This window comes from Rhea pennata, chromosome 15, assembly GCF_028389875.1.
Source record: "Rhea pennata isolate bPtePen1 chromosome 15, bPtePen1.pri, whole genome shotgun sequence".
In the NCBI taxonomy this organism is placed as follows: Eukaryota; Metazoa; Chordata; class Aves; order Rheiformes; family Rheidae; genus Rhea; species Rhea pennata.
In genome coordinates this window covers 14480424-14550996 of record NC_084677.1, presented here as the reverse complement: position 1 = coordinate 14550996, position 70573 = coordinate 14480424, and the positions used below count along the sequence as shown (strand labels likewise).

Below are 70573 nucleotides of genomic sequence, written 5' to 3'. Positions count from 1 at the left end.
AGAGCCGCTCATGGGGCAGCATGAGGGATACTCCTGGGGAGGAGGCTCCAGCAGTTGGGGCTGAAACATGGGCTTCAGTGCACCAGGTTTCACACCCTGCTAGGGCCTCTCAGTACATCACCTGGGGCCAGCTATACAGGGATTTGTGCTCCCAGAGACTACAAATTGCAGGGGTTTCTCTTTAGCTAGTCTTCTGCCTCAATTCAGTGCACTGTAAGAGCCAGGAGCAATACATCAGAGCCGGGAAGGTGTTTTGGATATTGCAGTCAGAGTGCAGCCATCTACATATGCAGGACAGAGAGTACCCCCAGGCTAATTCTCCCTCATGTATTTCACGCAATGCAGTTACCTAGAGGTTTTCGTATGAGGAGCAACTTGAGAAAGCTAGAAGAGATCTGGCCTTCCTGCCAGATGAGAGCTATGGCCTACCTGTTACTCCTGTCCCAGGTGCTCAGGACCTGCCCTCACTAGAGGGCTGGAAATGAATTAAGTTCAGGAGAAAAGGCATCATTCAGTCAGAGGAGGGCAGGAGGGATGAGGAATAAGAAAGAGGGGCTGGATTTATGGCTCCTTTGTTCAGTATTTGTCATAGACATGAAAGCCAGCAGCTTGGAGAAGATGAAAGGCTGAACACTTCTTATCTCTCCCACACACAGAAACTAAGCAGCCAAACAGTTTATGATTTGTTCAAGATCATGTAGAAAGGCAGGAGGTGAGCCAGGAAGATGATCTGACTTTTTGCCCCACTCTATGTCCTGTACCCACATCAGCAACATGGCTGTTCTGCAGCCAGTCCCTGGTTTCTCCTACTGCCTGAGGCCAAGTCTTGCCCAGGCTTTACCAGGGAGCCACAATCCTGTGTTTGTGCCCCTTGGTGCTTTTAGGCTGGGTGACACAGCCTGTCCTGAACTGCTTGAGATTGTCAAGGAAGGAGCTGATATAAGTGAGGGACCCCCTGAGAGTCACCGTGAGCACCAGGGACACATAGAAAATTGTAACCTCCCTAGGCTTCCTAGTGCTTTCCAGAGATGGGATCTTACTCTTTGCCAACCCTACATTTGCCAACACCCAGAAGAATTCCCAGGCATAGATGCTCTTAGCGAGGTGGGAGTTGAGTCCAGAAAGCCACACTGGCTCATTCCACGTGGACCACAATACGAAGCTCCCAACATGGCAGCAAGCTGAGTTGTGTCCTTATCATATAGGTTGTTGTCTTAGGGTGTCACTATGGGGGGGTTCAAAGCAACACAGTGGACTGTATCACTGTATTGTGTGTGACAGCAGATGGCAGTTAACAAATAAAAGGATGGTCCTGTTCCGAGTGTTCACACAGTCAGAAAGGATCACTCAAATCCTGGTAAGAGCTGTTGCAGAGTATCTCTGCCACTAACTGGACATAGAGGCTAAACCAGTGCTTCAGTGGTCTCACCCTGGCATCTGGGAGCAGCATTCAGCACTGAATCCATCACAGAAAAGCAAGATACTTGGCTGAAGACATGGGAGAAATAAGCCATGGCCCCCGAAGGGACAAAGCTGGGGACTGCAGAAGAGGAATAGCCATCTGGCAGCTCTGAACTTTCAGATTGTCTTGACCTCGTCTGGAGGGACTCACCTCTCCAGCTCATCTGCAGGGTTTATTTTTCCCTTGGTGCTTCCCTTTGGAAAATTTAGACCCTCATTCCCATTCCTGAGGTCCCCAGGGAGCTGGAGGATTCCTTCACTGTTTTTACAGTTTGTACTGCTTCCCGTCTCCCTCTGTTTTCCCTTTTCTCTTATCCGTGACATGAAACTTAACTAAATGCAGGGAAGGGGATGGGAGGGGGGAACAAAATGTTAACTCTGGCTCACTGTTTCTATAAGATTTCCAGAGATACAGGCATGTTTTTAAGTGCCCTACAGGGTGCAGTCAGACAGAGCAGCTGAGGGACTACCCTATGGGACAGCAAGAGCTGCCTGAGTAATTAATATCTCTATTCTTTGTCTCATTCAGTGGGACTTTCCGGTTTGTCAGTGTGAGCTCTGATCTGGCGGCACATGACAGCCAGATGCCCCTGGTGTGGAAGGATGCACTTTTCTGGGATGGTTTCATTTGCACCTTCTCAAAATGGGAGGTAGAGCTATAGAGCTTCTGTCCTTTCTGTTGTCTGGGTGAGATATGCATCTACCAGGGGATTTTTATTGCCAAAGAAACCTAGAAGATGCTCTCAATGAAATGCATTCTGGCAGTTTTGAGAGCATATTCAAAGCCTTGCCAGGCTGCCTGCCTTGTTTCACCTTGCTTGGAAGATGACACGTTTTTGGCCAAAATTCTGGGAATTTAGCTGAGAAGGACCAAAACTCAGGGCAATGATTAAAGATCCCTGTCCTTTAGCAGGGGGCTGTAATCATCACTCTTTCCTGTGGGATGCACAATATATGGGGCAGCGATGCTGCCTTGATCAGGGTAGGTGTTTCCTCCTAGCAAAGCTGGTGTGGAGACATCATGCAGTCAGTGTGCCTGTGGCACCTTCTCCTTGGCTCCGACACCAACCTGGGGACAAGGGGCAGGGGACAACACCCTTGGGAACAGTCCCAATCCAAGGGCCATAAACTGCAAGCGGTGGGAACCACAAAGCCCATTGGACCAGGTGGGGGCGGGCGGCATCACTCTGGGCCAGCTGAATTTATGCCTCTGATTCCTTTAGCAATGATGCCTTTGACAGAGGCCCCAAAGCAGCAGTCTTAGAGGGCAAGATAAAAGGCTAGGAGATAAAGAAAGGATCATCTTTTTTGTTTTCTTTTTTAGATCAGTAGAGGGAGAGGAGGAACCATGGCAACCGCAAGGTCCGGAGGCTGAACCCTCGCTGGCGGAGGCCCCTATGCTAAGAGTCCTTCTCTGGTTGGACTGTCCTCTGTCGATCCTGCAGCGAGGCCACCTCTCCTCCTCATCCTTGCACCCATCTCCTGTGCTTCCGACCTGCTGCAAGGAAAAGCAGCATCCTAGGAGCAGCGCCACGAGGCAGAGAGGTGGCCCACAAGGCACACAAGGCAAGGGAGGAGGAGGAGGAGGAGGGCAACCCTGTTAACAAACCTCAGCTAACCAGGCTGCCGCGCTGGGCGCTGTGAGGATGCCTGCATTGATATTGAAATCAGGGGCAATCCATCACAGTGCAAACAGGCCCCTTTCAGGGGAGGCTGAAAGGAGCCCCTCTCAGAGGGAGGGGGACAGCTTGTCCAGGGGACGGCCGAACCACGGCGTGGCAGGTGTGTTATGGAGCCCGGCGCTGTTAGCGCCAGGCGGTGATTCATCGCCCCTGTCAGGGCAACGGCTTCATCCCACTGCCGAAGCGAGCCCTCCCCAGCCCCGGCGTGGCCCGGTGGACCGCAGGTGTCCCCAGGGCGGTGGGAAGCCCACAGGGGACTGGGGACCCTCCTGGTTCCCTACAGCCCCAGCGAGAGTGCCAGTCCCAGGGAGGGATGGCAGCTTTCGTCTGCGTCCCGGCACGGGAAAGTCCCTGCTGCAGGAGTCAGCACGGCTAAGGGAGGAAGAGACGGGAATTCTTGTGCGTCTGGAAAGGAGGTGGCAACCTAGGCAGGCATGGGACAAGTGTCTGCTGAGTTGAAATGAGGCAGAAACCCAAGCGCCTTTCACCTTACGGTTGAGTTCCCACCCCTGCAAGCAAACCCACAGCTTTGTACTTCCACCCACGAATCCCATCCAGGTCTTGGCTGGAAAGCAACAAGCTGCCACGTGCGATGAGAGACACCACGAGCCTTTTCACTCCCCAATTCGATCAGGCTCACTACGGCTTGTGGGTGCTGCCCCTCCAGCCAAGGGTGCCCAGGATGGTGCCCATCCATGGCGTTGCAGCCTGGGGACAGCATGAGGCCGAGCCAAGGGACGACTGCAAAGGTGCTCTGATGCTGGATGCGCTCAGATGGTCTAGCCTGGCTCTTTAAAAGAAACAAAACAAAACAAAACAAGTTGAATCTGGTTTCCTGGGTGTCAAGGCAACTTTCCCTCCAACTTGAGAGCTAGCACTGGCTTCAGAGGAGACTAACCTGATGGTGGCCACCTCCTGCTCAGGGTAGCAGGGATAGAGAGCAGGCTTGGCAGTGCCATGGGCAGTAGCATGTCTACTTCACACCAATGTCAGTGGGAGAGGAGTGGCCTCTGGACAGTTGCCAGCCTCATGAGCTCCCCCAAAATTGCCTCCCCTACTGCCGCTAATGGAGAGCAAATACTGGCTAGCAGGACCACAGTCTAGTCCTGCACGGTGTTGCTTGTCTTCCAAGGGATGTATTAAGGGTCATCCCAGAGTCATGCTGCTGGAGCCAATATGTTTAAACCAGACCAGTGCCAAATTTGTCCCTGTGTATCTCAATATTCAGCCTTTGGCCTCAGCTCGACACCTGGACACAATCATGGAGCCATCCGGATAATGGGAAAAGACCATTGGGACCCTGTTCACCAACAGCTGCTGTTTATTTATTTACTCAGGGCCCTTCCTGCCTTGGAAGGGGAGAGCAGGGAGACAAAGCGCTTCCCCCGTCCCCCGGCGGTGCCGCCCAGGGAGGACGTGGGGTGCTGGGCAAGCCATTGTGCCGCGGCTCCAGAGCCCGTTGCAAACGCTGCTGGCCCCCGGCGGCAGCTTGGGCCTTTCCCAGAGCAGACCAGTCCACATCTGTCTGCCAAGGAACTCGGCCAGCACCGGCGGCCCTGCGGGAGGATGCTGGAGGAAGCGAGCTGTGGGGCTGCAGACCCATGCTACACTGGCGGAGGCGGCAGGGTTCAAGAATTGCTTTGCTTTACCCCCCCCCCCCCCAAAAAAAAAAAAAAGAAGAAAAAAGAAAAATAAAAGAAAGAAAGAAAAGAAAACCATACAAGTCCTGGAGTTAATTAAAGAGCAAACAGAGTGACTGAGATCTGTTGGAGTGCAGCTATGAAAGCAGTCCTGCTCCAATGTGAAAGCCATTTTGCTTTGCAAAGGCTTCCCCACACTCTCAGCACCGCTTCCCCTGGTGCACCGGCTGCCTCCTGCTGCGCCTGCAGCCGGGACTCAGGGGCTGAGCCGAGCTGGGCTCTGCCAGCATGCGGAGATGCAGCTCCCTTGGCTTCAGTGCTGCTGCAGGTTGCACTGGCTGAGGCTCTGTCAGGGCAGCGGAGGCTAAATTACAGCAGAAATATGGAGAAAGCACCATGCTGCAAGCCAGGACACCACCAGCTCCCTGCTGAGGGGCCGGGGCACTTCATACCCCCTCCTTTGTGCCTTGGTTTGCTCTCTGCCTTTTGCCTGCTGTGTGCAAACACTGAGTTGTTTTAGGGGGAGGGCAGATACGTACAGCACCTTGTGCCCGCTAGTGAGACTTGCAGTACTCCTGCTGAAACTTCTCATACAGTGAACTGAAGGAGACATGAGACAGGATGCCACCAAGAGAGTCTCCTCTTTTAGCGTGGGAATTAGGGCATTTATACAAGGATACAGTCTCTGCCATACTAGAGCAGTCAGAGGAAGAAAAAGCATCCCAGGCTGCCTCTGCGCAATTGTGCTAGTCTGAATAATGGGAAAGGGAGTGAAGGGGAAAATTGAATTTGCGTCCTGATCTGTGAGATTAGTTTCCCTTTATTGTTGTCGAAATAATTAGAAATTGCTAGCCGTGCTGTTCCCCCCCATCTCCGACTAACCCAGTTGCTGTGTCTGACTTGCCGACCTCCTCCTGATCACGACGCAGCACAGCGTGGGTTTATGCTCCTGCACTTGCACCATGACCCTGGGCTCGTTCTCCCGCGATTTGCCAGCAGCATGTGTCCTGCCTGCCTCAGCGCCCGTCCGTCAACCCCAGGGCCGAGAGGGAGCTGAGGGCCTGGAGGACGATGGAGGGAGACGGGTGCTCACATGGACCAGGGAAATACAGGGAAAGCTGCCCTCCCTGCTTCCCGGAGGCCTTCACTGTCAGAGCAGGGGACGGAGGAGGAGGAGGCGGTTTGGGTCGGCAGTGGGACGTCCGGATGCAAACCCGCGAAGCCCATTTTCTCACTAAACTGGGTGTAAAGCTCCTGGCTGCGGCAGGCGGCTCCTGCCCTGGGAACAGACAGCATGATCTAGGTGGAGAAGTAGAAGCGCTGCTGGGATGAAGGCTGCCAGCTGAGCGGGGCAAGAGCCAGCCCCTTTGGCTGCCTTGGGCCAGCAAACCAGTGGCCCTGTGCATGCAGGGGCTCAAAAGCGGTGACCACTGGTGGCCTCACACGTCACCAGTCCCCACTGCCACCATCTGCTGCCGCAGGACCAAGAGCCCAGCGGGGCAGGGTGCTGAGCATGGGGGTCCTATGGGGGGACAGTGGCCCTGCTGGGGATGGGGTGACAGGTAGGGTGACAGTGCGGGAGGAGACATTGCCCCAGCCCTGCTGCTGCTGCAAGGACCGTGCTGGTTGCTGGCTGGCACATGGTGGCCGGGCACGTCTGTCCTGCATGCAGCAGGCCCTGCTTCCCCGGTTCTCTCATGCTCGGTCCTTCGGTCACAAAACGCGCTGGGAGGGAGAAACTCGTTTTCTGTGTGCTAGGGTGCTTGAGCACTTTGGAGTGGCAAACAACAAATAGAAACAACGACTCCCCAAGAATTTACTATGTCTGACATAAGCTATCCAGCTGCTCAAATGGGAGGAAGAAAATCCACAGGAACTGCATTGCCCAGACGTTGGCCTTGGTCAACCTAAGAGAGAGACGAGTGTAGAGTCAGGTAGATACGTCACCAGACTGCAAAGCAGATATGTAAAGTCTTAAGTCTTTTCCAAACATACAGGGAGAACATTAACCAAAAACCTTCTGAGACATGAAATGAGAGTGTGAGGAAGAAGAGGAAGAGCTAAGGTCTTGCTATGGACACAGCAGCCTGTGAAACAGGCTGGCCAGGTCCAAGCCCTAGTGTGTAATGACGGATAACTCGTTAGACTGCACGTGCTCCAAGGCAGAGCAGGGGGACCCTCCTCGCAGGCACAGGCTGGGGACAGCTGAGTCCCAGCCACTCCTGAGCAGTGGCAGGCGGGAGGGACCAGAGGTCCAAGTGATGCAGAGCGACACAGCAGCTCTTACATTTCAGGCTGTGCAGCAAAGCAAGTTGGAGGGAAACGAACACAAGCCGTTTTTTAATGGCTTTAAACCTTCCCTGTAAGAAGGTTTGACAGGGCAAACACATGCGGGTCCATAAATTAGCTGTAATAGCTGAAGCCCCATTGTGTAGGAAATGGCCCGTAGAGCACAACAGCTCCTCGTCGCTCACAATGCGAGCAAAGTCGCTCCGCACATTTTTTATCCTTTGACACAAAGTGCAGCTGCAGGAATACCTCATGCATGATTTTAATAAAAGACCATCATGTTCTCCCAGCTCTGCACATTTGAGAACGAACCCGGGGAGATAGCGGGCCCAGGCTCACAGTGATAAACATGTCAAGATAATTAAAATTATGTCTTTCTTTTAAGTAAAAGGGTGAGATCCTCATCTAATGCAAGCCGATGTGGCTTCTTAAAGACAGTTGAGTCACTCATGCTTACCCCAGTGGAGATTCGGCCTGTAGCATAGACAGCAACGAAGTGGGATCCAGCAACCAGATTTTGTGAATTCAGTATGGTCAGAAAGGTCGTTGTTTGGGTATGCGTGCCAAATTCTCATCTTTTCCCATCCAAAATAAATCTGTGTGTGTGTGTGTGTGTGTGGATGCTATTTGGGAGCCCTTCTGAAGGCAGATAAGCTGCCTGCCCGTAAGAGGATCCAGCTTTCAGGGTTATAGGCAAAGCAGGAAGGATGGTGCTGAATGAAGGACCCTGGTGAAGTCCGAGGAGGGCACGATGCCGAATTTGGCCAGGACTATGTTGTGGGGAGCAAGGGCCGGTAAGGTCACATGCAGACTTGGTAAACACAGCGTTGATGGAGATGAGAAGTAGAAGTCCACAGGATTGTCTGGGCCAAGTTCCCGGAGGACTTTCAAGCGGGGAAAATGGCAGGCTGAACCAGAAAGGCTGGCGGGGCTGTAGGCAGCAGTCGGTGCAGAGCGAGCAGGCAGAACTACCCTGCCAAGGCGAACCAGGAGCGCGCACGGGGCCGGTGTCGGGGCTTGCCTACACGGAGGAGCCCGGCAAAGCAGCTTTTGTGGAATAAAGTATGCTGGAATGCGGACACACCCAGTCCAGAATAAAGCTGTTTTTTCCTAATTTAACTTAATCCACTATTTGTTTTTATTATTTTTATCATCATCAGATTCAGCTAATTTGGAAAAGCTGTTCCAATTAGCGTCCCCGCACAGACAAGCCGTTACATGCTGGAAAGCCTTTGTTCGGCGGCGAGCTGACCAGCAGCGTCTATTCATTTCCAGACCAGCTCCTTTCTTCCAGCCTCTGACTGTTTTTTTCTACTTTGTCTCACCAGACTATGAGGGGAACAGGCGTGGACACTTTCCTGGGAGTGGGGGACTCTGGTAGCCCTGTTTAGGGGAGAATTGCAAGAAAGGTCATATTTAAAATGAGGGAAGATGAGGGTCTCATCAGAGCCAGGTCCAGGGCAGTGGCTGGGAAGACCCCAATGGGCTTGTGGATGGACACAAGGGTTTTGGCATGAGCTAGAGTCTGCCATTCCCTCTCTTAAGACTACTTAAGCCTCAGGCAGTGTGTGGCCAGTCTCCTCTGAAACCATGCTGGGGGAAACAGGGTTACTGCTCAGTCCTAAGGGAAGAAGAAAGAGGATGGAGCTATCGCACCCCGGCCCGCAAGCGGGGGCATAGTGGAGGTGCAGGCACAGCTCAGTGCAGCACTGGCTCAAGTCTGCTCATTTTGCCACTCCAGAAGGGGCTTAAAATGAGCTTTCCCCGGAGAAACTGGGGAGGGCAGGAGGCTGGACATGCAGGACACCCAGCAGGTTGTCCGCATCGGAGACATCCGCCACCGTGCTTTAGGTCCATGCTGGGAAGAAGCAGCGGGCAGTGCCAAGATTAAGCCCGGCTGCTCCCTGGACCCAGGACCTTGCTGCCTCCGAGGCTGCTGCGCTGCTGCCGGCTCGGCAGCACCAGCGCTCACGGAGCCCAGATGTCGGATAGGAAGCTGCTGGAGAAAAAGCTGTCCTTGCTGTTGGCCGGCAGATGAAAGCAGCCAGCAGGAGCTCGGGGCTATGAGCTAGTCGCTGATTAACCAGCACTGGCAGGACGTGGCTCTGTGGCTGCCGGGTGTTGCAGAGACACCGAGAGCCACGACGCTGTCCTTGCACCACTTCTTGGCTGCTCCCCACTTGGGAAAAGAGCTTTCGGACGTGAAAGCTCTTGGCGTGGAAAAGCCAAGACACGCACACACACCAAACCTCCTTTCTGCAAGCTGATTTTCAGTCTTTGATTCTGCGCTCTGTCTCTTTTCCTATTTTTTTTTCCTCTTCACCCGCTCTTGCTTTCTGACTCCACTGTCTTCATGCTCTTTCCTGCATGGTCTCTCCTCTTGGCACTCCGGAGACTTGGCTAATCCTCCTGCCGACTGGCAAACTTGGGAAGGCCACAACTATGCATTCATCTCCTGAAGCGACCTGAAACGGCTCCAGTCCATCCTCCCCTGTGGTCTGGATGGTGGAGCCAGTGCAACCAGCGGAAAGAGCCAAGTGCATCGGTTGTTTGTGTGGTGGGGGAAAGTGGCAGGAAGCTCAAGAGAGACATCGGAGGGAGAAGCAAGCAAGATAAAAACAAGTTGCCTGCCAGCTGTTGGGTGCATGCACCTAAAGAGATAGCAGTGGCTGATACTGGAATTAAGGACAGCCAGCTTTGCTCCCCTCCAGGCAGCTCCAATGTTGTTTATGGCTTTTCTTTCCCTCCTTTGCTTGAGAGACACTGAGTGCCTTAAAAATCTCAGTGCAAGACTGCAGCGAGCCGTTAAAGTTTGCAATCAGGACATCATTTTGCTCCAGTGCATCTCTTCCCGTCTCCCCCTTACACCTTAGAGCAAGCCTGTGTTTTCAGGGGAAGCTAGCAGGGGGAATTCCCCACACCTGGAGAAGTCTAAAAATTAACTTTCCTGCACTATCAGTGAATTTGCTCCCTCGCGCCCGGTGCTTGCTGGAGCTAGACTTTGGTGCTAAGAAAGCCTGGGTGCTTTGCAGGGGCAGGCCTGCAAGAAAACCAACAAACTGCTTCAATAACAGCGACGTGCTGCCAGCCTCCCCCCACCCCCCGCCTTCTCCCGCGACTGTTTGTACAGTTCTGATTTCCGCGCAGAGCCTCTGATCTGCGAGTTGTATCTGAGACCATAAAAGCGAGATTAGTTCTTATCTCTGGCAGGCAGCACCAGGAGGCACCAGCCCTCGCTCCGGAGCGCTGGCAGCTGCCAACCGGCCCAGCACGGCGAGCCAGCGACCGTGTTGGAAGAGGAGGAGATAAACACGGCGGAGGAAGCGGGTTGCGGGACGTGAGCCCGGGGCCGGGGCCGCGCCAGCCTGCCTGCCGCTGCGGGGAGCCCCCCCCCGCGCCGCGGGAGCCCCCGTTCGCCACCAGCGTCTGCAATCAAGCGGCAGGAAGCTCCTGCCCTGGGAAACCGTCCGGGGGTTTCACCCTCAGGCGGCAGAGAAGCGGCGCGGCGCCCCGTGCGGAGCGGGCACCCGGCCCTTCCGCCGCGGAGGCATCCTGCTGCGGTTTGGCGCCCGGAAAAGAAAGCCCGAACGAGCTCATCGTGCGCAAGCCTTTTCTTAGACTCCTGAGCCACAGCAGTGGTGGGCCGGTCTGCGGGTCCCGTCGCCCCCCCCAGCACCCGCGGGGCCGTCGGGGACACGGCCCTGCTTCCCAGGCTCCCGCAGGAATGCCCGCGTCTGCCGTGTTTCCGACGTCCTCCTCCTTTGGGCGAGCCCGCGAAGCTCCCCAGCTCCTCGCAGCCCCGGGGAGAGCGGGTTTACCCCAGGCCCGGTAATTCGGTACGCTTGTGCCTGATCGGGGGAGCTGTATAGACAGGCAGAAACCAGGGGCCGCTTTGGGCTCTTACTCACAGCAAGGCAAAGGCTGTAACATGCTGTCGTCCTTACGTAGGGATTTGGATCGACTCAGCAGCAGTGCAAGGGAGAATTTGGTCATCGTGCCTGCGGGAGAGGGGGAGAAAGAGAGAGAGGGCGGGAGAGAGAGGGAAAGAGGGAGGGAGAGAGAAAAAGAAAAAGAAGGAAAGATAAAGAGGAAGAAAGAAAGGGAAAGAAAGAGAGAGAGAGAAAAGACGAAGAAAGAGCCCCTTTTGAAAGCCTTAAACCTGCCTCTTTATCTCCCTAATCTGTATTTCCCCCCCCCCTCAACCTCTTTCTGTGCAGGATGAAAGCAGATTTCTCCTCTTTATTTTCGTTTTCTGTGTCCTTTAGGAAGGCATTTGCTCGAGACTAATTGAATTTTCTGCCCGTGGAGAGAAAGACACGACACAGAGTGAGTTAAAGTCCGACACCAGGACAGGGCGCAGGAGCCGTGTTAACTGGTGTGGGGGACAGCCCCTCACTTAACAAAAGTGTTTAATTCTGTCCCCTCTTGTTAAGAGGGGGCGGAAGGAGGGGATATTTATTCTGCTCCTTTCTCAAGGTTTTCCCTTGCGGGTCACAAAGTGCCCCCCACGCTCCCAGCCCCCTCCTTTCCCCGCTTTTGTGGCAGCAGCAGCTGGTGGGTTGCAAAGGGGACAGGCTTTGTCTTTGGACACACTCGAGCATTTCTGCACAGAGCCGGGGAAACGTTCGCCGTCCCCCCGCGCGCTCGCTTCCGGGGGAGGAGGAGGGAGAGCGGGGCCGCGGGGACGGTGCCGAGGCGCGCGGATGGCCCCGGGCGCCGCTGCACGGCTCGCGTCCGGCCCAGCAGACCGAGGACGAAATGCAAAAGGCTGTGAGGGAGTCTGCGGGGCTGCCTCTTCCCCAGTGCAGAAAAGAAACCTCCTCCCTGTTGTCACGCCCCAGGAGCAGGGCGCCGTTCGTCTTCCAGCTGCGACACCCGGAGGTGGCACGCTACATGTCCGTAAAAAGAGCTCCTTGTTCCGCAAGCAGCACCCTCGAGCTGGCCCCAAAGGGTCTGCAAACCTTTCAGTCCCTCCAGACCTCTCCAGGGATGGGACCTCAGCATCAGGCCCTCATGGCTCACGGGAACAGGCACAATCCAGCAGCACGTTGCACTGGCCCAGGTGCTAAACCCAAGCTATGTCTCGGTGTAACCCGGCAGCAGAGGAGGGCTTGGGGCTGGTGCAGTCACAAGCCGCTTCCACTTGGGTTTCTGCAGCAGAGCATCTCATCCTGCTGGGTGTGATGCTGAGGAGATGGGAGCACTGGCCAGGGACAGCTGAGTCCCTACAAATCCCTTGGAGCTGGGAGAAGGAAGGTTGCACAGCGCTGAGGATGGTGGACATGGGCTCTGGGAGCCTGGACCGGTCCTGGCTGTGCCCAGGACTCCTGGCGTGTGCTGGGCAAATCTCTTAGTTTCTCCAGTCTATCTGTCCTGCTGAGCTTGGGACAAGGTGGTTTGGGGTTTGCAAGTACCAGAGAAAGGAGGATAAAAGAAGGAAGGGAGAATGCAGTTCTTGGCCTTGCCAGGGTACTGCAGCTGGCTGTGAGCAGCTGGGAAGGGCCCCAGTACTTTCCTGGGCAAGGGTATTCTTAAATTAAGGTAGAAAGCTAAGGGAAAAAATAGGTTTCTCATGAGCTCGCAGGCTGAGTTAAAGACTAAATCCCTCTGCAGCGAATCGACTTGTGTGAGAACCACAGCTTTTACCTTCAGTCGAGATGCCATCTTTATTCCGTAGTGAGATCCAACCCCTCACAACCTAGTTGCTAGTTCCATATAGCAATATCCAAAAAGCCCTGGTAGGTAAAGGTCCCCCTCTTCTCAGCAGCACACGGCACAGGCGGTACGGCCCCATCCCTGGAGAAATGGCAGGCTAAAGACAGGAGCCCCTGGAAACACAAGGGCTAGTCCTGCCAAATTGCAGCTGGTGGCCTGATTAAAAGCCATTCTCCTGTCCCTTATACCAGTGCAAATGGTTGGCTGAGGGTGGGCACCGGGCTTAAGGTGAGAATGGAGATGTGAGTTTTAGCCTTTGCAGGGCACTGGGCATTTACTCCCAGCTCTTCGGGAGCTTCCTCAGGACCTTGCAAGAGGATATTTATAAGTGGAAACAAGATACATTCGTTCTCCAAATCATCTTACTTTTATGGTGGCTCTTGAGTAAACCCACTTCTGAGGCTGCCTTAATTGCTTTGCAATGTAGCAGGGAGAAATATTTATCAAACTGCTGCATCAGGAAACCACATTTCAGAGAATCTGCCTCGGGTGACGTGTCTCGGGGGGAGGACGAGGCTGCGTGTTTCCACCTTGCTGACCTGCCAGCCTTCCTCCCGTGCGCCAGCCCAGGCCTCCCGCCAGCCTCGAGCCGCAGCGCCCCGGTCCCTGCCGTGACCCGTCACGCCGAGCCTCGGCAGGACGGCTCTTCATCCTCGCCCCATCCCGCTGACCCACGGCTTTCCGACACCTTTTCTTCCTCTGGCACCACGGCCCCGCTTGCCTTCTATTAAAAACCCCGGAGACGCAGCCCGTATTCCTCTGGGAGCCCGAGCGCAAAAACAGGCCCGCATGCAAATATTTAGTTGCACTATTATTAGAACAGGCACATCCAACCAGATGGCAATGTTTCTAGGTCTGGCTGTACGGAATTGGCTCCTCGGAGCAAAACAGGCTGGGATGGAGCTCCAGGCTCTCCCGCGCTCTCCAGAGAACGCAGGCTGCCAGGCCAAGGCAGCAGGACACATCTGACAAGGGCTTTTTGGACATCTTGCACATGTGGGATGTTCCCTCAGCAAATGGTGATGCATCCAGAAAAAGAGGAAATTATGCTGGCGGTTACGTTTAGGGGGTTGTGAGGCAGAATTAAAGGGTCACTTTGGATGCTTTCCCAGCACGGATGTGCCAGCATACCCCGGCTCCAGGCATACCTGCTCCACCAGCAGAGAGGAGAAGTTCTGCAATACGCCATGTGCGTATTGCCCTCAGCTAGGGAGGGCAGAAACACCTCTATTAAAGTCAACATCAGCATTAAGAAATGTCAACAGCAAACGAGAACAGAATTTGCCAGAAACATGCTAGAGATGCTCAGGGAGATGGTTTTAGTGCTGTGCATGAGCCAGCAGAAGTGTCAGTATAAACTCTAGATGGAGGATGTTCCCTTTCAGTTGGGAGCGGGTCGTTTTTTGACTCATGCAAAGGGTACGCTATTTTTGTTATCGCTGACTGCAGATCACAGCCTCCTTATGCTAGGCTCTGCACATCCCTCTAATAAAAGCCAGGCCCTGCTGGGAATCCCGCTCGATGGCTGAGGTCTGGCGAGAGCGCTCAGAAGCAGCTCACCAGGGGCTTCACGAAGGTTGCCCGCCAGGGTCTATTTTTTCCATCCTCACTCATGCTCGAGAAGTTAAATATTTACTGGAGCTATTAAATATTTATGCTGGGCTGCTCCTCCGGTAGGGAGGCGTCCCGCCGCGGGCTCCCCGGGGTCTGCAGCCAAGGCGCTCACGTGCCTGCGCTCAGCACCGGGGCACAAACGCTTCCCGGGGCTGCCGTGCCCCCCGCAGGGGAGGGACAGCATGGGGGGGCTCGGGCACAAATGCAAGCGTTAGGTGACGGAGGTGCCGCTGGGGGGGCAGCAGCACCGCGGCGTGCCGGCCCCGCTGCAATCCTCGCGGCGGGGCAGAGCAGAACCCCCCCCCGGCCGGAGCGGCGCCCCGCGCCCGCGGGAGCGCAGGGCAGCCGCGGGCTGGCGGCCGCGTCCCGCCTGCACCGCGCGGGTTAACGCCGGCGCGCTCCTCGCCGCTGGAGCGGGGCCAGAGGAAAAAGGCTCCGCCGTTTCCCCGCTCGCCTGCAAAACAGGCCGGCTGTTTTCTCCGACAGGCAGGAGGGACGGCGGCAGAGGGCTGTTTGTTTTGGGCCGGGTTCAACGCAGCTTCATCCCCGGCGCCCTCGGCCCCGGCTGCTCCGCGGGGAGCCCTTCCCCGGGGCGCGCAGGGTGCCCGGCGTCCCCGCAGCCCCCGCCGCGCCGGGGCCGCCTGCCGCGCGCCGGCTCCCCCGGCACGCTCCGCTCTGCCCTTCCTGTCCCCGGCCTTTTCCTCTGCTCCGCGCAGGGGCTGGGGACGCCTTTCCTGCTTGGCACCCGCCGGCGGCGGGGCAGGGGCGATGCCTGCCCAGCGCCGGGGCACCGGCCCGGCCCTCCCGCACCCCACGGGTGCCGGGGCTCGCTGCTGAGGATGCAAACTGGGGCAGAGGGGGAGCTTGCACCAGAGCGGGCTTTTGCTTGAGAAAAAAGGTACAGGGCACGTTAGCACCTTTTCTGCCACGCTTTCGACTCGAAAAAGCATGCCTGAGAAAGAGGGAAGAAAGCAAAAAAAAAAAAAAAAAAAAAAAAGAGGAAAAGAGAGACAAAGAAAAAGAAAGAAAGAAAAGAAGTTGGCCTTCGGCTCCAGCTTGCCAAAGGGACAAGGGGAGCGAAAGCGCACGCATATTTGGCCAGCCTCGTAGCGAGCTCTTTTCCCAGCAGAGCGGTACGAGACGGCGCGGGCGCTCTCCCGAGCCCGGCAGGTCCCGGCGGCCTGGCCCGCCCTCGGCCCCGCCGGCAGAGGGGCCCTCGAGCGCTCCGCTGGGACATATTTCCAAAATAGAGTCATGCTGGTTTGTCTCCAGCCACGCCGTCCATCCAAGAGCCTGTCGCAGAGCATCGGTGCCGCCCCCGCTGCCTCAGTCAAGCTGTGAGGGGCCCTGACCCAGCCAAGGCGCCTTTCCCCACCCTCCTCTCCTTCGTCTCCATCTCCCCTTTTACCTCCGCGTTTCTACTCCAAAGCTGGCCACGTCCATGCACGCTCGCAGGGCACGACCTCCCGCCTGAGAGCGGCTTGAGTGCTCGAGGCTGGTTTGCTTGCGGCAAGGCTGAGCTTGGCTCGACCTGAGCCCAGGGCGGATGTTTTGGGCCCAAAATACGTTGCGTTAGAGGTGGGCAGCTCTGTGGTCTGATTTTGAGCTTTCTCCTCCACTCCGAGCTCAGGGACAGAAAGTCTCCCCTCCGGTGGGACCCTGCTCATTTAACACCAGCCTGTGCTATCCTAGGAGTCCTGGAAGTGGACGGGATCCTGAACCCATCATCCCCAAAAGTGCAATGGTGTCAAACACTCGGCTATTTCCAGCACAAACTGGAAATGCCACAATGTGCAGTTTGTTTCTCCTTTTCCCAGGAACAAGTCAGTGGAAGCCCCTTCTCCCAGTGGGAACAGCTTTGCAGGGAGAGTGAAGAAGAGAAAGACAGCAGAACGACGGTGCTGGACAGGATGCTGGAGCAGAAGGGAGGGAAGAGAGGCAGATTTAGCAAGTAGGAATGAGTCCAGAGAGATAGGCGATATGAGGAGACGATTAATACCGGGGAGACAGATGTCTGTACAGGATTTACATTGATTCAGAGGGTCTATAATGAAGCTCAAGGGGATACATGTATAGTGGCTATAGAGAAATTTGGTATAATTTTGGAGTCTCCCATTTCCCAGTACCCAAACCAAATAAGACTACCTAAAGTGCTGAGCACCAGCATCTCCCAGCCACGGCTGGTGGTATGTGAGAAGCTCTGTGCCTGTGCAAATGGAGTGTCCTCCTCCCCAGCGATCGGCCACTGTGAGGTTCTTGGTGGCCGAGTGGCCAGAGCTGACTCTCTGCACTGTCGCACCAAGCCACAGGAAGTCCCGGCGTCAGCCCGCTCATAGCTCAACCTGCTGGCTGCTCCAGGGTGCTTCCTCTTCACCACCTCTTCCTTATCAAAATAAATTAAAAATCAAATGGGTGTTACAGCACAGATGATGATCCTCATTATCGTCCTCTCATCAGCATTAAATGACCAGCCCCAACAATGCCCTGATAGCGGCTCCAGTAGGGCTGAGATAAGCAGCAGTAGCACAAGGAAATCAGTGGTTCATGGTGGCCTTTGCAGGATTCTTGTGTCCTGCCAGGCACTGCATGGGTGGGCAATTGCAGCTGTCTCACAAAAACACCTCACCTGAGGATGCTCTGCACCCATGAAACTCCCTGAAGAGCAGGAGCCCTCCTGGCTCACGTCTTGGTGACACGTAGTCCGGAGCCTCCTGCCTGAAAGGGCTGTGAATGGGGTAAATCCCCCACTTCACTCATCCTCTTGGCCCCTACCAGTGCTCAGGGGTGAATATCATCCCAGATACCCTGGCAATGACTGAACTAGCCCAGAAGAGTGTGTAAAAGCCAAGGTGTTTAGCTTGCGTTGAATCTCTTCCACCCAAACTAGAGCTGTTGGTAAACACCTGTCTTAAAAGTAGGCCAATATGAGTTGGCCCACGCAGGCATCAGGCAGCCTGCAGCTCCATATGCCCTCCCTCTGCCCTGGGCCACATCTCAACCTGTCTTCCACCCATCCTCTGGGCTTGCAGGGGACAGAAACAGAAAAGCAGAGAGCAGGAAGAACAAATTTCATCACTAGAATGAGGTCCAGAAGGAGAAATACCCACCATCACTGTGGGGGGCTGTTGCCAGTATGAGGTCCATGTGAGCTGCTGGGGCAGAGGCACATGAAGAGGTAGGATACACACCCCTTGGGAGGGGTTCCTGTTTTGAGGGAAGAAGAAAGGGACATGGACGTGGCGGTCAGGGATGTACTGCTGGCCCTGCTAATAGAAACCCTCTGTATAAACAGGGAGAGGATCCAACAGAGATCAGAGATGGTTTTTCTTTCAAGAAAATTAAACATTTAAAACATTTGAGAACACACGCCCTCACCCCCCCGGACAGTAATTAACTTCTTCCTGTGCAGAGCATGGAGTGTTTTCCAAAAACAGAGTTAGATGGATTATTTTTCAAAGGAAATGTTGTTAAAAGGTTCTTCTGTTATGTCCTAAAGTGGGAAAACAGTCAAAGTGACAGAGGAAGGGCTTGCTCAATGTATGTGCTGTGTTCTGGCTGCCGAAGGATGGTGACGCTCTAGATGCTGCAGGCTTGGGCTTGCACAGTGACCATGCAGCAGCCTCTTTGGTCAGTGGGAAAAGTCCTTGCTTGGTCATTATATGCCTGTAAAAATCAATGCAAGATAAAGCAGTAACAATACACACAGAAGAAGTCCCAGACTCAACCTGTGATGAATGCATGCTATTTCCCCAATGCACTGCTACGAGGGAATCTTGGGATGAGAGAGAGGATGTAAATTCAGATGCAGATGCAAATCTATGCAGTGTTCGAGGGGATTCACATCCCACGTCCCCGTCTGAGCCCATCTTCCTGTGAACTCGGGATGAGCTCAGTCCTTGCGAATCTCCGCTCTCAGAGCAGTAGCATGAAAAGAGGCAGCTGGTATGTGTGTTAAACAAGCACAGTGTGAATGACATCCCGGCAATAAAAGGCCTCTGCAGCCAGCCAAGGTGTTTGGTGGGAACAGAATAACTTCCCAGGCTGATTTCACTGTGCTCGCAAAGCCCACAGAGAGGTGGGGAGCAGCACAAGGAGACAGGACCAGATAAAAATGTATAGAGAGTTGACCCGAAGAGACAGCCGTGTTTTGTAGTAAAGTCTGAGGTTTGAATGTTTGTTTTCAATGCTGGGTTGGGAGGAAAACAAAACCCAACATATTTTGTGATACAGGCTTGTGCGGAAACATTCATTCTCCAGTTGAAAAGGTCACGTTTGCTTTCCATATCTCCCTCTCATCAAAAATGTCCTGCAATCCTCGGAACTTGGAAGAAAATTTCCTCTTGCAAAGCTAAGGAGGGCAGGACTGTGGGGAGAGATGATTTTTTTCCCTTTCCCAACTGTAGCTAGCTGCAAGCAACAGATTGTGGACACCCAAGTGCTCCTTCAGGTCTGGGGTGAAGAAACGGGAAACAGTAGGAGCCCAAAGGTTCACCAACCTAGAGACAAGCATGGCTGGAGGTGGGCTGGAGAAGACACAATCTTCTTGCGAGGTAGTGTCCTGAATGAGCACCTCAAGTGCAGAAACACAGTCAGACCAGCTGGACACAAGCAGCAAAAACAAAGTGAGAAATAGGAGCAAGACACGGGAACGCAGAAAGACTGCAGGACCAAAAGTACATCCTGCTATTGCCTCGCACAGCAAGAGAAGGGCAGTCACGACTGGGGCGTGCAGCTACCATGGAGCAGCTATGGCCAAGCGCTGGCTGCTCAGAAGGAACCCACCTGCCTTGGAGACAGGCGCAGCCAAGGACATAGTGCAGGGGTCAGCCAGTCTGGAGTCCTAACCTAGAGCAAGGGGTAGCCAGAGTCGTGATCCAGGCCTGTATGTGGTCTGTGCCAGACCAGCCCTCCTGCTCCGCACATCTGTATGGCATCCAAGGATGGCGCACGTGGGCCTGCAGAACAGGGGGACGATGCCACATACAGCATAGGAAGAGATTTGCTTGGGGTGGGAATTCTTGCTCTGCACGTTATATTTTCTTTCTGCCTTTTATTCTTTATGATCCTAACATCACCCCAAAATTTCTGAAGACCCTTTGAGCATCTCTGCAGTCTGACTTGTTGCTTCCGTCTTTCTTTAGCTGAGATTTAGCTTTTAGCATCTTTGTTTCAGGCAGATCCCTCTACATCCCAGCCGTGAGGGTTTTGGCAGCGTCAGCCACTGTCTCCCTTACAACAAGACGTTGATCATTGAGTCTGGAAGGATGGCGAATGCCTACAAAGAAAAAATAATTCAAAGAGACAAGACAAAGGGCTCTTTTGGACTGGGACCAGTGCATCTGGGGAAACATCTTTGTTTTAGAGGGGGAAGACACAAAGAAGCAGAAAGAGAGAGAAACACATCTGGAACAGAATTTTTCTTCACCTGCAAGCGTGAGCACGGGGAAGGGAGACCAGCCGCGAACGCTGCTGACATTGCAATGCTGCAGGCCGGTCGCTTCGGCTATTTGTCCTGCTCTGCCTCCCGAGTATTGTGCTCCCAGGCCCGCAGGCAGCGTGCTTTGGCCTTTTCTCTTTTCCCCACCATCTGCCATGGCAAATTCCATCAAGTTCTCCCGCCCTGGAGTAGAGTTTCAGCCCATTGCAGAAAACAAGTGCGAGAGAAACCCAATCTGCGGCGGCACGGGGAGGGACGGGGCAAAGCGTGCAGGGTGCGTGCCCCGTCCCCGCCCGGGCTGCGGCCGCGTTGCAGCGCTGCTTGCCGGCCCCGCCGGGCAGACAGGGCTGGGGCAGCTTTCCCGGCCATGAGCACGCACCTCTGGGTCCCAGCAGGTGCCGTGGGGCCGGGGGTCTTTGCTGCAGTGCCTTCCCGGCCTGGGGTGGGTGGGTGGGGGGGGGAAGGATGGGGAATGTGGAGCAGCGCACGCAGCAGGATCCCGTTCCCTTGTATGGCAGGAGCCGCCGGCGGCACCATGCCGGCTAACCCTGCTGTTTCACATTTCAAAGCTGTTCGAATCCTCTAGAGCCACCTCTGATCCAAGGAGAATGCCGCCGGCTGCTTTGAAATCGGGGCTGGAGTGTCTCCAGCAGGCAGCGCTTAAAACAACAGCTGGACTCCTTCCCAGCGGGGCACGGCACCGCGCACGCAGGGCGGACCGCGCAGAGCCTCGGCGGCGCTGGGTGCCCCCCAGGTTAAGGAAAGACGGCATTCGGACCCAGCTTTGCCCCCAAAGGGTGCAGCTGGACCGGCCGGCCCGCCCCGTGCCCGCCAGCGCCTCCGCCGTGCAGCCTCCCTGCCCTCGAGGCGCCGCGGTCCCCGCGGCCGCAGCCGGAGGGGACCAGCGGGCGCAGGGGGCTGGAGGGCCCGTCCGGCTCTTCACACGCCGTTAACCCGCCCCGCGGAGACGGGGCTGCGGGGAGAGCCCAGGCCATCGCTGGGACAACCTTCGTCATGCTCGGGCTCATTCCTGCCTTCAAAAGGCCCCGGGGTGCCTGGGCCCCAGTGGACAACGGCCCCAGAAGATCGCATTTCTCAGGGCCTTTGTACCCTTAACAGCCGTGACAGAGCAGCAGAAAAACTCCTGGTGTGCACGGCTGCGCGTGTGCGAGGGTCGGGGGAGAGCCCAGCCTCCGGCGCGCAGCCTGGCATTGATACCCCTCGAGATCAACTTAGTGCTTTGAAGAGAGGAAAAAGGAGACGGGCCACTAATTGGGGAGATAAGCAGGAGGGAAGGCTGCACGTAATCCCCCCGGACCCCCCTCCACCTGGATTAGCCCGCTCCCTCGGGGTCCCTAGCCCTGTTATGCCGGGTCAGCGGCCACCTCGGTGCTGGGGAGCTGCGGCTTCTCCTGGGGACTTTCTTCAGGGGCCAAGCCATGGGGGAGCAATTGCAGCTCGGTGCACCCCAGAGTGCGGTGCTGCCCGCTCCATCTGGGGGACAGGGACGGCCCCAGGGCTCACGGCCCCCCGCCAGCCTGCAAATGCAGCGTGCCGCTTATCGCCGGGGCCTCCCGCCGCCAGGAGCTAAATTCAGCCCTGCAACACGGAGCCTTAAGCCCTGGCACACTTGTGCCTCGTTGCTGCACGCCGCCTGCATAAACTCTGCCTGTTTGCACAGCGGCGGCAGGAATGCTGGCCGCGAGCCCGGCTCGCAGCGAGCCGGCCGGCCGCCCTTCCCTCCCCGCCCCGGCGGGGCTCCCGCCTGCCCCGGACTTGGAGGAGAGGCCCGGAAGAGGCAAACGGGATGCCTGGGCCCTCTCCATGTTGAGGCCCGCTGTGGCCCGGGAGACATCGACAAAAGGGTGCACACAAGGCAGCTGCCGTTTGCGGAGGTGCCTGCGAAGCCCCTTTGGAAGCGAGTTTGCTGCCCCGTGGGATGCACCTCCCCACACCAAAGGAGGTGTGGTGGCAGCACCGCTCCAAAAGTGCTCTTCCACATTCTTCTAGCTGGGCTGGCCCCTTCACCTGTGTGGTCTCTCCTGCTCCGCTGGCATCCCAAAGAGATGTCACCTCCCTCTGCCCTTCCCAATGCTCAGCTTGGCTCAGCAACTGGTGCAAGCCAGCGTTTTCCCATGGTCTTGGACTGTGATCAGAGAGCTTTGGCTTGAGGGACATAAGTGGGCTTTGACTGATGGCTTTCATGGTTGCTTCCTACCCATCAGCTCTAAACCAGCAACTGCTCTGCCCAGCTCACCCTCCTGCTCCCCTTAGTCTCATAAATAGTGCAAAATTTAATAGGAAACTGTGAGGCAGCAGCAAATGAAAACTAAATGGATGTGCAAGTGAATGAAAATGTTCATGGTAGAGGTAGAAGATACAACGGGCAATGTCCATAGACTGCATCCTGAGAGGTTTGGATCTCTCCTCAGACATCAGAAAAACCTTGTCACTAGGAGGGCAGTGCAGCACTGGAATGGCTCCCTAAAGAGATTATGGGCTCTCCATCCTTAGAGGTTTCCATGAGCTGGTGTAGCAAAGCCATGGCTACCTGATCTGCTGTTGGAGGTAGTCCTGTTCTGAGCAGGAGGTCGGATGGGAAACTTCCAGAGGCTCCTTCCAGCAGCATTTCTGTGATTCTGTGAAACTGTGAGTGAAGTGCCAGCCACAGGGGTTGTGTGCACCAGGAGAAGACATAAAATACCCAAATTAGAAATACACAGTCCCCATTTACCTGCTCTACCCTCAAAATCTGTGTGAGAGACCTTCCCCCCAGCCTAGCCTCGCATGTGAACGATTGACTGTCACCCTGCAACTGCTCAGTGAGGACAGTTTCTTCCCTTCTCCAAGGATCTGGCCAAGGGGCCTTTATTTGCTTTAAGTATTCACTATTCTGTCTATGATTACTACTGTGAGGGTGGTTGATATTTCCTCCGTGCTTTCTGATAGCCCTTTGCAAAAGGCTGGCACCAGAAGACTGAGCTGAAGATCTCCTAATCTAAAAAGCATATTTCTACATCTTGCACTAAAGGGTCAGGTTCCCAGGCAGAGACAGCAGCAGATTTAAGTCTCTGGGTCACAGTCAGTCAATGAAAAATCCTTCACCCGTGCTTTAGCTGCATCTGCCCCCCCCACCCCGCCTGCAATGAATGCAGCAATTATCCAGGTATGCTCAGCCCATTCCCTGTTCCCAAAGAGATACAAATGCTCCAAAGACCAATTTACCCACCCTGTACAGCAGGAAAAGTGCTTAAGACTTTGAGATGTATCAGGGCCACTGCAAGTAGGAAAGAAAAACAAACAGGCACAGGATCTCTAGGCAAACCCTCAGCCCTGAAGAAAGGAGCAGTCATGCCTCCTGTGCCTGGCCAGGCAGGGCTTCCCCAGGGGAGGGTGGACTTGCTGGCTGCTGGGTGTTGTTCCCCTTCTTGGTCCTGGCCTGTCACGTGTACAGCTGCAGCCCTCGGAGCCGGAGATAAAAATACATCCGAACCCGCCCAGGAGCTGTCATGCTTCCTTCCCCATTTTTCCCCACACTTGTCCTGCCTCTTGACCAGACTGTGATCGGTTTTGCCACAAATTTGCTAACAAATGTCTCCCATATGGGGCTGCCTTCCCTGTTCAGTGCTCACTGCTCCTCAGGGAGCTCCTGCTCCGCTCTCCCACCAGCTCCTCCTTGTCCTCAGTGGTGTCTCTGGGTGTGCAGGATTTACAACCTAATCGACCACTGCTAGGCTGCTGTGTGCACCATCAACATCTAAATCCCACTGGGAATCTGAGCCTTTCATCTCCCTGTGCCTCAGTTTCCCATCTGTGCTGCAAGACAACTGTTCCTGGGGGCATGGGGAGAGGTTGTGCATCCCTATCTGCAGTGGCTGCTCTCCCACCCCAGTGCTCTGGTGTTTTCCATTCCCCTGACGCCTTACGTCTCCCCTTGGGGATGTAACTGTGTGACGATGAAAGGGTCTCTCGGTGTCCCCTCCATCACTCTCCATCACAGAGCACCCATCTTTTGCAGAGCCAGGAGTTAAAGTGATTGGCAATGCTTTCAGGCTCATCTAACGACTTCCAGAGCCTTAATTTAATTTAATTACCAGCCCTTTCTTATCTTAATCATCCTGCCTGTGTTTATAAACAAAACACTGCCTCCCTGCCCCACGGGCTGCAACCTGAGCGCGGCACCTCCCATCTGCACAACTCATTACATTCCTCACTTGCCTGCTGGCCCAGCTGCCAGATGTCTGCGAGGAAGGCCGTGCAAGCCGCGACTGGAAAGGCAGTGCAGAAAGGGCTCTGCACGAACCGCTCGGCTTTCATCCTCCAACCCAGATCTTCCAAAATCTGGAACGCCCTCTTTGCTCTGTGCCCGCGGTGAGGAATTTGGGCTCGGGCTACTTAGGCGACTGCCTCGCTCCTGCGGCGATGCTGGCTACTCTCGCTGCTGCCGGCTCGGCTCCGCGGCCGTGGTGCTCCTGCCAAGGAGACAGCCTGAGTGGCTGCCTTGGGGAAAACCGGGAGGCAGCCGAAAAAGCCGTGAGCAGACAGTGGGGCAAACTGCTGCCCCACAAAACCCAAGCAGTGAGCATGAGATGACTCATCCCGGCCGCCGGGGAAGCTGCGCTCTCCTAACCTCGGTCCTCAGTGGCTGCGCCGAGCCTGCCTGTGCCAGGAGCAAGGCTTCATGGCTGCAGCTTGCTCTGTCTCCCCAAAATGAGCCTGGCTTCAGGCAGGAAAGGTCACTCCCTGCACAAGACAACGTCTCCTGGGGATGCAGTGGTCTCTGGCCAGTGCCAGCCCCACTGGAGCATCTCCTTCCTGCAGTGCAGCCGCTGTGTACGCGTGGGCTGGATGATGCGTGGGTGCAAAGCCCTGTCTTCAAGGTTCTCACTGCTTCTCCTAGAGGATGTTCATTTTTTGCAAATCTGTCTCTTCCCCTGTATGTAGTGCTGATCCCGGTTATCTCAGCCACAGGCCCCAGCTGAACAGAGAGCTGGACTCCTTCCAAAATAGTTGTCATTTGTTTTCTCTTATGACGTTGATTTTAGTTCCTCAAGAGGCAAAATTCCTGCCAGCGTGGGCAAGCATTGCTGAGATAACCCCGTCCTTATAAAACGCGAGGTGAGCTCCTGCTAACCAAAGAGGCTCTTGTAAACACCAGAACAAGGGACTTGGCACAAGGCAGACATGAAAACAAACTTTGGCTTTCACTTCAAAAGCCTCATAGCTTAAAAAGGAGTTATGATGCAAGTGTGTGTGTGTGTGTGTGTATGTGTACGGCAGCGGCGGTTCCTGTCGGAGGGAGGGGATGCGCCGGCCGTCCAACAGAAGCATTTGTGGACAGCTCTGCAACTTTGCTATGAATTAGTGGATGCAAGCCCAGGGAAAAGTGCATCCTGCTCCCAGTGCCGTGTTCAAATCCTGCCTCCTCCGGTGGGAACGGAGCTGGCCAAAGCGCTGCCCGGCACACAGAGGTATGAGGCGGAGGGGGGGAAAAAAAAATCTTGCTTTGTTTTCTCTCCTTACTGCGATATCGGCTTTGTTCGCTGGGCTTGGCCACAGGTAGTCTAGCGGTGGCAGGGCAGAGCACACAGCTGTTTGAAGCAGGCTGAAGGCGCGCTGAGGAAAGCTCTCATCCCAACGCAAAAAGCAGCCCTTTTCCCATCACTGGGGCTTCCTGACAAGTTTGTATATGTAGGGCAGGCTGCAGGACCAGCTGCAGTTTGTATCCCCTGGCCTGAAATGCTTCGACTAACCGGCCCTCTCTTTCGAAGAAAGAAACAATAACTTTGGGCTGTTTTGTTTGCCTGACATGCTGATCCCAGCAAACCTTGTGTTTCCGGGTGTGAGCTCATCTTACAGCAGACCCCGGGGCGCAGAAACTCCTAATCCCTTTACAACGTGCCGGGTTGGGGACAGTCACACGTCTGCTACAACCCAGGGGACAGGAGAAGCCGGACAGCACTTCGGCGGCCGGCCGGCCTCCGACAGCAGCTCTCCATGAGAGGTCCCTCTGGTCTCTGCAGCTGAGCCAGGAGCCAGGAAAATGTGCTGACATCTGCACTTTCAGAAGTTGGAGATGTTTTCCTGGAAGCAGACACCCAGGATACCTGGTGCATTTGTTCGTGTAAGAGCAAGGTGGCATCCGGGAAAGGTAATAGCTGTTATCAAACCGACTGAGAGCTCTGGAAGGCCAAGCTTGCAGCAGGCATTTTCTGTGTACGTGCAGCTCCTGTCTGCAGCTCATCTCCAGGACTGATTGCAGAGATGATTGGTTCAGGTCTCTCTGGAGAAACCCTTTTCTGGGAATTGCAGCCTCAGGATTACCCTATGCCTCGGACAGAGGTCATCTGCTCTGTAACAGGAGGCAGCTTAAACCACAAACTCTTGGAAGGGAACTGCAGGGAAAGAGCCTCTGCTCCGCCGTGGCGCCCTGGAGCTTTGCTCTGAGCAGAGATTTGAGCTGCTGAGACACGAGTGCCTGGGCAAGGACGTGGAGTAGAGTGAACAGCTCAGAAGAGACTATGGACCAGCTTCACCATGTCCAACATTACATCTCAAGGCATTTGCTGGGATAAAGGAGGTGAGAAAGCCCTCTGATGTGGTCACAGCGTTGTCCTCCGAGCAGGAACAGACGAGGTGCAGAGCATTCGGAGCAAGATATTCCCCTCGCGTTGGTAGCTGCCAGGAAGGACACTGGTTTTTCCTATTGTAGCTCAGTCATGGGACTAATAAAGCCTCTTTAATCATTTTTGTCTCTTGTGCACACACACGCACACAAAGATGCACTCAGAGCTGAAGTGCAGAGGGAGCCAACACCTGGTAAAATCATCATCAGCCTCTTTAATTCGTTTCTAATCTGGCATTTTTTTAAAAAAATATGAACTACTGCCAATAAAGCAACTTGGCCCACGTGGTAGGAAAACGTCACAGGCTGTGATGGACGTGTGCAGGGCTTGGCCACTGTTGCCACATCACAGCCGCCCTCTCCCAAGATGAGCTGCTGCCACCCGGAGCGCCCAGCTCTCACTTGCAGAAACCCAGCAGATGTGAGACCTCCAGACAATATCCAGTGTGTTGGGTATTGAGTCCTGTCGCCCACCCGAAGAGAGGGAAACTGAGGCAGCAGTGGGGGAGAGATGCCCTGTGATGGCAGTGGAGCCTCGCACTGCTGAGGAGGCCTTTGGGCAGGTTATGGGGCCAAGCGGTGCTTTTGCTACCCTTCCCCGCTGCTGCAAGCCACGCTGCAGCCTGCAGCTCAGGGAGGCGTTTCTCACCTCGCGCTAAGCCATGCTCTTCGTTTTAACCACGGATGTCCCCGTACAAAGCCCAGCGCTGCACCGCTGTTGCGACCACTGCCTCTCCCTGCCCGCACGTGCCATTGAACTTGAGCTCTAACAGTTTCTCCTACACCATGTTATAGGATATGAGGGAGCCCAGTATAAGCTGGTTTAAACTGGTGGCAGTATCCACACATGAGCCTGCGCAGGTTTTGCAAAGAGCCGTTCTGGGGTAACGACACCCTGAATTTCCCTGTCACTCGGACACATTGGGTGGACGCGGCAGCCCGGCACTCGACCCCCTTGGACACGAGCCCGGGGCCGCTCCACACGTGCTGCAGCATCTGCAGCGACAGGCCAGCAGAAGGGGAGATGTTCAGGCCCCTTCTCCCCCCGTGTGGACACGGGGTCACCACCTCTCCACTCAGACATCCCATAAATAAGACCAACTACGATAAAAACTTATCAACCCACAAAATGCACTGTATTCCTGGGACAACCTCGCAATAAGGGGCTCAAATGCAGGAAGTGGGAGAGAGAGCACGATGGCAAAGGCGCTTTCGGGAGGCCCTATATAAACAACGGCCGGTCTGGACGTCAGTTGGGGGACGGAGCGGGCAGCACCCGTCTCAACAGTGGCTTCGTGCATGCATCCACAGGGTACGATGGAGACAGGCAGACTGTCTAGGAGCTGTGCTCAGCGTGGGTGTCCCATGGGTGATACCCCTGGGTTTGGCAGCCCTCTTTGAGCATTTCTAGGGGGACTTGCAGGGATTTGGTTCAGCCCCACAGGAGCGAGCACAGCCTGGCGTGGATTCAGTGGTGACAGCTCCTGCTGGACCTCGGGGTCAAGCAAGGCAGCGAGGAAGGTTACCTGAGAGAACTGGGCCTGGGAGAGTCCCATAAAACATATTTTTACTATTTTTCTTTTTATTGCAGAATAATATATGCTGCAAAGCCCAGTAAATGTTACTCAAATATTTGTGAAGTCAGGGCTGATATGTTTAAATCTAATGGCAGGTTCCTCGTGTCCTTTCTTGGAGCTCGGAAAGATCAGCCCTACTGCAAGGAAAATACTTCAGTGACATGTTTACTTTTTTCACAGCTTGTTTTCTCGCCTGGATCAGAAAGCCTGAGGCCATTAGCAGGGTTCAAATCCCCTCAGCCTTGCTGTGGGCTGGCAGGTGGAGGTCCATGCCTCATTACCTGTTATCCCAAATTCCCCTAAATCGTCCTCGCAGAGGTTAGAGATTTTGCGGCAGTCACTGCAGAGGGAGAGGGTGTCCTGGCTGCCGACAGCCTTCGTGCACGAGGACGTTTGCAAACCACGGGAATGGCTGTGTTGGCCAGAAGGGACCTCCTGCTTGTCTTCTTAAATGTTCTCTCGCAGGTTGAGGCAAATGGGTCATAAAGCAAGAGTGGTCTGCAGCAGCCGTCAGCATGGACGTTGGGCCACCCCACCTCGCCCTGCTCTGCTGCGGCTTCCCTGGGGAAAAACGCCTCATCTCAGTTTAAATATTTTGGATGAAGCGAGTGTTCGCTACCTTCTTTCCAGTCTGAAGCTGTGTCCCTTTGATATCTGCCCACTGGATGTTATCCTGCTTCTGTCTGTCAGGCTGGAAAACCCTCTGACTTCTATTTCCTGTACAAGGGTTGGGGAAGGATTTTAGAGATTTTCCGACTAAAATAAGGCTGAAAAGCATGGTTCTTCCATGGCTTTCACGTTTTTTTCTTGCCAAGACAGGGAGAGCCTCCCATCCTATAAATACTGCCTTCCCATTTCGTTCCTAGACATAGAGCTCTTTATGTGGTTTCACTAAAAAAATGTGTTTTTGGCCTACACTCAGCTGAGTGATCTGACTTACTTACTTTATAAAAGCCATTTACAAGCATTTTCAAAAGGGTTTTGTTGTTTTCACTGAACAGGTAAAATTGGGGAGGCTCAAGAACTAACTTCGTTGCAGCCCGCCTGGAAAGGCAAGTGCATGACAGCAGCCCCACTGACAGCTAAATTTCCAAGCCCATAACCAGCTAGATTTGAACCCGAAGTGCTAGCACTTTGGCTAGATTTGAATCAGGTGCACCTTGGTGTTTTTGCATCATTAGCATTTATCAGTCGATCTAAGCAAGAGATTCCACTCCACCTTCATTTGTATCGTGGCCACAGGCCGAGTCAACCACAATACCAGGGCCGTTAGACTGGCAGTATCATCTTAGTCACCCCAAATCCTATTCCTACTGACATGAAGAAGTTATTGAGCAGAGATCTGTTTTCATCATCTTCTAGGACTGGCATTAATTACTCTGCTCCTTTAATTAACTACCTGTTGCTTTGTACAAATGCTGTTGCGGTATTTCAGCTGTGGCGGATGTCAGGCTGGCAGCCTTCGAATTACCCAAGGGGACTTGTTGGCCTTTTAAAAATGCTAGCTGCTTTCTGCACCTCCTCTCGGCCTTGACATAGGAGCACGTTTTGAGGCAGGGAAACCAAAGTGCCCACCCTGCCTATCGCAGCCTGGCTCCACAACCACACACGAAGAGGACGGGGCAGTGGTTAGCACTGGTCTGGCCTGCTCCAGGCACAGTTCAGTGTGAGTGGACCAGAGGTGTGCTGTGCTTCCGTGATGTAGACAGGTGGCTCCTGGGGTCTACCCTGGATTCTTCCAACTCCATGAGCAAAGCAAAGATTTGAACTCAGGCCTCCTCAAGCACTACTCTTGAGCATCAATCCAGCAGGGTGCCTTTGTTTCCATGACCCTGTTTCCACTCTGAGTAACAGAATCCACTCCAGCTTCATGAACTATTCCAGATGTTTTGGAAACCCCCTTGCAATTTGGTAAAAGCTCCAGAAAATAAAGAATTTATTCCAGCAGCCAGATATAGAGGAGAGGGGGAGGAAAAGCAGAGGATGTGAAGAGCAGAGTTGTGGCCTGGTAACCTCTCCCTAGGCTACGATCTGAATCAAGCAGAAAACCGGATTGATGAAGTGCTCAGGCCGATTAGAGCTACCAGATGGCTCTCTAAGGTGTGGGCTGAAGTGCTCCCTCCCCATCCATGGGAGCTTCACCTCTGACTGCAGTAGATGATCATTTCCTTCCTAACCTGCTTCCAGGGCAGCCCCATCACCACGGGGTTGGAAAATCAGCAGTCTGTCACTGCAGGAACATGGAAGACGGGTTGAGGCAGAAGCAGCATGTTCCTCACCTCCACATCTCCTTCACTGGCAAATGAAACAGAGGCAGGGGTGGAAATCACAGATCTGTTCTCAGCACCTGAGCGTGCTGCGATGTCTCTTGAACTGGTGCCAAGATGCAGATAGGGCTTAAGCCTTGAGTCAGAGATCAGCTCTACGAGCAGGAAATTTTCAATTAGGATGTGGATGGGTCTGGTCTGAACCCTCCCTGGATTAAACCCTTTTCCTGCATGTGGGCATCTAACATCCTTCTGCACCGCACTCCTGGTGCCAGTTTATATCCCTTCCTCTTACTGAAATCTCACACAAGTAACTACTTGATTTATAAAGCATCCCTCACATCCTCAGCTGAAATTCTCACGCTCTGCACAGCTATATCTGTAACTATATATAACTAAATTATATATAAATCCAACACCAGAAATAAAGAAGGACTGAATCAGCACCCTTGATTCAAACTCCACCCATGTCAAGAGACATTGGAAACTGGACCTGCCTCCAAACTTTGTGGCTGGAGCCCATCTGTAACTGTAAAAACCAATATCAAAATAAAAAGGAAACCAAATAGCATGGCATCTCCTTGCTTTGACCACAGTCTCCCTGGGGCAAGGACTGACTTTTTGTTCTTCTCAGAAAGAACAACTTTACTGTCTGCAAATAAGGACCTGGAGCAGGAACCAGGGTCAAGCCTGTCTTGCTGTGGAAAGGGGCAGAGAGGACCAAAGCTCCCACAGGAGTATTTGGGCTTGTTGTGTCTGGATGTGTGGGGAGCAGGAAGGGCAGCAACAAATGTGGCTACAGGGAAGGCTGTACTTCCCCTTCTTCATTCCCTGGCTCCACCACATGCCCTCAAGTCTCCCCCAGCATTGCTGTCCCAGGAATCTGGTGCCATCAGCAGCCACCTCCTTGGCTTCCCCTGGTCCGGCCCTGTGTTTTGGGATGCTGCCAGGAGGCAACTTTTCCTGACAGTGAGCCTCACACCACAGCGAGTTTAAGGGGTCCTGGGAGGGATGGGTTGAGAGAACCTAGGCCAAGCATTAAGGCATGGGGCCACAAAATCCTTCCAGCTCCTTGGCAGAGAGGGGCTAGGGCTTGGTAGGACATTTGGTCCTTTCACACTGCAAAAAGATTATTCTTGCCATGAGATGCAAGATGTTGAAATTTAGTAACTCAAAGTTGCATCTCTCAGTTTGAGCTACCGTGGTCACATCAGGAAACAAATGTATTTGGTTCCCTAAATGGGAGATTTTTTTGTTGTCATCGTCATTTTTCTAGTTTCAGTCTTTCTCAGCAGCCCTTCCTCTTCCTCCCTGCTCTCCAAAATAGCAGAAAGCTGCATCCTCCTCCCCCAACTGCCTTTGAAAGTTTGCAGTAAAGCCCAGCCCTTCTCCCCATCAACCAGTCCTACACAGGAAGGAAAGGTCTCCAGACCCCGTGCAGAGAGGATTAAAACTGGTGATCCAAGTCTCAAAGCTCAGAAATCAGCTGACTTGGTGGGCTGAGGCAGATATGTATGGATCCTCTTCAGATATGTAACAGGCCCTACCAGGCTGCAAATGTTTTTCTTGCATCCCCATCTCCCATCTGCCAATTTCCCTTTTCACTAGAGGCTGTGATGGAGTGCAGGCCCTCTATCTCCTCTGCAAACACCATATACTTTTATACCATTGGTGCAATGGGTAGACGTCAGCCTGAGGTGGCTTCTGCAAGAAGAAACTAGTGGTGGTGCAAGGAGTGAGTCAAATGCCCGAAGAGAGGAAAGAGGACACGTTCTGGACCCCGGAGCTTCAAGCCTCTCAATTCCTAAACCCTTTTCCTTGACTGAAGCCAGAGTTCCTCCTTCACAAATACCTCTATGCGCCTATAAGAAGTCCCTGAAGTGGAGTTCATGTTTCTGTCAGCAGCTCCAGGAACATGGCACAATCCCTAACCTATTGTGTCCCAATCCTGCTGCTGATCTGCCCTGAAGCAAAACTGCACATCCTGGTCAAAGGCAGAACTGTTTCTGAAGCATCTCACCAACCCCTAGAGCTGGACCAACACGTAGTGGTGGATGGCAGCTTTGTGGGCAGATGCTTTCTGGGCAGCCTGCCTGCTGGGAAGTACTGTGTTGTCTCTGAGGTTGGCGCTTCTTCCTCTTGGGTAAATACTATTCGCATGTTTTTGTGCTTAGGAAAGGTCACCCAGGACTGGGCTGAACAGCTGGCTGGAAGGTTTGTGACACTTACTCTCCTCTTTCAAGCTTTTTGTACCTCCATCAGTGTCAATCACCATCTGAACCAAACTGGACCTGCTCTAGAACTAACCTTCTTCATGAAACCTGCCCAGAATTGGCAGGGTTCCAGCCCATGGGATGCATCAGCCTCTATTTGGTTTCTGAAACACAATATAGAGAATACTCCAGGAGCTTACTCCTTCCTCCTAGCTCTGGACTTTCCTCTCCTCTCTGTCTTCCAGACCCACCTGTGTGCATGTAATTGTGGCTCTAGTCTGCACACAGATCCCCAGAGAGAAATCCTAACCTTTGATACATGGAGCGTGGCCTACCTGTGCCCTGCTCAGGCCTGCTGCTGTGTGTTCTCCTTGTCCGAGGAGCTGGCACAAGGCTTGCAGGGGACAGTATTAGCAAGAGCCTATCATGATGTTAGGTGCATAGTTGAGTGCAGGAGTCCTTCCCTTGCGTTTTAGGGCAGTAAATCATTTGATATAGAATCGGACCTGCCCAGACCTAGCAAAACTGACCCTTGAAGACTAATTTCACTGAGGAAACAGCTAGGAAACACTTCTGAACAGCTCTTCTTGAGAGGAGGCAAGATATAGCAACTTTTATTGAGGCTATGGGGGGTGGAGGTGGGGGCTTTGGCAAATTTGACTGCATTCCCTAGGAACCAGGCAATCAACAGATCCAGGCTAAAGTTGGGTAGAGAGCATTCACACTTATCCCCCTCTTCCTTTCTCAGGATCTGTCATTGCTTTAGCGCAGAGCCAGAGACCACCATGAAAGGACACTCGGTACACCCACACACTCGCGCAGAGGAATAGGGCAAGGCCCAGTGCCAGCTCTCCTCCTTCCCCATTAATCACTGAGAAGAAAGAGACAGATGCCTCCCCAGGGAGTTTGGAAGGTGTTGCAGAGGAGCAGGATAAATCAGGTCTCTGCATACACAACAGGGCAATTATTTATGGATGATCAAATATTGGCTCTGGGAACCCTGGGCCATAAACAACTGCTCGTGCCAGTTTGTGTGTTTACCTTCTGCTTGAACCTTAGAGCACCGAGCAGTGGTGATGTGTAAGGGCCCAGGAGCATCAGGAATGGCAAGGCTCTGAACCTAGCACCTCTTTCCAACTGGAGCCACAGGCAAGGGAAACACAACCTGCTTTGAGGTAGCACAGGGCTTCACCATCTTCTCCTTGGGGAGCTAAGGAAGGAACTATGAAGCAATGGTTCAGAAAGCCTTGCTGGTTAAGAGCACAGAAGAGACGAGTACTGGCTGGTACTGATGTGCTGGCCACAGAGATGTTTGCGTTGCAGCTCAAGCAATTGCCCTGAGTCAAGGAAATAGGGGTAGCTACAGCTCATGTTTAACTGTTTTCTGTGCTTTCACGCCTCTCACCTCTGGAGGACCGTAGCTCAGTTTCCGGTGTGTCAGGGTAGAGCCTAACTAGTCCCGTGACACAAATAGCAGCAAGGTGGCAGCAAGCAATGCTTGGTGGAGATGCCCATATAAGAGCAAACTCTAGCTCCGGATTGTAAACGAAACTCTCCTCTTTCACTTACTCATTTGACCCGGTGGTGTTGGAGCTGATAATGCTGGTTTCCTTTCAAGTGGAGGCTAGTCATAAATAAAATAAAACAGGCGTGCTTTGTGTTTTTACTGCGTTTCCTTTCATCCTCACTCCTCTCAGAGCTGCTCAAAAGGAAAGCCCTAATCAGTGAATGGGAGCTGCACTGGGAACATCAGTGGCTCCTAGGTTTGGCTTCAGTTGCACTTCCTCTTCCTCGTGGGCTGGCAGCGTGGGCAGGATCACCTTCCCGTTTCACTGGGAGGGGGAATGGTACTCAAAGAGATGCAATTACTTAGCCTATAATCGTAAGGGAAGTTCACGGCACTGCCCAGAACTGAACCGAGATCCTTTTCACACTTGAGTGTGAACACCCATAAAAGCAGAATTTCATATCCTGGAGCTCCAGCCAAGCCGTTGCCTAGATGACTGCTGGGGGAAAAGACATTCCCTCCCTTTCCCTAGGATTATTGCCTAATTGGGAAGATTGTGGGACACTAATGATAGTCCAAAGAATGGAAAAACTGACAAATGCAATGACCACAGAAACCTCCAGTGATGAGGCCATTGCCTGTGGCTTGGCAGCTAGTTAGGAGCTGTGATGAAGCTGACACTTTAACAACGTCCTTGAAGTTTGGTCAACACCAGGCGTGACAGTGACAACGTGTGCCTGTGGGTGTTAGCTTTTCGCTGTTTTTCTTGCCACCTTGCAGAGTGTAATGTTTTTCTTTCCTCGGTCTCCAGTGATCTGCCTCTTAATATTTAGACTGAGCAGTTGCAACGGGCTTGCTCTGTAAAACATTTAAACTGAAGCCTCTTTCAGAAGTGTGTGTGAGAGCTGCAGACTGCAAAGCTGATCCACGTCCCAGAGAGTGGGAGGCAGAGCGGGTGTTGCATCAGGCTATTCTAGAATTAGACCCATGTGCGATTTTTATGACGATTTTCATTTGCTTAGAGATCTGCCTGGAGTCTCCAGCCCTCTTCTGGTAAGCATCATAAAGCATGGCAGGATGAGATTATGGAAACGTGGAGATGCCACAGACTGTTACACTGAGATTTAGCTCAAAATGATCATCCTTTAAGAGATTGCTCTCTCCTACGCCAGGCAGAGCAATCACCCCATCCAACCTGGCTCAGCTCCGAGATGGCCGGTCTCTCTGGGTGCTCCTTAGAGACAGACGAATTAGAGAGTGATCTCAAGCAGAGCAATTCAGAAAGGTGGCGAAGGTTGATCTGTAGGTCTAGGGGAAAGGGAACTGATGTTAGCTGGCTGAGTGATGTGCCAAAACCCTTCCTGGGGTAACAGATTCCTGAGAAGTGGAGGGCTGTACTCTAATTCCAAGGGAGAGTTTCAGGAATTCTCTGGAGGAACGGAAATCATTGTGGAGGAGGTATAAATAATGCAAGCAGGCAGAAAAGCAAGTTTGGAGAAGCCTCACATAGACATGTCCTCTGGGGAAATTATGGCATATCCTGATCTGGCCTGGTGGAGGAAAGCTGAAACCCATCTGGCTTAGGGGTAACCCAGACTCACCCTCTGAGGAGAGCTGGGACTGCCTGGTGCACACAAATGCTGGGCAGTGCCCAGGGAGCTCAGCTTGCACACTAACTAATGTTTCCTGGAACTTGTTTTTCTGAAACACTTTTGTCCTAAAATAGAGAGTGCTGGATTTTGGGAAAGCCAGAGGGTCCCTCTGGTTTGTGTGGCTCTGGAGAAGAGACAGAGGAGGAGGCTGAAATCCTCTTGCTAGAGAAGGGCATCGTGGCACTCCCCTGAGGCTGGGAATGGCCCAGTAAGGTGCCCCCAAAGATGTTCAGAGACACAGATATCCCCAAAATCATGTCAGAGAGCATGAACAGGAGACAGCCTCAGCCCTGGCAACGTTGCTGACTGGCTGGACAGAGAAGGAAGTTAAACATAAGCAAACAGGCCACAGAGCAAGGTAATAGAGAAGAAAACACAGTCACCTCAGATCTAGCATGCTAAGCACAAAACCAGCTTGGCACCCAGGAGCCCCCTGTCCAGCACTGGCTGCTGGCCAGGAGCTCCAGGCCATCTTGTTTGTGTCGGGGTATTTAAGTAATGTGGGTAGACTTGAGATCATGGGCCTCCAGCTGGTTCACACTGCTGAGGTTCAGCAGGTGCTATATACACACGAGCTCTGCATATGTGCGCAAGTACATACGCAAATGAGTATTAATAGGAATATAGGGCTGTGCAACAATATGTGAGGATATATACAGCAATATAGCATAGGTGTGTACACAGCCAAGTTTGTCGATGGTTCTGGCTGATGGGACAAGGTAAAGGATGACACATACCAGTACGCAGAAAATATACCCAGGACGGGTTCACACAATGCAGATCGGGGGTTATGTCCAGATGGGCTTGGATCCCACACTGCTCTGGCATCTCTGCTGTCACTGTCAATATTGCTTCTTCGAACTGCAGCAGTATTCAAAGGCCCTTGTTCACCTCAGGACTTGATCGAGTTAGACATGGTATAGACAAGAAAACACTCTTTGCCTAGAAGAGCTCAGAGTGAAACCTGAACAGGTATCTGAACATCTGAACACGATGAACAGGACCTGAACTCAAACAGCAAATGAAGCATCATGTTGTGAGTAAACTGCAGAGGCAGTTAGGAAAAAGAAAAGAATATTTGCGCATAATGTGTAGATAAAATAGTATGTTCAGTTCCTGTGGGTCCATTCTTTGTATTTGGAGACCTCTAGAGACTAATTAAAATAATCACACTTCCAGAAAAATGCACCCGTTTCAGCACAGAAAGCTCTTGCACAAAAATCCCTGCGGGTCAGTGTGGAGCCAAGCTCCTTGCCGAGAGTTTCGGTCATTCCCTGAGTAGCAGAAAAAGGACTTTGGGATGAATGACCACAAGCAGGACATGGATAATAACAATTTAAAGGAAAGGTGCATGAATGCCCAGTCTGATGATTATTGGCCAAATGGCTGATAAATGAATAACCGGGTCTGCTAATAAGCCGTTAGATAACCACCAAAGTCTCAAGCTAACAAAGATCACCTGCAACTAACTACCCATCAGTTTATGATCTCCTTTTCTGCACCACATTCCTTCCACCTCAGGCAGTATCTGCCTTTTCTGTACCCATGTGGCACTTAAACATGGCCTTTGGGAAGAGAACAGGAAACATTAAGCCATTAAAAGCTAACCACCCAGAGCTGCCCCTGACATCCAAGATTTTGAACATCTTTGTGCTCCCTTCCCCCTTGCTAAGCAAACACATTAAAGTGGCTCTTGCACAATGGCAAAAAAGGGAGAATGTAAATAAAGATGCACCTGTAAAACTGATTGGCATTTGGCCATCATTTACTGGTGAAACACCTGTGTTTGCATTTTCCCCAGCAGCCTTTCTTGCAGCAATGCCCCTTGCTCTCACTGGAACACCAACGGGAAGCAAAGCTTTGACTCTGGGGAAGCGCTGAGCACCTCAGAAGTTGGCATCTTCGAAATGAGAGCAGTCTAAATCTCCTTTTCCCTCTCAAGAGTGTTTCCAGCTCCCTAGATGCAGTATTTTCCAGCTCCCATGGTGCAGCCCTGCTGTGGGGAAGCCTCTGCCAGCATAGCTCTGTTGCTGAGCCTCACGCAGGAGAGGAGGATGGTTCATCACGGCCCACTGACTCCTCATGGCTTTTCAGCTGTCCTACCTGCTCGGCACTACCTCAGTTTTCTCCCAGCCTATTGACCTCGTTAGCACAAAGCTAACATTAAACTAAACTCAGTGTGATTATTTAGCTTGCAGATTGCTCCTTCCCAAACGTGCACAACTCAAACCTTATCTGATTTTGCCCACCACTGTGGTGGGTCTCAAAAGCAATTCCTTCTCCCTGCAGCCCTTTGCCTGGCTGATAGGAGAAGCAAGCAGAAAGGGGGGATTTGGGGAGTGAAGGTGCAACTTAGGGCTCCTGTCATGGCCAGAGGAAATGCACAGCTTGGTGGCTCGTTGAGGACCATCTCCAGCATCCTCCAGCAGCCCGGTGAGGGATGACACACAGCCACTTGCTCTCATCTCTCTTCTGCGTCCCGATGCTGCCATCTGTAGCACAGACACGCTGCTCTGCTCGGGTGTGTGTCAGCCTCCGCGTTGCAGCAGCGCCTCTGTGCAGGGCAGCGCGCCAGGCTCCCAGCACCCGCAGGGGCACGCGGCGACACCTCGCTTTACCTTCTTTACATGAAAGCAGCCCTATCCTCATTATTGGGCAGAGCCACATACTTGTGAAGGCACCGAAAGGCTCCTCCGGCTCGTGCCCAGGCTGTGGCCACCAAGGATGTCACCTCTGTGTCAGCAGTGCCCTGCCCTCATGCTGCTCACCGTAGGGGCTGGGAGACTGAGCCTTCACATGCGGAGCAGTACAACTTTTAAGAGTCTGAAGTGTCTAAGTGGGCAAAACTCCGCCTGGGGCTTGTCCTTTTTAGCCCCGAGAGAGGCTGCTGGCCCATGTGTGTGCTGGATTGCATTTTTAATCATCTGCCAAGGGCACTAGAGCCTGGGATAGTAGCTCTCATTCCACTTATCTAATGGAAACAAAACAAATATATTAAATAACATCAGTGCTGTGGCCACAGAGCGAGAAGGATTTAACCACAAAAACCATGGATTCTTGTATGACCATCTGAGGGGTATTCCAGAGTCCCATCCATGCAGCAATGAAGGACAGCATGTGTTTTTAATGCAGTTAGCCTGCGAGGAGGAGGAAATACACAGCAATCCTAAAGCATCTGGAATCTGGACTTTGCTGAGTGCACGGTACACCCCTGGGAGATGCAGTAAGCTGGGAGTGGAGATTTCCTCAGCAATCATGGAAAATCAGGGCCTGCTGTGACCTTCTGCATAGGGGGGACTTCCCTGGCAGCTCTGCAGATGGTGGCCACCAGGAGCTCAGGAGCTTCAAGAAATAGTGGTGGCCTGGGAAAGCTACAGTGTGGGGAAACCTCAAAGCCAGCGCTTTGCCCCCCGTGAGTCTGGGATTAAAACCCTCCCCTCCTGCACATAGAGGGCTCACTCCCATGGCAGATCTGGCAGAGGGGAGGCAGGAGACACCAGGGAAAGGTAACACGCTGGGGACAACAGATTTCCTTGTTTCTCATCTTAGCAAAGCTGATGATGTCCAGGTACCTCCCTGCCCTAACTCTGCTTTACCCAGCCAACAGTGGTGTTAGCACACACCAAGTGTTGGCAGGAAAGCTTCTCATGTTGGATGAAGAGCTGAGTGAAGAGAGAGGACAAAGTTTGCCCTGTCCTCAGAGTTGGTCTTTCAGGCTGCCTGCAGACTCCGGCAGATGCCCGCAGTTAGGGATGTCCTGACATCCCCAGCCAGCTGTCTGCTCCATTCTCACGGCGAAAGGCCCCAGCTGCTCAAAAGCCAAATCCCCTGCCCCATCCGTCTGCCTTCCCAGCTAATCCTTCCCCTCCCAGCACCAAGTGGTGCTCCAGGGTGGGTGAAGCTGTGGCGCAGTGTGACCCGCTGGGAAAGCCTGCAATGCAAGCAGGGTTGCTGTGAGCATCTCTCCACACCTCGGGGATGCACTCATCATTCATTCCGTGGCTACTCATTTCTTGGTGCCTTTCCACGACAGGAAAGGTCTGACGAAGGCGTCAGACCTCGTCCCGGTCCCAAATCCCTGTATTGTCCTCAGCAGAGAGGGGAAATGGAATCCAGGGCACGCTGACCTCAGCGCAGCGGCATCCCTAATCCCCACCAGCCCCAAGGGCGCTGTGAGGTGGAAAAGCGGCTGTGACAGAGCTGGCATCAGCTCATTTTGGGTCTGACCCACAAAGGACTAGCAAAAAAAAAGAAATCAGGAGGGGGAAAACAAACAAACAAATCCCCTTTTGGTGTAGCAGAAGGTGCCTTCTTCTGGAGCCCTACCCTAGTCACGGGGCTGATCTCCTGCGGGGGTCACAGTGTCTCCTCTCTGCCACCTCTCTCCCTGCTGAGCCCCAGCTTTGCCTTGTGGGCTGCACAGCAGCAGGACTCCCAGCATCTCTTCCCAAGCTGCGGGAGTCGCCAGTCGCCCCAGGGAGCGTTCGGATGGCCTTACATCCGGCCCCGGGATTACAGCCCGAACCCGCTGGCTCCCCATTGCTGTGCACCAGGGCCTCGTCGCGCCGCGGCTCGGGATCGCTTAGCCGCCGCCGCTATCGTCAGCGCCACGCAAGGGGCGGATTAGCACCGAACGCACGAGCAGGCTGATCCTGCCTGACCCGGAGGGGGATTTTCTGCTCCTCATCTCCCAGCAATGCCCAACGGACCCACTCTGAAAAGCAGATTTCAGTCTGCCGTCTCTGCTAATCCCACACACGTGGTCTCCTGGCAGGCCACTCCTATATAAGCCCTCCTTGCCCCACAGTCCTGCCGGTCTGAGAGTGGAAAGGCAGGAGACCAAGATGGCATTGCGGGTAAGGGACGGGCAGGACCCTGCACAGGCTGGCGGGTGGTGGCTGGGGGCAGAAGATGGATAAAGGAAAGCACACAGGTAAGGGTGAGAAACCCTGAGCAGAGCCAGAAATCCCAAAGCACACGGGGATGCTGCTGACGGTGCTGCGCCTCTGCTAAAGTCCAGGTTGTTTTAAACCCAGCGTGTATCCTTCTTGTTGTGCTTGGGGTTTCAGGAAAAGGCAACAGGACACATTTGTCTCAGTTACTCTTGGGCTGATCTGCAGTAGCACCACTGTCCTGACAGTAGCTCTTCTGGCTGGGGAGGGTTTCAGCTGAGACTGAAATGCAGCCGGTGCTTCAGCAGCGGAGACACCTGCCCTTCACATGCTGAAATTGCTGCAGTCTGTTGCATGCATGGTGTGTTTTGCTGTGCGTGTAGGTAAAGCTAGCTCAGGTGTCAACATCACCACTCACTGTTTGAGGCCTTATAGGCAGCTCTGCCACCCCGGCATGTCTCACAGGGGCACAAGGAGGTTATCGCTAGAGCCTTTAAATGAGCGCCTGGGGGTTCCTAAGGCCATCCTCCAGAAAGGACTGGGCACGAGGCCACAAGGTCTGCAGCGATGGTGTCTCAGCTCCTGCCCCCCAGATGTGCATATCTCAAGGATGCCTTGGAAACTGAGGAGACCAGGGAGTTTAAAGTGCTGAGCTCTTGGGAGGGAGAGCCAGCCCTGGGGCTGCCATGGCTGGAGAGATTTTCCCAGCATGAATAAGTTTAGGGGAACTGGATGCTCAGAAATGCAAAGATCAAATAAAAAAGACTGAAAATTTGAGGAAGATAAAGCTAGCGTTGAAGAGAGGATGCTAGCAGTGGGGAAAGCAAGCTCTAGCCCCTAGTATCTGGGTAGAAGAACCACTCCAGAAAAATCTCTGATTTCAACTCTTTATCCTAATTCCCAATAGGAAGCTAAATAGAGCACCATATGGTGAAGATAGTGAGAATCTGATGGGGTGAACCTCTGTTTAGCTGCTTGTCTTGGGCTCCTAAGACCAGGTCTGCTTGTACTCTGCCTGTTGTAGCTGGAATTGTTTGCCCCTTGCTTGCAAGGGCTATGAACTGTTGCCCTCATCTGAGCTGGCTGCGTTTCAGTGGCAGCTTTGCATGATGTGGGGTTGGGGAGCCTTTGGCTGACAAGCCCTTGGTGCCTGTGAAGAAATATGATCTCATTAACGAGAGGAAGGGAATCAGATTGTTAGAGTGCTAAAAAAGGTGGGGTGAAATGGCAAGCACTTCTTATAAAAATGACTTATTAAATAAGATTATGAATTATTCAAAAAGGAACATTTTCCAACTCATTTTATGCAAGTTTAACCTTGGAGATTGAGGGAGAGAGTGGAATGAAGGATCAGGCAAAGAACTCTTGGGAAGAGTCATCTGTGTAACTTGGGGGTGAGGACATGCTGGATGCCACATCCATTCATTCGTCTAATCAACATCTTGCCTTCCAAACCCTTCTTCAAAGCATCACAGTTCTCTTCTTAGGTCTCTTAAGATTTTATACTGTTCAAGTGGGAAGAGGGAACAGAACTTGTGTCCTGCTAACAGTGAATGTATTCAGGTTCCTTTTTAATAAGATCCCTGACATTTCTCTCTAAGTTGATACAAAATGAAGGATTCTTCTACATTCAGTTGATGAGGTGGAATTTGCTGCCACCAAGGTCTTTTATGAAGAGCTGGGTGGAATCAAAGAGGGAAAAAAAATCCTGAGAAAGAGGAAAAAAATCAAAACCACCGAGTTTTGTTTCTTTTGGAGTGAGAAAGAGGCAGGCACAGAGCATGTGTGTGTCTGTACGGGAAGCAGGAAGGGGGGAGATAAAGAGAGGATGAGAAAGATGACTGAGAGGTGATGTGAGGATGAAGACATGCGAGGGCCTGGTGGGATGGAGAATGGAGCCAGGCACCTCTCCAGCTGTGTTTCACTCACCCACTCTTTCTTGGCAGTTCGAGGCACTGTACCCAGAGGGGATGTGTCCTGGCTGGAGTGTCATCGTCAAAGGCGAAACGAGTTCCAGCACAAGCATGTAAGGGCGCTCTCCACAGCTCTTCTCAGGGCAACAGGACATCTCACACAGGCCAGCTCCATGGGTCTGAATCATTTATTTCTCTCTCCATTTTAGGTTTGAAATTAATTTCCTCTGTGATCCTGGAGATCAAATCGCTTTCCACTTTAACCCTCGCTTTGCCAGCTCCAGAATTGTCTGCAACTCCTTCCTAGCCAACCACTGGGGGAAGGAAGAAGTTAATAACACCTTCCCCTTTGAGGCAAAAGAGTCATTCCAGGTAACGTGGTGGACCCCACAGGTCTCCTCTGGTAGGACAGAGGTGACTCTGCCCCTCTTTGGGCTCAGTGCTCTCCTGGATGCCCAGATCTGCTCTCAGTTACATGGCTGTAATTCAGAAATATCTCTACAGGTTTCTAAGGCAGAACTGCCATCTTTAGCATGAAGGGCCATTTCCTGGAGAAAAGAGCTGCAGTCCCTCCCTTCCCCATCCCACTGCATTCCCTGAGCCCAAATTAGCAGGGGTGCAGATGGGTATAAACTTGTGCTCTCAGAACAGGCAAAAGTCACCCTGCCAAAATCATGGTCCTCCTCACAGGTCTAACCCTGCCTTTCCAGCCAGCACCATATCCTGTAACCTCTCCTCTCTGGCTGTCTGAGAAGATTCCCATCAGCATTTCTTTTGTCCCTGTTTTGTAGATGATTTCTGCACAATTCCAGTGCAGACATACAGAGCTCCTGCATTTGTTTTCAGTCTAGGCTTTGCACCGGTTTCTCTAGCACTAAGCAAAGAACCTAATTATGCCTTCATTTTGCCCAGAAAGGTGACCAGTGCATGTGTCTATTCTAGCAGGATTTAAAGTTGGCTGTAGATGTGCTTGCCCAAACCTGAGATCTGAGAGCTCATTGAAATACAAGTATTTGAAATACAATACAGCACGGTCCAGTGAAAGTGTAGGCTTCCACCTGGTAACTGTAACACAGTCTCTCTTTCAGGTTGAGATCTACTCTGACCAGGACTATTTCCATATTTTCATAGATGAAAACAAAATCTTGCAGTACAAGCATCGGCAGAAGAATCTTTCATCCATCACCAAACTGCAGATTCTGAATGATATTGCCATTTCTTCAGTGGAAATCACCAAAAGGGGCATTTTTTAGAAACCGGAGTTGGTACAGTCTTACAGCCCTCTCACCCTTAAGCTCCTGATCCAGCTGGGCACCACCTCTCCTCCTTCCCCACCCATCACATGCCCTCTACAGTAGAGGGATGGCTATACCAAGCACAGCATCCTCATAGTGGACATGAGTGTCATTCCCATCACACACCACAATACTAAGGCAGCATCAGCCATAAAGCTTAATAGCTAGCGGTAGTCCAGATCACCAAAGACCTTCTGTTCCTATATCCTAGGGTGCACAACAAGATTTGTGGGAAGGCCTACTACAAATCATCCTTGCTGTTGAGCAGCCTAACTGATCGCCATTGCATGTAGAAGTCTGCCTTGAATAGTCCAACTCCTGAATGTTATCCTAGGAATTGTATTTGCCCAACAGTAGGGTAAGCGTTAGTGCTAGTCCTCAGCTGGCCAGATGGTGATGAACGTAGTGGGTGTGGACGTTACTGACAGAAAGGGATGTTTCTTTTGGGGAGCTCAGTAAAAATGTTTGCCAATAAAATCAAACAAGAAAATCCCTGCTGAAACTTCATTCACTGAGCAGCTCGACTGAGTTAGTCTTTTCCTGCGATTCTCCAGGTGTGTGATACGAGCAAGACTTGGCAACTGGAGACAGGAGGACAAAGTCCAGGGTTTGCTTGTTTTCCTCACTGTCTTTTCACTTTAAGGGCTAATGTGAAATGAAGGTCTTTTAAATGCAGATCAGGGTCATAAAATTCAAACTGCAAGATATTTTCAAAAGATTCTTTTTAGCAACTGAGAGATATTTGCTCAGCTTCGGTCCTGCCAACTCCAGGCAGATTAGACAGACTTCAAGAGTGGGTCTAAAAAAATGAGTAAAGCTTAAAGGAACACATGACTGCTGGACCACGCACTGGAAATATAGGTGGAGTCTAATTGAAAAGATCTTAAGAGATCACGGTCTAGAAATTATGATAGTGATGTTCAGAATGAACAAAGTGCCATTTTTCCTGTAGATAGTCTATAATTTCTCTCTGCTCTATTTTTTCCCCCTCCCTTTTAGTCCTCTTTTAAAGCAGTCCACTTATCCCTTGCATCCTGTTCTCTCATCTCTTTTCTACCATCTTCCTTAAATGTGACATGTTTCTATTTCCTTGACCAGGCCACAGGAGGCAAAAAGACATTATATTTACTTTCTGTTAATTACAGACATCAAAAGAAGCGTAATGTCACACTATTAAATCTGAATAGGATCTTGCTCCAAGAATACAATTACAGCTGCCCCCAAGTTATTCATTTGATCCTTAGACATAAGATGGACCATATTCCTAATGGAAAGCAATAGGGAAAGACAATCATGTGTCACCAGCTGTTTCCATCAAGGATAAGTTACTTGGTAAGCAGCCAGCCTTGACACATCTTTGCTATTGAGTGTGATCCCTGAAATTGCTAACTGCTCAGCAAAAGGTCACAGCTTTGCTCTGGCCTTTTCTCAGTCCTTAAATTGGCCATTCTCAAGTCTTCCCTCTATTTATAGTCTCAAGGAACTATGAGGAAGAGGTGACCACTTAGCCAACCATAATGCAGGATGCCACAGAGTTGACATTTATGAGTCTGTTAAAAAGCTTATAATATTTTTCCAGATCATTAAGAACACTAACTGGAAGGCATCCCATTCTCATGGTGAAGAGTGTGATGGGAACATAAAATGGTCCCAAATGGTACTGTTTTCATCCAAAAAGAACAGAAAATATGCTTTGGAAATGGTCACTATCTTGGTTCAAGTTAGGAAGGTCTGCCAGGCGAGATTACCATTGCTGGTGACTCGGTCTCCACTTCTGTCCTTCTTCCAAGTCTTAGTGCTCATCTCTGATCTGTGTGACTGCATGGGGAAGACCTCAGCGTAACCCCAGTCGGGCTCTCAGAGGACTGACTTCCATGTCTGCTCAATCTGGGACTTCCTATGGCCTGGAATAAATCTTTCATCGCTGGGATGAAAGGGTCACTCAGAGCCTGGCTCAAATTTCAGTTGCCATAACCTAACTCAGGCGTTCAACAAACTCCACTGTCTGCTCTAGCCATCACTTCAGGAAAACAGGCATAAACAGACAAAATCTGTTATCTGTGTCATATTTGATAATGTTGAACTATATTTGAAAGAAACTGCTCTTTTAATTAGTGCTTGTTTGGGGTTTAATAGAGATTTTTTTTCAGAGAAAGAGTGCTAAAATGATTTATAAGGCTAGTACTTTATACTCACACAGCAGTAGACTCCGTCTATAACCACGAATGCAGAAATATGCCACAATTTCATTTACTCCAGAACTGAGTACAAAGGACCTGAGACAAACGAGGCAAAAATATTTCAAGTACAAATAAAGAGATGCCACAAGAAATCAAGCAGCAGCAAAGATTATGCCACGACTCCTGAACACATTCACCGCAGCTTGTGCCGGAGGCTGATCTCACTCAATTACCATCTGCACAGAGAGAGAACCCAATTGCTCCTGACACATCCACAGAGCTGCCGTTCGGGCCAGCATTTCCACCGCATCCTCCTGTGGCAGGAAACTCCAAGCCAAGCAGTGGAGGGGTCTTCAGAGCCCCTAGCTGCAGCTTGCCACACTTCTAGGAAGAAAGGCTGATGCAGCTGCAAGGAGCGAGGCTGTGGGGCATCTCTGGGAGGAAAACCAAAGAGCTGAGAGTTTAAAGTTGCCTTGCAGAGTTTTATTGGGAATAGGAGATGCCCTCCAAGTTAGTCACCCTCACCTGCCCCAGAGAAAAGTGAAGCCATACAATCATGATGGTCAATTATATTCTCTGGAGCTGAAGAGGTGGGTTGGCACATCGATGATGGCTCAAAGGCACCACATACTAGTATTCAGGCTACAGGAAAGAACAAATCAATCCTCTTTTCCCAAGTTTTGTGCTTTCGTATTAGTGACCTGGGTCCTGAAACTAGGAAGGGAACCAATAGAGAAGAACTAGCCCCAGCCCAGAGTATTTTTAAAGAGTTCAAGACTTTCTGAAGGAGAAGGAGCAGAGCCAGCCAGGGGGTTGCAGCCCTGGAAGGATCTGAAGTTTCATTTCCTAACCTAGAGGCCAAATTTATATTTTTGCAGTGGAACAGCTGAGCAACAGCACAGGAGCCAGGCTAAACGGCTTCCAGAGAGAGCAATTACTGGATGAGGCTATCAAGACTGTCCTTGATAGGACCAGCCTATAAAACAGCCATTGCTGCCCTTACTGTTTACACAAACTGGAGAGGGACACCTCAGAGATATGAACCTTATGAGGCAAAGCAGGGAGAAAGAGGCAAGAAGAGACCTGTCATTGCATGGGGCTGCTCCCAAGGGCTATTCCCTTTTTCATCTGGACAAAACGGCACCTTTGCAGGACTACACTGTCTACAGTCCTGGGGCTGAGTAGTCCTTCCTCCTTCCTGCTCTCCTTCAACCTGGCGGTTCTGGGACTGTTCCAAGTGCTCCTCACCACTTCTAGAGAAACCCAGATGTGGCATCTGGGAGCCCAAACAGTGCCTATCTTCCTCCTGCCAGAGGAGGATCAGAAACTGGGATAACTCTCAGGGTGGTTGGAAAAGTCACTAAATAAAGCAAAGTCTGCTTTTGGCTAATGCTACGAAGAAGTCTTCACTCTTGTGAATTGATTTTCCTCATTTGGACAGGAGCTGCAGAGTGAAGTGAAACACACGGGCTTGTCCCCATCAGTGAGAGGAAAGCAGGCTTACAATCCCTCGTGCTTGATCTCTGCCAAGACTCCCAGGGCCAAGGTGGCCTCTGGCCCTCTCGCAGTGCTGCAGCGCTCCAGGAGAGCATCCCTCGGTGCCACTGACACTCCTGACAATCATCACATGCGCCCGGTAACAAGCACTGGCAATTTCCTCACAGATTGGTAAGCAAAAGTGATTTGCTTACCACATCAGTGACTGTTAAATCTGCAGAGCAGCAGCCTGGAGACATCTGAATGAGTGACGTTCTCCCTGCCAGTCTTAGCAAGGGACACTTGAATATCAGACGCTGAGTCCCACCCTGAGATAGGAAAGGCAATGTGAAGAGGAGCAAGGACTCATTGCCAATGCAATGGAAAAGACTTCTAGGCAAGCATGAGAAAGGGAGAAAGTTATACAGGTTTCCTCTGCCTCATACTCATTTTCTGAATCTATACTTTTTAAAAAAAAAAAGAAAAAAAGAAAAAGAAAAAAAAGAAAAAGAAAAGAGAGATGGCCATTTCTGAAAAAAAAAAGATAAAAAAAGATACCTTCAATGGTGGTGGTTTAGCCACACATACATAGTTAGAGTACAGTTCTGAGAGCAGTTGTGGCTAAGAAAAGCAGGATGATGGCAAGAGATATTACTATCTAATCATTCCCTTTCTCCTCTCATTTTAATTGTCTTTTTTTTTTGTCTCCACCCAGCAGAAGTGCAGAGCTCCTCACCTCTTCACTGATCTTCAGTAACCATGTGCTGTGATGTAGTCTGCATGTTGCTGATCCTTGCTCTGCAGCATCTCTGCTTTCCCACCTCCACAAAGGCCTTGGTTTTCCCCAACACATTGACACAGAAATAGCTGCTGGGAAGAGCAGATTTTAATAGCTACGAGCTTCCTTCCACTCAGTCCAAACACTTCTGAGCCCTTATCTAGGGGGATGCTTATTTAATATGTGGGCTGCCAAACTCCTTAAACTCCTCAGGAGTCAGTGTTCGCCAACAGGATTGCAGAACATGACGGAGGAGCGTTCAGCATTTTTCCGAAGGGTATGTGAGAAAACAGGGTGGAAGGAGAAGCAATTCACAGCTCCTGCTGGGAGCAGTGGGGAGAAGCAGTTCTGAGGCCAGACCCAGTTTGCAGCTGGAAAAGAGTCTCTGATGGAAAGAGGTGTATTTCTTTCATTGCATTTACAGACAGCTTTACAAAGCTGTTTTAACTCAGAGCTGGGCTGTCTGTCCAGAGCTGGCTCAGATGGGAAGGTACATCTCAGCTCTGATCTTTCAAGCACAGTGGCAAATACCAGCTGCAGAGATTAAATGTAGCCTGAATAGGGATGATTTTCTGAAAGAAAGGATCTGATACAGAAATTAAGGAATTGGTACCCCTTTTCCTGACAGTTGTGTATCACCACTGCCCAAGGAAAGGATGTCAGGAATTAGCATGACAAGATCCAAGTTCGTTGACCTTGATTCTGCAGTCTGTTCATGACCTCCTTGCCACAACAGCTGGACACAGTCTATCACATTATTTCTTCAAGCTAAATAACGCTAATCAAATTTCTGACTACTAGAGCACAAGCTAATAGCCTATCGAGACCAGGACTCTTTCTCTGCCCCATGACACACAGTCATAAGGACTGTCTGGGTCTTATATAGCATTTTTCATCCATTCAGATCTAGATAAGCTATGAAGGGAAGGAAGCATCATAATACTCTTGAAAAAGTGAGGAAACCAAAGCACTTGACGGAAAGGAGGACAGAAAGGAGAAAACAGAGCTGTGGTTTGCCATGCATCACAGGAAAGTATAGAAGCAAGGCCTGAAAGAGTGACTAGATATTCTTGCTTCCAGTCTAGCATTCTTATCTTGTAGCTCATGTCTTATAAGTTGGTTCACCTGGGCCTTTTTGTTGTCAGATGTTGCCAAATAAACTTAATGAGCTATCAGGCTCCATTGCAAATCACCTGTTAATAGTCATCTCTGCTGTACACTCAGCTAGTAATTAGTATTTCTTTTAGCTTCCTTGTTTCATGCTCCAACCCAAGCAATGGTCAAAGAGCCAAAAACATCAATTCATTTTCTTTCCCTTCCTTGATGCATGACCTGCCCAAAGCAAGGGTTTAGCAATTGCTGTGTGATGTATTGCATCAAGAGCCTGCTGGTTTTGAAAGCTGGGAGCAAAACTAAAGCGCAGTTATTTCAACTTCTAACCTCAGCCTTTGTGCTAAGCTCTAGCTATTGTCACACTTCATTTCTTGAAGCTGCGCTGTGAACATGCACTGGAACCAGAAAGACTGACATGGTCAGTGGTGATGAGAGAGCACTGATTGTACTTACAGCAAATTGCCCGAGTCTTTCCAGATGAGTCACTGAACAAAGAGAGGTTATACAGTATTCCTAGAAGGAAGAAGTTTGTAACTGATCCTGACAGAGTTTAGCAGCCTCTCAGAGTCCCTAGCTATCTGATTTTCTATGACTCCAATTGTGAAGACTCCTTTTAAAAGGGTTCCCAAAATAAATAAAACCTCTCAGATTTTTTTTTTATCAAAACATTAGAGCAGGCTGCTGTAGAGCATTCAGATTCACAGTCACATCTTGCCCTTCCACCTAAGCAATCTCCCTTTTGAGTCCACACAGCAAAAATCCTAAGGGTCTTCTGATTAGGAACACAGACTAAACAAGGCTTATTTTTAAACACACAGCATTTGATTGCCAAGCACTTTTTTTTTTTATATATAAAACGCTCGAGTTCTAATTCTTATTGCAACCTGACCCCAGTCAGCAACAGCTACCTCCAAAGGATCATCTAGGCTGAGAGCAAATCATCTTGCTCAGAAAGACAAACTTGCTCTATCCTGTTGTATTCTCTAAAATCTCTCTGCTCTCCAAATCTCCTCCCTGATGATAACATATTTAGGTTCTAGCAGCATTTTTCTCAGAACCTTTCCTTCCTGCCTTTCTACACTTCCCCTCAGCTTCTGCAAGCAGCTACAGCTGGGAAGAAGCAAACAGTGGCAAATTTAAAGCCTTTGTCAGCGACTTCCCCCAGATGGCAATCAGCTGGTGGAACTGAAACAGCTTTGTTATGTAAAGAGCTCTTTACTGCCTGTTGCACCTGGATATAGAGTGCCATGGCAGCAGGATTATCATGCAAATCTACAGCAAATTCAGGTGTCAGGATGGAGGACTGCCTCAGCAGCCACTACTCTGACACTGTTTTATCTGCCTCTCTTTTTGGCAGCACCAGTGAGAAACTGCCTGGATCACTAGGATTACAGCAGGATGAAACTGGAGACCCGTAGACCTGCTCAGGCCATCAGGTTCCTGCAAATAGCCAAGTCTGGTTGCTTGGGCTTGACTTGCAGGCTGGCTTTAATTATTTCTCCACGGGGTTGATGGTTCCTGTATTGACTAAGAGAAAGAATTGGCCATACAAGACACAAACAAAGAGAAAATCCCACCACTGCTTCAACTGATCCTGGATGGCAGCTCAGGGGGGAGAAGGGCCAGCTGCAGGCAGGGTTTCAGGTGGCTGCTTAGCACGCAAGCTACCTCCCCCTGGGGATGTGCCTGATCTTTCACCTGTCACTCTCAGAGATAAGTTTTCAGGGCAATTGCTAAGTTCTAGCCTCTGTTAACTTCTCAAAGGCTTGAAATCCTTTTTTTTTTAGGAAATAGAGTTTAAATATTGCCAAATCCCTGTTTCCTCCTGAGTGCACCTCTTCCTCGAACACAAGCCCCTCCAGCTGAAAAGCTGAGTCACAGAGACAGGGTGTTAGAGCAGGAGCTTTTCACCAAGTTCCCCTTCCTTTTGAAGGCAGCTATGTGGCCCATGACAAGAAAAGACTGGCCCTCATTGAAAATCCCTTCAGATTATAAGACAAAATGGTCTTTTTGATAGGACAGATTTAGTGAAAAAGATGTTTGTACTTAGCAGGAACTCAATATCACCTCAAAATCTTGTCTGTACATTTGGGCTATGAGTTAGGGATCTACAACACTGATTTCTACTAAAAACTATTTTGTTGTGCAGTCCATCTCCACTCTATGACTTTCCTTTGGATGAGACAGGATTGAATTTACTTGGTGGTTCCATTTTCAAACAAGGTCCTTTCAGGGGTAAATTCAGTCCACTTAGTCCTATATTCCTCTGGATTTCCCCAGGTTACTGCTTGCCTGCGCTTCTGCACAATCCAAGAGAAAAGATATTCGAGAGACAGATTTTCAATCACGCTAATGCCAAAATGGTGTATCATCGTTCTTGAGTCAGCAAACATCGTATCAGACAAATTCTTCTGTAAAAAATAATCTTTTTATTTCAGCCACTATGCTTCCAGAGCACTCCATCTACAAAGCTTCCAATAACAAGGATAGATGACAAAGAAGTTGGCACTTATCTGTTTATGAAAACAAACAGCAGTGAATATTCTCAGGCATAAAAATATGCACACAGACTCTATTTAAAATCCTCAAAAGGACACTTGAAATATTTTAAATGTTTTGTTCTTTGATGGAGAGAGAAGAATAGTGGGAAAAGAAAGGGTTTTGCTCTTCTAAGAGTAATTACAAGCAACAAACATCAATTCCCAGCTGTCTTCTGTTTGTTTTGTGATTTTATTTTCAAAGAGTCAGAAGTACACTTGGCTTCTTTTGTGCATTGTCTTTGGCTGTATACAAGACTGGCCTCTTATCTCATCCCGGATTCACACGCACGTCAATGCACTGACATCAGTGAGCGCCACTCCAGAGCTATGCCGAGGCCACAGTGCCAGAAATATCTTCGCGTCCCCGCTGCAACCATGGTGCCGGAGCAGTGCTGCCACAGGACCTCCTCGCAGGGACCAGCAGAGGGAGCAGCAAACTGGGCTCGGAGGGTCCCCGAAATGGCCGGCACTGATGAACTTTGGGCTTTCGTTGCTGAGTTACAGATTTGAAAGGAAATTTCCCAGAGAGAACCGACACATTTCTTGGCTAATACAAATTAGCAAATTGCAAACACATAGCTCCCTCCTGATGGCAAGAGCAACCAAGAGAGGCACGTTTCAGTATTACTTCTGTATATGTGAAATGTTAAAAAAAACACACACAGAAGGCCTGTCCAGGTGGCAGCAGTAGCAGGGTCCCTGGGAGAGAGGGGAGAAGGAGCCTATGTAGCGCAGGGGCAGATCCAAGAGCTTGAGGAGCCTTCCAAATCCCATCCTATCTATCTGCTGGGCAAGCGTGGTGGAGGGGAAGTAGGTATATCCTCTGATCCCACTGCCCCAAAGCAGGGCATCAGGTCAAACAGTGGCAGCTGAGACACATCAGGGCCTTCAGGAAATGCAACAGAATGAAGCTAAGAAAGATACTGCAAAAGCAAGGTGCTGTTTGGTCAGATGCCACCCTGTAAGGGGTTGAGGACAGCTTCTCTCCTGGGGCAGGCACTGGCAAGGGGAATATGCCTCTGGAAGCTCAGCTGCCAGCTGTCCCCCTCGGAGTGAGCAAAGAGGAAGGTTTAAGTGGGGAAGGTACACGACCAACTGTAACTGGGTGCACAACCCGAAGAACTGCTCCACTTCCACACTCACAGTCAGTCAGTCTGGTCACCAGCATAAACTAGCGAAGCCTTAGGATTTCCTTGAGCTTGCACCAATTCTAGGGACTCCTCACTGCCTGGGACAGTCAGAGCAGATCATTTTGGCTGCATGACCTCCAGCTCTGGCACTGGCCCTGGGACACCCCCGCAGTGCAGTGGCAGCAGGGACGTTGTGCTGAGCAAGCGATGCTAAATTCACCCTGCCTTGGGACTCTGATGCAAAGTAGGCAGAGCAGGTTTGGGCAGAGAGGCTTGGGAGATGCTGTCAGTTTTTCTGAGATCCTGGCAAAGCCCCAGACCGGCTGATTCAGTTCTCCTCTCAGGTCAGTTCTTCACAGCGGTAACTCCGGTGGGAGCAGGGGGTTATTTCTGCACGCACTGCTGCACCATCAGAATCCAGCCCTTTACCCTTGCTGGGGAAGACTGGGTTCCTGGCTCTGGTAGGCTTTATTTAGCTTTCGCTTCAAACCTTTTCTGTAAGAGGGAAACCAATGTGAAAAGAGATTTCTGTGCATGGCATTTTCTTTTTGTTGAAGATTCCACATCTTGAGATATTTGGTGACTTTGAACTTGTTATAATCAATACCCTTGTCCTCTCATGTACACAGCGTATGATACATTCTCCTGATCTGTTGTCAACAGATGACTTGGCATTCATGAGTTGTGTCAACGGACACCAGAGCTGATTTACTGTCAGTATCCTAATTACATCAAACCACTGATCACCTTAGTAATCTAATCTGTATTTTAAACTTTAAAGGTTTCTTAGCAGTAAATTATGCAATTTACAAATAGAGTCCAATGGAAAACATGTAACTGTATTTATTAGCCTGGACATTCAGAAAGTAACTACCTGGGTAAAATAGGCTTAAAGGGCCCCTTCATATTTCTTCACTCTCTTCTCTTGCATTCAGTTAATACTCTACTAAAATTGTTAACTTAAACACCCTCATTCTGTTGTTTTTTTGTTTGTAATGACAGGGCTGCTTTAGTGAGCCTGGGCAATGTTTTGCAAGGGCCGGGTTGCCTGCAGATTTCCAGTTGCCAGCTTTGACCCAGCTGTGAAACTGCACCAGATTTTAGGTATCCATGAGAGTATTCACACATTTCACTGCATCAAATAATAGGCACCTTGTGCTCGGGGCAACACACTATAATTAGTTTGTTGAAGTTGTTTGTCTCTGAAGATCTATAAATACACATATATAAAACAATATGGGAATAAGCAGTCACATGCTTAAAGCAAATATATTCTAATATTCTAATGCAGAGGAACTTTATATCCAGATCACATTTTCTACCCAAGTGTGACTCCATTGCTGATTATTCCTTCATTTCACATCAGGCAGCCCAAAAATATTTACTTTCTTCTTCCTCATAAATACTCTAAAATGCGTGGAGAGTTTCCCACTGAAATCATTCACCATTCAATGACAACCAGTCTCCACCTGGGCTGTGTTTATTACTTCGTTTTCTCTCTGAGAAGGCCAAGAAAGAAAATAAAAAAATAAACACCTCAGGCAGATGTATCAGTTCCTCTTGTCAAACACTTTCCCCTGTGATTCACTGACTTCATCTGAGTACCTCCGGTCAAAAGCTTCATTTAACAAACTAACCTTGTTCCCCAAACAAGCCTTTCAACCTTTGCAAGTAACTTTTTCCATGATCAATTCTTCCCATTCCTTGCCTTCGGTTTAATAGGAAAGACAAAAAAGCTGTGTTTCTTTCTGGAGTTCTTATTGCTCTAGTGGGTCTCTACTACTACAAGTTACAGTGTTAACCACTTGCTTATTCTACTCTGATAGAAAGCTCAAAGGAAGGAGGATGGATAAGATGTTACAATATGGGTAAGCATTAAAGTGCCTGGATATTTCTTCACTTTGTTGTAGTTGAACCCAAGACATTCCATACCCATCCCCAGGCCATCTTAATTTCTTCAGCTGCCTGAGGGCCTCATTCACTGCCTTCTCCTTTAGCCCTGATAGTGGAGCAGAGTTCAGGTGAGGAGCTGTATGATTTTTAATTATGTGCATATCAGGCTAAAAAGAAAAAAGAAAAGAAAGCAAGAAAGAAAAAGACTCTTTCAGAAATCGCAGCCTCCCAGGGCCAAAGATCCTCTTTCTTCTCCAAGCCAAGCAAATAAATCCTGCCCAGGAGCTCACAGATACCTTCAGTCCAGCAAGCCTATAAGGAATGCTTCCATCGATCTCCTGTTGCGAGTGTGCACTGCTGGAATTGGAAGGGGACCTCTTGCAGGTCACAGCCAGGAACCTGCAGGCAAGAACGAGAGGGGAACATCAGAAAGAGTCTACTAAAGCACATGCATGCGTAGCACAGCAACACAGCTGTGGCCACATCCGCCAGCAGAAGGAACAGTGCCGCCAGGGCACTACCCCATCCCGAAGTCCCCAGCGGCCATAGCAAAGCTCTGATTCTCTCACTTCTCCCCCGCAAGGAGGACAGGGGAGTAGCCCCTGCCAGCCTGCAGAGATGCCCGGCAGCCGCGCAGGTCCTGGGCTTGGCCGCCCCGGTCCTGCCCCGGCCGAGCGCCCGGTCCCTGCCCGCCGCGGGCGGAGCTGTCCCTTCAGCACCACGGCACGGCACGGCACGGCACGGCACGGCCAGCGCTCCCGGAGGCTGGGCAAGAGGCCCTGCGCAGGGGCTGCGCGGGCAAAGGGGGGTCGCGTGAGTGTGCAAAGGGAACGCGCGTGCAGCGGTGCGTGTGGGAGCGCGGAGGGAGAGTCTGCAAATGAGGGTTATGCTTGCACGTGCAGGGAGGGTGTGTGCAGGGGGATCCGTGTGGGTGTGCAAAGGGGAGGGGTGTGAGCAGGGGTGGAGGCGTGCAGGGTGTGTGTGTAAAGGGAGATTGTGCATGCATGTTCCGGGGAGAGGGAGAAGAGTGCAGGGCACCTGCAGAAAAGTGCGTGCAAAGAAATGTTTGCGTACTCCGCGTGCGCGTGTGTGCGTGTGTGCGCGCGGGGGCTGAGACCGTAAAGGGGTCTGCAGGTAGGACGTGGGTGTCTGCGCCGGGGGGCTTGCGAAGGGTTGGGGGGGTGCAGGACGGGTCTGCAAAGGCGCCGTGCGTGCACCGCGCTGCGCACGCAGGGCTCCGCGCAGCGCTGGGAGGGCAACGGGGCCGCGCGCGTGTGTGCGCGCGCGTGTGTGTGCGCGCGCGTGTGTGTGCGCGCGTGTGTGTGTGCGTGCGTGTGCAGCGCTGAGCGCCGGGGCCGCGCGGGTGGCAGCCGAGAGAGCAGCGCCGCGGGTGTGTGTGTGTGAGTGAGTGAGTGTGAGTGAGTGTGAGTGTGAGTGCGTGCGCGCGTGTGGCAGCGGGTCCTGCGCTGCCGGCAGAGCCGCCCGCGGGAGCAGCTCGGCCGCGTCGCCCGCCCTCCGCGCGGTGAGTGCCGCCGGGGCCGGGGCCGGGGCCGGGGCCGGGGCCGGGGCCGGGGCCGGGGCCGGGGCCGGGGCCGGGGCCGGGGAGGGGGCCCCGCCGCGGGCAGGGGTCCCGGCAGCCCAGCACCGGGACGCGCAACTTTCCCGGGCGGGGAGGGTGGGGGGGGGGGGGGGACGACACGCGGCGCGGCGGCATGAGCAGCTCCCCGGGAGGGAAAGGCGGCGGGGGGCAGCGGCCAGGGCCCCCCTCTGCCTTCCCCACCGCCAAGGCAGGGAGCTCCCGCGCCCCCCGGGCAGCCCTGCCCGCCGCCGGCGCCCGAGGGGGCCGAGCCGGGCTGCCCGTTCCGCACCCTCCACCCCCCCCCGCTCCCCCAGCCGCGGCTCAACTAAGTTGCCGAAAAGCCATTTCCGACCCGGCGCCCTCCCCGAGAAAGGAAAATGCAGGCAGGAGCCCGCTCTGATCCCTTCCCCGCTCACCCTCTTTTCCAGGCTTGGCCAGTTCCAGCTAAACATGCCCGGGTCGCTGAGCGCAGCGCGACAGGCACTGCCCCGGTAGCCCGGTGGCACCTGGTGGGGCTTGGCCATGAATTCCTCCCTCCCCACCCCCCGAGTCTCCTACAGCCTGGTGCAGCTCTGGCAGGAGAACCAGACCCAAGGCGGGCTCTGGAACGGGAGCCAGGAGCTGGGCTGGGAAGAGTTGGAGAAGATGCTCTTCCTCTTCGCGAAGGAGCCCGTTACAATCAGCCTTACTGCAATGTACTTGGTGTCCTTCATGGTGGGCTTCGTGGGCAACATCATGTCCATCAGGGTGCTCACGCGGAAGCGCCGGAGTCGGGTGTCCAGCCTGAGTGCTACCCGCAGCCTTTTGATCAACCTGGCAGTGTGTGACCTCATGGTGGTGTGCGTCTGCATGCCCATCACCGTGGGCAACCTCATCTATAAAGCCTGGGTCTATGGGGACTTCCTGTGCCGGGCAGTGCCCTTCATCCAAGCTGTCTCAGTCTCTGCCAGTGTCCTCAGCCTGACCGTCATCAGTGTGAACCGTTACTACAGCGTGCACAACCCACTCAATGCCCGATCTTTCTTCACTCAGCGGAGGATCCTCAGCACTATCCTGGTGGTGTGGTTGCTGTCCTCTGGAATATGCATGCCCCTCATTTTCATGAACAGAAGGGATGAAATTGGAGTGGTGGAGGGCTTGCCCCTGGTGTTCCCCATCTGCAGAGAAATTTGGCCTCAGGAGAGGCTCAAGCAAGCATATAACTTTCTGCTCTTCTGTGCTCTCTACTGCTTGCCTGTCCTCTTCAACATGGTCATCTGCTTCCTCACAGTGCGCCGGCTGTGGAGCCACAACAGCCAGCTGAAGAAGGGAAGTGCCCTGAACCGGTCTCTGCCAGCTTCCAGGCTGAAGATCCGGAGGAAGGTAGCCCAGATGGTGGTGGCCCTGGTTCTGCTGTTTGCAATCTCCTGGCTGCCTGTCTACCTGATGGACATCTGGATTGACTTCAACATCCCTAAGTCCTTGCAGGATGTGTCTCCTTCTCCCTGGATCTTGCAGCTCAGACCTTTTGCCCAGTGGCTTGGGCTCACTAATTCCAGCCTCAACCCTATATGCTATTGCTTTGTTGGGAACCTCTACAGGTCAGCCAAGGAAATGAAGAGCAAATACCACCAAAGGATGGTCTCTCTCTTTAACTTCTCTCTATCTGAAGGGACATCCCATTCCTCAGCCCCAGAGATGCTCTCTTACCAGAGTTCCAGGGAGCCTGCAGAGAAGGGAATCTCCACCACCTCTGCCATGAAATTTCTGGGAGAATGTGACAGTAAGAACAAGTGTGGAATCTTGAATTCCTGCCAGCATCCACCTCCAAGCACTGTCTCTAGTGAAAACACTTCCTTATAATTCTGTTCAGGAAGGGCATCTCATACCATCATCTGCATTTCATGACTTTTCAGATGTCTTTCTGAAACAGATACTTTAATTATGGAGAAAAACCATATTTCTAATCACTCCCACTACCAGTTCAAAAACACAGAGACGGGGCGGGGGGGGGGGAGGAATGAAGGAAAAACACTGAGAAAAAGATGACATATTTTAACTCACATCAAGTTAAGACAAATGATTTCTGCTGGGGACAACCAGATATAACCTGTTGCCCAGTCAACATTCACATAATCAGATAGATAAACATCCCAAAGAACGGTCTCTCCTGCAGCTCCATCTCTGAATGCTACAGCAGAGATGCAGTTCGGATACGGCAGTGATTTGACTGCTTGCTGCTGCTCACCCTCTGCTGATAATGTCCAGCTGGAACAGGCACTCTGCTGCAAATACATCAACTGTAGTTGCAAGCAATAAAGAAACACTAGGAACAGTATCATAAAAATAGTATTACTGGAGAATTTCACACACTTTACTACTGGAGATTTCATTGTCTGATTGTGTTGTTCCACTCTCCCATGCAAATAAACTCTGCTGAGGTGAAGAGACAATGCCAGAAGTACTAAAGCAACCATCTCTGCTCCACAGTTGGGAATTCAGAAGGGATAACGTGGCCTTGGAGGTGAGCTGGGAAATGCAATAGGAAAATGTGCTTTGAGTATCAGCTATCTTTCTTACAGCTATGTTCTTGTGGGTGTAGTGGAAAGAACCAGGCTTCTATTAACATGATTTGCACTTCAAAACCAGCTCTTTTTCAGCTGTTTCTGAAGCAAAGTCAATGGCATGTGAAAACAAAAATAGAAAGTGTTTTATAGCTAATAAAATCAGAATCAAATAATGCAATGCTATTTGTCCAGGAAAGAGAGAATCAAAGTTCTTTCTTTTCCTGAGGATCAAAAGTAGATTAAAACCTATATCTTCCACCATCACTTTTAAAAGAGGTTTTGATAAATAAATTGTGTATTTTTATTATATTAGCACTGAAAGCTTGAGATCCTATTGCACTGAGCACTGGATATGTATTCATAATGAAAGGAAACCCTCGTCCCGAAGATCTCGTAGTCAAAACACGCCAGACCAGGCAACAGGTGGAGGCGGGGGGAACCCAAAAGAGGCGAATGAAACTACAGATCAGCCCCAACTCCGTGCCTGCCCAGTGCGGAGTGCGATGGGGATGCACACCGTCTCTTACCTCCTGATGCTACCAGGATACTTTGTGCCATGACTCCCTCTGTATCAGAGCTTGGCACAGCGGGGCTCTCCTCTTACTAAGCAGCAGAATGAAAGCAGCAGCCTTCCTGGCAAAGGATTTTGCATTTAATGGAACTCAGGCTTTTGAAAACGGGGGGGCATTTTTATTAGTGAATAACAGAATGATGTTCTGGGAAGGCTAAGTTTCAAATAATATCCACCCAACTTCTAGGGAGCCTTTTGCTTACAAAAAAAAAAAAAAAAGAGAGAGAGAGAGAGAGAGAGAGACTAAAATAGCCATTCAACCCAGCAGGATTTCCACCTTTTTAATGATGATTAAATAACATTTTATGTTACTAATGATCTGCCCAGAAAACAAAAGATTCTTTCTTAACAGGCAGTGCCATCCACAATCTGTATTCCTTTTCTGTGTTGAACAAGAAAGAAATCACAATTAACTAGACTTACTTCAGGTGAGAAATGTCTTTTGTGTTCTGGGACTTGCGAACAAGGGCATCTGCGTTTCTGCAGGTGAAATGTGATAAGGAGCATACCGGCTGCTTCGGCTTTTAGTACCCTGCAGAGAAAAGCCTGAGAAGACTTTATTTCTTCTTTCGAGGTGCATTTTAGGTCTGCAAAAATGTGGCAGGCTGAGGAGCATTAAAAGCTTGTTCCAAATGCCCACTGACTCCAGCTCCTGGAAACAGATGTCCTCCACCCACAGACCAGAAGTGGCACAATGTTGAAACTTCCCTACGTTGCTCTGACCAACGTATTTAATCCGGCCTGGAATTAGCTGCACACAGGCAATGAAAGGAATGTAGGACGACCAGACCAGCTCCGTCACGTGTGGCAGCCCAGCTCTGAAAATGGCCAGGACGAAATGACGCAAGAAATCCACACTTACGACATTTCCCAGAGGAGAAGGTTTTTTTCCTCAGCTCACATAGGCTGTGGCTTGGGTCATACTCTATATCCTCCATGGAGAGAAAAAGAAAAAAAAGGAGTGTTGGTTCTCCTGAACACGACTTTCCCTCCCGGTATCAGTATCTTCACCCTTCTCCAGCCCTCCCAAGTTCTTGACCTCCAAAATTGTGCCAAGTGCCACTTTTACTAGACAAGGTCATTTCCTTTTCACACTTCTAGCTGTACTGCTTTTCAATTTCATTCAGTGCTCCTATTCTCCTATAATAAAGTTGAATTGCTCACTTTAACTCCTCTTTGTCTACTCAGTCACTTCCTCCCTCTCTCCTTGTGCTCTAACTGCTTCTCTAGTATTTCTACAGAGAAATCTCTTTGTGCCTCTTATCGTTACCACTATTTGCCTGCGAATTCTCCTCGCTCTAACTGCTCATTCATGTCTTCACTTCTCTGCTGAAAACCCCCTCCTGCCCTGCCGATTTGAATGGTTTCTTTTGTGCTGGAGACACCTGTTTGCTACAGAGAGCACTGACTTATTTTGCACAGTTTACCCAACAGCTGCCAGGTAGTAATGAATTTCGGGCACTATCACCCAAGAGTAAATTAGAAGCAGTGACGTCAATACGAAAGCTACCGCATCCCGTGAGCCACCCCGTCCCTGGCGGTGATTTTATTAACCTGAACAGGTCTGTGTAGCTCAGCACCGCCTGTGTGACTCATGCTCACTCAGACTGAGGCAAAACCTCTGCATTTTGGAAAATGGCTTTCCCCTCTTCATCCCTTCTGACAAAACATCTCATTATATTTATGTCTGGTAAGGTAACTGAGGGTCCTCCAGATTACACAAGCTCCTTATTTCAGATGGCAGACACTTTGATAGGCATGCTTGGGCCTGTAACGCTTCTGGCCCTTCAAGAAATCAGGAGCAGACATAGCTCTGGGTAGTGAGCACAGATGATCTCCTCAGAGGAGCTCAAGCAAAGTCTCGCACATGGTGCACAGCTGGGAAAAGCATTTCTCTGCAAGTGTGCCCAGACAGACTGGAAATATGAATTTTTGATATACTGGCTTCTCTTCTTAGGAGAGTCCTACACAGTCCCAAAGAAATGCCAAAATCTCTAGACACTCCTGGGACAATGCAGCCTATCTGTGGCTACTAAAATTTTAATAGAAAAAATAAACATGCAGCAAACAAATACCACAGGTCTGCAACCTGTGTTTCTTACTGTCTTCAACCGCCCTGGCTGGCTTCCCCCAGAACACCAGGAAAGAGCCATGGTGGCCAAGAACCACTACAGTTTTGCTAGTCCCAAAGTGCAGACACCCCGGTGAACCGAAACATTTGAGCCATAGTGACAACAGCAAAGCACAAATCTGAGGTTCACGGCTGAAAACAAGCCCAGCGTTCACACCAGAGAGTGTTCTTTGTGTGTCTTTGGGACCCAGAACTTCATGGATGGCACTAGCAGAGCACCCCCGAATGTACAGCTACGCACCTGTGTTTGGGGATGAAATGTTCAGGGGCACATGTTCACATTTATTTGCAATGACTTTAACGTCCCCTCACATCACACAGCCACCTCCCAGAACACAGAACTACTTTAAAAAAGCTTTGTGAAAGGGAACGTTTAATCAGCTATCCTAGACCAGGATCACTATTTCCACAAGCAGCAGGAAATGGAGTATGCCCTGAGGACAACTTTTTTTCTGGAAGCAATGCTGCTAATGCATCTCCATCCTAATCTTACCCCCATAGGTCTGTCCTCCGTTTTGCCATTTGAATCAGTACAGGCAAATACATTACCAGAAGAGCATGTGTAAAACAGCTTTACCTGAATCCCTTTGCTGCTCTAAGGACTTATAGTTGCTGCTCACTAACTCACTCTGGGAATATCCCATGGTCTGATCTAGCACTGTGAGCACGTCTCAAAGATGCTATGGATGTATTTTCTGCCTGTGTATCACCAGAGAGACAAAAAGAGATATTCTCACATATGAGGTATCAGAGGCACATGCGATCATGACTGATACATATTGCTCGTATGGAGAATGATGATTCACCATTTCTTATAATCAAGTACTCATGAGAAGCCAACAGACTGATTACGCAGTATGTGTGCGGGCAAAGAAGGACCTTGACTCACACCGGCACTCGCACCGGGGTTCAGCATCAGAGGTTACGAGAGCTGTAAAGAGGGCTCAAGAGGAGATCAGGTAGGTCATGGCAAAAGGAGCCATCAAGGGCCATGAGAAACAACGATGCCACCCCTGGCTTAAGGGGGACTGGGAACTTAACCTCTAACTTCCACTCTTACTCCTTCAAGAGACACGTGCCCACCATTTGAAGCAGGATGCTGGGCTGAACATGCCCATAGTCTGGTACAGGTGTTCCTACCTCCTCACGCAAAAGAAAAGTTCCTCACTAGTCTGAGTCCTGGTTTAAAGAGCAGGGGAAGAGGATTTCAGACCTGGCACACAGTCTTGCCTTCTTTTAATGTTCTTCAGCCCTCTCAGTGGATCAGCACCCTCCCACTCATTGCAGAAAGTCTCCTCCAAAGAGAAACTCCCGCCTGTATTTTACATATACTTTTGCAGCTGGGACCTAAAATAGGATGGAAGATGGCTGGTGAGTTATCTGCATCACTAACAACCAAGAGCACTGTTCCTGTGTTTCTTCCCACATTTCCCTCTCCAAAGCACATCCTATACACAATTGTCCTAACAAGAAATAATTAAATCACTGGGGAAAGAAATAGTGCAGAAGTTGCTGGGGTTGTGTTACGATGTCCCCGTTTTAAGGAACTAAACAACAAGCAGTATGAATTTTCTAGAAAGAAAATGTGTGGTTCAGTCTACCTGTGTGATCATAACCAGCACGAAAATAAATGACTAGAGGCACAAGCAACGCGCTCCCATGTACTGCACAGGCAGTTCAGCCCACGGCCCAAGGACCTGCTGCACATGGCCACGGGAGACTGCAGGCTGGGGAGACAGGACCAGCCATCGTTTCTGATCGCTGCAGCAAGGTTGGACTTGCAAGGCTCAGCCATCCCCCTGGCACTCTCGGAGGAGGTCTCTGAGCACCTACCAATCACCTACCAACTCGGTGATGCCTCACCATCTCCAGGCTGCTTGTACAGGGCATGTTGCTACCCCAGGTGCCACATGATCTTCACCTCTCTTTATTTTCCACTTGAAGCATTTTCATTCAGTCACTACTTCCCTTGTCCCAACCATTCACTAAGAGAATGCGGCTGCTGCGTTAAAGATCTGTCTGAACAGGTTGTCAGGCAGATGTATCCCATTATCTGGTGCTCACAAGTCGTGAACTTTTATTTCTCAGTGCAAGGAAGGAAAATGTGGCAAAACATACAGGAAATTAACCGAAAGAAAGGAAAATCTAGACAGCGAAATGAAACCTCTTAAAGCAATTACTGGCGAAGAAATAGAACTGCCAAGCATATTAAAGTGCTCACACACCTGCTAATCTGTTATGATAAAGGTCTGGCCAGCTAAACTAATAAGGGTATTAAATCTGCAGCGCACATTACCAGAGACAGCCTGAGGAGCTCATAAAGCCGTGCGCCTGAAGGAGGACCGTTTCCAGCATCAACACACATGACCAGGCGAGCGGCATCTGATCCTGAGATGTCAGCTGAGATGTGGCTGTGACTCCTTTGCCTCCACCTTTGTCTGAAGGTTGATGCTTATCAGACTCCCTGCGCTGATGGGCTGGGGGTGCCTCCCTGCCTTTCTTCTCATCTCCTGCAACAGGGGGTTCATTATTTAATGATCTCTGCCTCACGCACATGCACGAATCTTCCTGGGGGCAGAGCCTCGAGGAGCTTGCACCGTCTTACAGATTGCTGGTCCATAGTGGTGTAGCACCACAACCCCAGTATCTGCCTCAGCGGGGCAACATTTGCCTTCCTTCAGTTCAAGAAAATGAGGGCTGCGGCAACCAGGTCACACACACAGTCTCTGGCAAACTTAAGAAATCTCAATTTGGTTAAGTCTCCAGCCAGTTCTCTAGTCTTTTAAGACTGTTCTGCTCCTGGGGGCTGTGTAACACAATTACATGGGAGAAAACAAGAAGTTCCTATGCAGCTTCACAGTGCAAGTCAGAATTCAGAGCAGACTGACTCCTAAAGTCTCCACGAAGGCTGGAAAGCTCCCCTTTAAATGTTAAGGACATAACACAGCCTCCGGCAAAACTTTATCGTAAGGTAGATATGCAATGGGAAGAGAGAAGCAGCAAAAAGCTGCCTCCTAAATCCTCGCAGCAGATGCAGAGCTTCAGTCCGTGCCTCTCCTGGTGAGCAGTGGTAGAAACAGTTCACGTGAGAAGAGCAGCAGTGTGAAGTCCATGTAGTCATCTTCGCATGTGGGAGGTGTCTGCTGGGAAGCTGAGAGCCTCCACACAAGGGAGCCTTGGCTGGAGCCTGAAGGAGGTGCAAGAGGGACTCCAGGACTACACTCTCCTGCAGGTCACCAGGTCACAGAAAATCAGATTTGCTCCAAATGTAGACCAAGCAATGATTTTTCTAAGTCCTGTCTCCAGTGTGGACAGAAGAATGCATCCATACAGCAAAGTGAAAGCATGAGTAGGAGTTTGTGCTAAGACATTTGTGATGCCTTCACTTCCAAGCAGTTCCTGAATGTCCGAAGAAAGTAGGAAAGGCCCTGAAGATGCTGGCTCCCCTATGCCAGCAGATCAAAATCTAATTTGTGGCAAAAAAAAAGCATGCAGATGGTATTTGATGCCTGAAAAACTCACAGACCTTGCTTCTCTTTCACTCCTTCAACAGCAGTGTTCACTTCTGCAGAGTCGCTCCTACGTGGGGGACGCTCAGTAAGATAACCGTGTAAGTAACTGAAATGAGAGGATGCAAGATCTGTATTGTTCTCTGCTGAGTTGCTTGACTCTAATCCAGGTTTCTTGCAAGAAACCTTGGGTATATGCCTGGAACATTTGATATCTGGATTTAATCTCCACCATTGCATGTCTCTGTGGCTCTTGAAGAAATAATAAACTTCTCCATGACATAGCGGGTGTTGAGATCCCTAAGATGATATGAAATGGAATAGGAAGCCATACGTCACCAAGGGCTGTTGCTGTAGCATGACAGGTAGCTAGACCTGCAAGGGAGCTATTAGTATTTTTAGAACCCCAATCTCATTGTGCCACCAAGACGCCAGTGTCCTGAGAGTGAATTCTGGAATATCTAAAATGGTTATTAATCACATCTTATCATCTTCCAGCTCCACAGGAACCAGCTCAGGTTTCCCAGCCCATCACTAAATCACACTGCGTGCCATTTTGTAGGTACCCTGATTTAAAAAGTAATGTCAAATTACAAATAGTCTTGAAAACAATCCAGCAGTAAAATTAGTCAGTCTCTAGACTCTATAAAGAAAGACTATTAAATTGAATTCCCATGCTTCTGTCACCTATATCAGATCGACAAATTGGGAGTTGGTGGGCTTTTTTTAGAACTCAGCTTTGAAATGTAGTTGATGCCTCAGCAAAATTACTTTCCTGCATCACATGCCCATTCGCATCAAGACTGCAGGACTAAAGCTCAAGGAGAAAAGGGGGGGATTTCCACAGAGATTTGCGATGAAAATGAATATAAGTTGTTAACTGTCTTTATGATGACTCAACAAGATACTGGAGTCTTCATTCCATTTAATTATTATAATTAAAGCATTCTTTGATAGGGTTCTTTGACCACCTAATTCTATGAGATGTGAGGAAATTCTAGGTTTCACCACACTTCCCAGCTGGAGAAACCTTGCAAAAGGTAATTTTCTGATGACTTCATGATGATTTTCAACTTCAGCTTCCTCCCAGGGCACCAGTTTGTCTTTCTCATAGTTCAAAGACATGGATTTATTTAGTTATATCAACTTATATTTTTGAGAAGAAAGGCCTTATATCTGCTCTGAACCAGACTACTGTGATATCTCATCTTTTAAAGCAAAAGACAAAACTTTGCACGACCTTTAAACTTGCAAAATATTTTTTTAAGAGGTATATAGTAGTGGTTTTATTTTTGTTCCAGCCATCGATGATATCTGGTTTGTAATTTTATATTTTCACTTTTAAGATCATCAGAAGGATACTACTCAAGATGATTTCTGTGTCTGCTTCAGTGATATTTTGCTACTTCTGGTTTTAAGAGAAACAGACTGGGATTAGCTGAACTCTACAGAGCTGCATTTTGAAAACTAGTGGAATATAAATAAGTGGGTTGTGAAAACATTTGCCTAGACTGCTGTTTTTCAGCTGCCGCAGGATGAAAACAGAACAAGGCTTAGTAACATACTTTACAATCCCAATCAATAAAGTAATTGAAATATTTCAGGCATTTCTTCCAGGTTCTTCTTTTCATTAGAAACAACTATTAGACACGAGACATACACTTGAGAGTTGCAGCTTTTTTAGAGTGATAGAAAGCGCTGAGCCTTCTCCTGTCTTGCCTCAGCCCTTTTGTGTGTCTCAGGTTTGTTACAGCATGGTCCACTTAGAAGCAGTTACTCACCTATCTGCATATTTAGGAAGCTATTAGCTTTGAAAACCTGCTCCTTGTAAGCACAAAGTGTTTGGTAATATCTGTGCATCATCAGATTATTTCACAGCGCAAGCACGAAGTGCCAGAAGGACGCGTGCGCAACTGCTCATCGTCGCTGCCGAACCAGCCCCAGGGCCCAGCAGTCTGGTGCCCTCAACAGCAAGGCGTCCGCCCTGGGCACTTGTCTCCCCGGAGCATCCTCCAGATGCAGGTCCTGTTGTACCAGAGGGATGCCTGCAGCAGGCTCATTTCGCAGACCAACTTCACATCTTAAGTTGGTCACAGTAGGAAAAGCACTAAGCAATTGCGCAGACGCCAGGGAGCAGGAGGGAACCAAGGCAGCGCCAGGCTCACCAGCGGCTGACGTGGCATGTTTCCTTGACATTTCCCCAGGGCTATCCCTATCCTTTCTGCAGATCCTCTTCACATACAACCCTGCAGCCTTTTGTGACCATGGTCCCCCAGGTCAATGAGCCTTTCCGGCTCTCCCAGGCCTCACTTTTCCACCTTGTCCAGCACCACCTGTGCAGAGACACAACGGGAATTGCGAGAGAGGAACCGCTGCAGAGTCTCAGGTCTACTGCCAGAAATAAGGCATCTACAACACTGTTGGCTTTCCACAAGTCTCACACACTGATGTTGCTAGATCTAGGCTCTTAAATCACCTCATCCTCCTGAAATATTTACACTTTTTCCCTCCAAGGTGCCCCAAATTTCCCCTTAGCAGGTTGAGATTCCCTGGATGGGCACTAGGTGGCAAAACATCATGAGAAAGGGAATTTCCCATTTTGCCTAACCCCTTTTCGAGCTGGGCTGCGGAAAGTTTATGGCATTTTTCAAATGCAGCCAGAAATATGGAATTTGGAAACCTAGATGAATACAGCCCAGCAGTGACCTGGGTGAATTTGCATTCCTCTTCTACCTCCAGGCAGAGGTATTTGCGAATGAACGTCTGAAGCCATTTCCTTCACAGCCGGTCTCCTTCATGCTGACAGGCTGTGGCCATAGTGCTTCAAATGTTCAAACAGTGCAGCCTGATTAGACAAGAACATGTCTATTTACAAAGATACGTTGGTTCCTTGCAAAGGGCATGGGACAAGCAAATAAGCAGCATGTAATCTGCGGATGTTTGCAAGCCTCTGTTGAGACAGCATCGCCAGCTGCTCATACTAGTAGCTCCCAGCGGAAGAACTGCCCTTTTTGCCCCTGTGATTCCCCTGCACACCTCCATGCCTTGCGTAACCCCCAGCTGGGATGCATCCCCAGCACCTAGCCATCCTGCTCCTGCTCCTTCTCCCACGTGTCTTCACATTGAGTTGTGGGGGCAAATTAGCATCTTTGGCACCCCGCCTGCCACATGCACGTGCAGAGAGGAGCAGGACCACCAAAAGGCCACAAAGCCCTGCTGCAGGGCAGCCTAAACTGCCCTGGGCAGCTCCATGCTGCCCCGCAGCTGGCTGGGGCAGAGACCAGAAGGGTAGACACTTCCCCAACATCCCCAATGGCCTCCAGGTAAATCCATGCCCAGTGCACATGAACCAGAAAGAAACCAAGGCAAGTTCTGCAGAAACATATCTGCCCAGTGGCTTGCTCTCACAGGGGTTTCCTTTTTGAAGGATTGCAACTTGGAGGTGTGTCCTGCTGGGCACTGAGTTAGGATCACAGATCCACTTGCACACTGCTGGTGAGAAACGCTCGGTGGCACCCGTGATTGTACACACAAGCTCTGCAGGGGCAGAGGCCTCTGTGTTTATACAGAAGCTGACAAAAGAGGTTTCTAGTTCATGACTAGACACAATACAACATAAACAATAATAAAAATATCATGGCAATCACAGCCTGAAATATTATCCCCATTCAGCTATGTACTCTAAAAATACCAGTTCATCCACAATGTCAGAAACCTTCAACCCACTTAGCTCTGCCAGAACAACTTCCCAGGTAACTCTGTCTTTTAGATGCTCATTGGGACTTGCTGCACAAACGAAATGGCTGCACGAACCCATTTGAATCACATCTCAGCACACCATCGCAAGGCTCTGCAGTGATTCTCGTGCAACCTGTTTGCTCACCATTTGGAGCAGTTGTGGTTCCCACAGGGGCAGAGGCTGCTGCAGTGTTGCAGTGAGATTTGGGATGCTGCAAGGTATGGGGCACCTTGAGCTTCCCAGATGCATTTCTTGCAAATACCATCCTCGGCCCAGCAAGCCAAAAGGCAGCAGCATCCATCAGAGAGAGCCTGGGGAAATGCTCCCGTCCCACCTCAACAGTGGAGATTTCAGGGCCCTTGGTTTGACTTGATGCTATCGGGGTAGAGGAGCTCCATTCAGGTTGTGCTGGCTGCATTAATCAATATCCCCATATTGCTGAGGGCACCAATATGAAGAGAAATGCCAAGGCCTGGGCAGGGAGAGGACAGCGCTTCGCCGTCACCACTCTGCTTGCCTCGGGAGCCGTGCTGGGCAGCCCGTCTGGCCACCGAGACGGTCTCCAGCTGCGCACCGCTCCTCCAAAAATCGGCAAAGCTCTCCAGACGCACATCAGCCCAACCAGCGTGCACGCGGACCTCCTCTGGGATGCTGGAAACACTCCTCTTCCCCCCAGGCTCGGTGCCTTTCATTTCCCTCACTCAAACCCAGGGGAAACTTACAGTCGATTTCAAATTACTTGTGCAGATTGGGTTGAGGGAAAAGTGGATGCACAGAGAGTCCCGCAGTGCCTGCGAGCACGGTGATAAATCAGCCGCACTGCCCGGGCCAGTGGCAGGGCCAGGTGATTGAAAGGCAGCTGCCCGAACAGCCAGAAATGCTACCTGCCTTCCCGAGCCCCTGCGGACAAGCCCCGTTTTCGTACTCCCCTGCAGTCAGCCCCTTGATGCAACCCACGGGTTGAGCAGTCTCCGGTTGTGCAACGTTCTCAGTCATTTCTGTCCATCCCTGCCACAAGCTCCTCGTCCCACAGCTGGGAAACATCGCTCATCGCGCTTCCCCTTCATCCACCCGCAGAAACTTCCCCTCGCCAGCTGCTTCTCCTCTCAATCTTCCAACCCTCTGGAGGACCTCGGCCTCTCTGGACCCTTTGCAAAACTTCAGCCCCTTTGCTGAGGGGCCTCGTGGCACTTTAAAGCAGAGGCCATCACCGCTGCGCTTTGCCGGGAGCAGCTACGGGTGAGGCCGTGCCTCTCCGAGGGAAGGCAGATCAGAAAAACAGCACCTAAAATCCCCCGCCAAGGAGCGGGCGCTCGGGGTACGCCGTGCCTGCCGCTCCCCCAGAGCGGGAGACGCGGCGGTGGATGTCTCAGGACACGTACCAGGTCACACGTGTGCATGGTGGAGCGGCTCGGTCCTACGCGAAGGTATTGGAGAGCGAAGCTGTGCCAACTCCACGGCTTGGCAAACCGAGGGGAAAATGTGTTCAAAAAATATGGCTTATGAGCGCGGTCTCTGTCTGGAATCTGCCTGCAAAATAGCTCAGATTTCTCAAAGGGATTCATTATTCCAAACGCCTTGCTGAATAATTTCTGTGGGTAATTGCAGG

General features: G+C 51.1%; 2 protein-coding genes across 2 annotated transcripts; both read left to right on the top strand.

Moving 5' to 3' along the window:
• Positions 1-40523: 40523 nt before the first annotated feature.
• Positions 40524-43737, top strand: GRIFIN (galectin-related inter-fiber protein). The gene is made up of 4 exons (XM_062588773.1): positions 40524-40535; positions 42518-42597; positions 42694-42856; positions 43573-43737. Exons 1-4 carry the CDS (start codon positions 40524-40526, stop codon positions 43735-43737), a joined length of 420 nt encoding a protein of 139 aa, XP_062444757.1.
• Positions 43738-56990: 13253 nt separating this feature from the next.
• Positions 56991-58310, top strand: LOC134147354 (galanin receptor type 1-like). The gene has a single exon (XM_062588427.1). The coding sequence runs from the start codon at positions 56991-56993 to the stop codon at positions 58308-58310; it is 1320 nt and encodes a 439-aa protein (XP_062444411.1).
• The last annotated feature ends 12263 nt before the right edge of the window (positions 58311-70573 follow it).

Excerpts from the sequence above, each read along its gene's own strand:
- GRIFIN (XM_062588773.1), top strand. Across the intron at positions 42,598-42,693 it reads ACGAGTTCCAGCACAAGCAT|GTTTGAAATTAATTTCCTCT; the intron begins GTAAGGGCGCTC and ends TCTCCATTTTAG. Across the intron at positions 42,857-43,572 it reads AGGCAAAAGAGTCATTCCAG|GTTGAGATCTACTCTGACCA; the intron begins GTAACGTGGTGG and ends TCTCTCTTTCAG.
- LOC134147354 (XM_062588427.1), top strand. The coding sequence starts at position 56,991 with ATGAATTCCTCCCTCCCCACCCCCCGAGTCTCCTACAGCCTGGTGCAG.